We start from the raw sequence: 70,092 nt of genomic DNA, 5'->3' as shown, positions 1-70,092 counted from the left end.
GAATGACTCATTACCAACAAGGGTTGGGCCTTCTGCATTCCATTGCAGTGTGAGATTGCCAGATAAGTTCATCATTAGAAAGCTAGATTTAGATCCTAAGGATGCATAAGTTTAGAAAGAGTCCAAAGGATGGCTATAAAGATGATGAAGGGTACAGAGGGCAAGAAGGCAAAAGCCTAGCTTGAACTCAACTTGGCCATCGGGATAAAAGAGAACAAAGAACTTTTTTACAAATATATTAACAGTAAGAGAAGTGCTAAGGAGAATCTCCATCTTTTACTGGATACAGCGGGGGGAACATGACCACTGAGGATAAGGAATAGGCTGCGGGTCCTAGTGCCTTTTTTACTTCTGTCTTTAACAGTCAGATCAGTTATCCTCGGAGTACTGTCCTGGAAGTCTTGGATGGGGAGCAGAATAAACCTCCCATGATTCAGGTTAGAGCAGTTAGAAACCTACTACTCCATCTGAACTGTCAGAAGTCCATGGAACCGGATGGGAGTCACCAAAGAGTACTAAGGGAGCTGGTGGAGGTGGTAGCCAAGCCACTTTCCATCATCTATCAGTGACCTGGATGGAGGCACTGAATGCACCCTCAGTAAGTTTGCAGATGATATCAAGTCGGCAGGACGTGTCAATCTGACTGGGGGTAGGAAGGCCCTTCAGAGGGTTCTGGATAGGTTGGATATCTGCTCTCTTCTCCCATGTAACTAACGATAGACTAGAGAGAATGGCCTCAAGTTGTGCCAGGGGAGATACAGGTTGGGTGTTAGGAAGTATTTCTTCTCTGAGCGAATGGTCAGGCACTGCAACAGGCTGCCCAGGGATGTGGTGGAATCACCGTCCCTGGACCCATTTAGATGTTGTACTGAGGGACATGGTTTAAAGGGAAATGTTTGTGATCTCTGGATAGTTGGACTGGATGACCTTAGAGGTCTTTTCCAACCTTGGTGATTCTATGATTCCATGAATGAGGAATGGCTGAGGTCCATTGGTTTGTTGGGTCCAGAAAAGAGAAGGCTGAGGGGAGGCCTCATGGTAAACTACAGCTCCCTCGTGGCAGACTACAGCCAACTCACAAACTCTGCTCTCTGATGACGATGACAGGATGCCAGAGAATAGCATGGAGCTGTGTCGGGGAGGGTCAGGCTGGGTGTTATGAAAAGGTTCTTCACCAAAGAGTGGTGGGCTTCGAACAGCCTCCCCAGGGCAGTGGACACAGCCCCAAAGCACTGGAGCTCAAGGAGCATTTGAACAATGTTCTCAAACATAGGGTTTGGATTTTGAGTGGTCATGAGCAGAGCTGGGAGTAGGATTCATGATCCTTGCGCCTCTTTTCCAACTTGGGATATTCTATGATTATATGATTCATTTTACCCTTTTTTTGCCCCACCTCACCCTCCTGCTTCAAAGATTTTTGTTTTTCATCCGAAGACTGAAAAGGTGCCTCTAATGAGCCAGCTGGGCTCCATAAGCTCTTAAGCAGATCTAGAAAGGCCCACGTCAAAGAAAGCACCAGAGCAACAGAGGGAGGTGAGCAGAACAGATTTGCAGAGGAGCTCATCTTCCACCGAGATGCTACAAGGCTTGGGCAGACATTGGATTAGGTGTTTATTATCCTCTCCCAGTTATAGCAACACATAATCCGGAGATGATGCTTTTGACAGGTGGAGATGAGCATTTGGGCCGATCCCTCCTGTCACTAAGATGCTTCCAGCAACCCCATAGACAGCCAGGCTCTTCATAGAATCATAGAATTGCTCAGGTTGGAAAAGACCTTTGAGATCATTGAGTCCAACCACAACCTAACCGAACTACCCTAACTCTAACAACCTTCTGCTAAATCATGTCCTTGAGCACCACATCCAAATGGTTTTCAGACACATTCAGGGATGGTGACTCAACCATCTCCCTGGGGAGCCTATTCCAGTGCTTAACAACCCTTTCAGTAAAGAAATCATCGATCATCCATTGGTGATGCTATCCCAATTCTCCCTGGGTTAGCATCCTTCTGGTGAGATCCTTGGGGATCTGCACCTTTGCTGCTGCTGCTGGAGCCCCTCTGAGCCCACTGTCAGCTTGGTGAAAGGGTTTCCATCAGAGACAATCAGGAAGGGCTTCACCTGGGCACCATTATCTCCCTGTATGCCTCCATCCATGTGGACAATGGCTCTGGGACACAGCAGCTCCTCGGATTTTTCCTCTAGTGCAGCAACTGACTCGGCACTTTTTTGCATCTGTGTACTAACGAAGCAGTGATTAATTTCACTGGGCCACACTGGGATCTTATTAAAGAGAGAGCAAGCACATCCCGAACCTGTCCCCAGCTCCCCTACAGCCGGGCTGGGCTCTATCCTCTCCCCCTCCTTGCTTTTCCACTCTGCCTTCTCTCTCTTACTAAATTAATCTCCATTGCTCCAAAGGTCTCTCTAGCACACACCGCTGACCCAAGCTCAAATTGATTTTTTTACCTTACCCCTCACCCCCTGCTGTTTTCTGCCAGCAAAGCAGAGAGGGGATTTTTTTTTTCACTAGTATTATTTTTATTTTTTATTTCTGGAGGTAGTAAACTTTGACCTTCTGAGCTCTGGAAAAAAAAATATTAATTTAGAAGTGAAAACTAATTATTTCAATGCAGGAATGTGGGGAAAGAACCCGGAGGGTGGGGGCTCTCTGTAATGCCTGCTTTAAGGGTGAAGTTAGCAAGCTAACTGCTGGAGTTTCATTCTTTCCTTGCTGTTCACTGCCTACCTCAATTCAGCTGTGGACTGGGGTCATTTGTTTGTTGTTTTTGGATAGTTTGAGATAGAAGGACCCCGTCCTATGGCTGTTGTGATGTTGTGATCATTCTGGTAAGCTCTTCCAGTTCACTCTCTTCTGGGAAAAAGTGGCAATGAACATGGGGTTTTGAGCACAGGAGTTAGGCATGATGCTCTGTATTTTAGTGATGCTGATTGCAGCACCCTGGGAAAGAGGCTACTCTCCTCAACTCTCCATCCCTCATAAGCAAAAGGGGCACTTGCAGTGAGGTCATCAGACTGCGAAATAGGGCTCTGCTGTGCTCCAGATTTGGAGATACCTGGGAGAAGTTATAGAATTAGAGAATAATATAATTGTTTGAGTTAGAAGAGACCCTAAAAGGCCATCTAGTCTAACTCCCCTCCAGTAAACAGGGACACCTACAACTCGAATGGGTTGCTCAAAGCCTGGTTCAGCCTAACCTTGAATGTCTTGAAAGTCACTGCTGACTCTTGGCACAATTTGCTATCAGTTGGTCTCAGTGGAGCTCATCTCTTGCCATATCCATCCTTAGCATCCAGCTTCACCAAAGGCTTCTTGATGTAGCAACAAGAAAAAGAACTGCTGCAAAGCCCCCTTCAAGCAGAGCTGCTTGCAAATTGCTGTTCAACTCCCTTTGCTAACAAAAAGAACCTTACCCTGGCAAGAGCTTGCTTTTGCTGAAGATTTTCAGGTCTCTGAAGAAGCCTGCAAGAGAAAACCAGAAGCTTGCATGTCTTTTTTAGAAAGACATTTGAAGTTTTCTGTAAAAGAAGAAATCTTCACATTGATGTGCATTAGAATGGTGGGAACGTGTGATGGTCAATCTCTACATTCAGTGATTCATTTGCAGAGAGGAGAACTTACTGGCAAAGACAGCAAACACCTTTATGAAGGAGAAGGAAATATAATTAGTAGCACAGCCCAATTAGTCAGGCAGAATTAGGCAAATACAAGATTTGTGGTGTTTAAGAAAACCCACAGGACAGAGAGAAGAGTAATGAGGTATGGGATTTTTGTCTCCTGTGAAGCTGGAGAGGAACTAATGGAGCATCTCAGGTCACTTGGTCTTCCCAAAACAACTCTTGGTCTCTACCCAGGAGGCCAAGATGGGCCATGAAGTACATGACCTGTGCTCTCATGGGAAACCCTGATGGAGTACAGGGTCAATGCCAACCACTGCTGACCTGCATACAATATATTCTGGAGAATGTCACATGCAATGAGAGGGACTGTTGTCAGCCTTGGGCCTGATACTCATCTTGGGCCGTTGATGTGTGCCCATCTCTATTGGTCCTATGGGCCTTTAGTCATGCTCCAGTGCTTGGACAAAGAGATAGTCATGTTCTTAGACACTGTTAGCTAAAAATCATCAAGGCCCAAAAGGTTTTGCACAGAATTAGGATCATTCTGCTCTCGGCTGGTGCAAGCGGGTTTGAAAAAAGGGAAGACAAAAATCTATGTCCAGTCCAAAAACATGCCCAGATCTTACCGCAGTCAAGAGCTATGGGAACATCATCCCTGTTCTCTGCAGTAAAACTCCTGTCTGTCAGGGACAGGACAGTCAGCCTTCTTCCAAGGGTCAGCTCGGTGTTGGGTTTCAGCTCCAGGGCCCAGGTGAGGAAGCTGGCCCCAAAATGCCTCCCTGTGAGCCAATGCACTAAGTCAGCAGCTAGGGAACTGGCTCCTCAGCAGCTTCTGAGGACATCTCAAGGACAATCCTCCTGCAGAGGCCACATGGGGCTGTGATGCCTTTGACAGCGTGGAGTGGCTAGTGCATGGCAAGGGTGAAGAGAGAAGGAAGCAGGTAAGCAGGGATTGCAAGGATTTTGGGGTGGATTTATCCCTGACGCAAGCGTAGAAGCAGATCTGGGACTGGGGAGCACCTGGCTAGTGTCCCCTCTGCAATGTCTTGGGTCCATCAGATCATTTGTCTTCCCATTGAAGACCACCTTGGCTAGGGATTGAGATATTCAGGATATGCCTTGCCATGTCCTTAAGGGAAACTTCTGGGACCAGCCCTGCTTAAGGACAATCCCTGCTCCAGGTATTCCCAATGCTCTTGCAAAGGCAGAGATAGACAAGAGGGAGACCAAAAGCTCTGAGGCATCAAAAGACATCACACGTTGATCACCAGAGTCTTGGTTTGGTGAGTGAGCAGATGGAAAATGGCACTGGGATGTTCCCAGACATCACTGCTACCCTCAATAGGAAGATCTGCCCCTCTGCTGCTGAGCAGTAAAAATCTGGTTCCCTAATGCTGCTCCAGACATACAGTCAATCAAGTCTGAACTTTCTAAATATCTAAAGCTGCCTAAATACCTTCCTCTCTCCTAGACAGTCAAAAAAGAACTTTTAATATGCCCAGTGAAAAATCAAAATTGTGTTTCCTGATCTCCATGGACACCAGTGTTAACATTCACAATTTCACTGTCCTCACTCTTCTAAAGATATCCCATGTGGTTTAGAAGGGGTCTGATCCTTGCACCTCAGCAGGGTCACTTCCCATCTGCCTCTGCTTTGTTACATCTGCTGAGCAGCCTGTGAGTAAATAGGAAAGCCAAGGAGAAGTGAGAAAAGGAAAGATATGGGGAGCAGCATAGATGGGGTCAGACATTCCCTGAGCAGTGTAAGGATATTTGCTCAATGTTGGAAGAACCCAGCTCCCTCTCCCGCAGTCCTTTTCCATTGGCACATCACAGCCTGGAGGTCAGTGGTGTCAGAAAAGGGTTGAAGCATCCGGAAGGAAAATGCTTTGGGGGCTTATCTGCAGGGTGAAACAGATCCAAGTGGTTATGTTGTGTCCTCAGAGGCTGCTCAAGTTTCTTCTGCTTTGCTGTGCAAAACAGCCTGGTGTTGGATGGCACAGGGAGAGGCAGTGACTGGAGAGGATGCTTCCCAGCATTGCTGCTGGGGATATGTCCATCTTCTGAACAATACAGGGAAGCACATGTCCACGTACTGATGGATGACAAATGTGGGGGTCCAGCAGCCAGCAGGACAGTCTTCAGGACAGAGTGGGGCCACAGTGGTGATAGAAGAGTGGATTTTACAATTGGTGCATTAGGTCTCTTTGGATGTATTCACATCACAGTCACGTTTGCTGGTATAGACAATGTCCATCTACCTTGGACAGGTGCAAAAATAGATGCAAACCTGTGCCAGAGCTATTGGAGAGCTATGGGAGATGCTATGGTGGGAAGGCTCAGCCTGGGTCGATGGGATCCACTCAGATGCCCGCAGTGTATGCAGAAAAGAGAAATGAAAAAAAAAAAAAAGCAACAAACCTAAACCAAAAAAAAACACATTCGACAACACAGCGTTTACCCAGATGAAACATTTATATGCCCATTTGATCTTGGAAATGTAATTACTGCCGCTTGTCCATTGATCGCAGTGAGGTGTATTGACCAGCCCCGGAGCTTGTAGAGTCCTTGCCTGACTCTGCTAAGCAATGTATTGCTGAGGCCAAACTCAGAGCCAGCTATCTCCATGCCTCCTGCACCTTATGGTAACCTCACCTTGATATGCATCACCCTCAGGACAGCAAACTCCTTTTTGCTCTCAGAATGGGCTATTTTAAGTCCCAAGGACTCAGGCATTATCGTCCTTTCCAGACATAGGGTGCATTCTTTCCTATGGGTTTAGGATGGAAAGCTCCGAAACCCCCAAAGTAACCATCACTTCTGTACCAAATTCAGCAGCGAATATGGTAGTAAGTGCATGAAAATCTGTGATTCTACTGCAAGTGGCATTTTCTCTCATTTAGGGTTATTTCCATGGAAATTCTCCGCATTTTCAATGAGAAAACGAAAGTGCAAAATGTTCCACTTCCATATTTCTGATAAATGAAAGCACTTTTTGAAAAGCAACCAGAAGAAACCAGTTTGAGAGTTTTTAATAAACATACCTAGATGATACCTTGAAGGATTTGCAGTTTTAAAGTACACCATCCAAACACCACTAAAACAATCTTTTTTTTTTTTCTAGAAATTTTTCATAAGCAACAAATTCCTTTTTCCAAATCTTTCTTCTCCAGAGTTAGGCTTATGCAAGCTCTAGAGGGCTTTCATCTTCCGTCCCTTCTCTCTCTCTCTCTCTTCTTTGTTTTATAACAAAATAATAATCTTTTCATTTAATATATCTGAAGGAAAGCTACCCCATGCTGATACCATTAATCTGTCCAAATACTGCATGTAAGGGCTGCTCAGTGTTTGGTGGCAGCCGTCTTCTTTACAGCAATAACTTCACAAATGGGTCCCCAAGGGGAGTAGAAAATACTGATATACATCAGCCTCAAATCCCCTTCAGCAGAGATGTAACCACTTTACAACCACGTTGGATCAAGGAGAAAGATGGGGAGCAAATTGGGAAGTGATGAGCATTGGGATGAACATAAATATGGGTTTGGAAGGGTTTGGGCCATCACTATGGATGGGGTTGCAGGAATGTGATTTGTGTCATTTGCATGGTGACAGTGGAGGACAACGGGGAGCAATTCTGATAGTGCTACAAATATCTGCTCTGTTTTCCGCCAGTGAGCCCCAGAATAAGCAGGGATGGGCACAATGCTCAGATGGGATTTCCAACTAGGAAAGGGTTCATTTCCCAGCAGCTGTCCCGCAGTAGAGCATCCTTCTGCTCCTGGATGCAGTGGGAAATGGGGTTCATCTCTAAAGGACCCACAGAAGATGTGACATTATCTTCAACCTCTATTTAGACTGTAGGAAGGGGTTCACAACACTGGTGCTGTGCTGGATGTGCTATGCTGATGTCTGAAATACTGAATCCGTCCCCTTTGTGATGCTCTAAAAGCAAGGAATCCCAATGGGGATGGGTGGACATGGTGCATGGGTGTGCAAGGACCATTCTTGATCACCATCACACCGTCAAGCCACATCTCATTGGAGGGGAGGAAAATGACTCTTGTGGGGGCAATTTCTGCTCTCAGAATACAGAGGGATCGGGAAGGGATGTAAAAGAATGGAGGCTGCAGGGCTGACAGCCCCCAGCCACGGTCTCAGATGTTAAGGAGATTGGAAGCTGCCACGATCTTAGGGTAGACAGGATGGGCTGTGGGTTAAGAACACCCTGGGGAAGACTGCCTCGCTCACAGCCCATTTCTGCAGGCTTTTTCCAAGCCGTGCTTTATTTACCTGTTCAATATCAGAGAGCAATTCCCACTGCAGCCCTAACATTACACTCTACAAAGTGCTAACTCTGCGAAACACAGATACCACTTAGAGGAGGATGTGGCGTAACGCCCTGCACCCCACTGTGTGCCCTAAAAAACACCCAGTGAGGGGACCATAGGATGCATGGATTCATCTGAGCATGGGTATGCATCTTCCCACATGCACACAGAGACTGTGTGTGCATTTGCTCACTCAGAGATGGACAACATGCATGTTTGCAGGCAACATCCTGCTTGCAACGTGCTTGCAATTTGCTTAGATCATGCCTGGATGGTGAATCCTTTGTGCTGGCTCTGAATCTCTCCCTTGAAGGATATTCAGGGAAGCACCCACCTCAGCAATGGAAAGGACAGCATGTGACAGGGCAAATTGATGCATCCCAAAGCTATATGTGCTATTTATTTTTTTTTATAGTGAGGTCTGAGTGAGTTTCAGGGAGAAAAATGTCCAAGAAACCACTAACAGATGATACAGGATGGAAAGACCCATGCAGCTTCTTGCCACCAGAGATACACCTGTGACTTGAAAACCACTCAAAATCTCTCTTACCCTTGGATGCACCCTTAGGTGCAGCATCCCCAGAGCCCAGGTACAGCTCAGGAGCTCTCAAGTCCCTGGAAGGTCCTATCAGCACTGTGAAACTCCTGTCTCTCCCCATTTGCAGCTTATTTTTCTAAACATTTAGGGTGCTGGGGAGGAATCCTCCCTGCCCATCAGTGACAGATGTACTGATCTGTTAGTGGCTTTTGATGCTGGTGGCTCCTCTTCTCATGCCAAGGTGATAAATGGATCTACCTGGCGTGAAATTGCTGGCAGCAGCTCAGTCAATTCATCAGCTGCTCCTTGCTTACCACTATTTGGTTGTCCAGGTGAGCTTGGGAGCCACAGCCCTTCTCTGAGACTTGAAAAGCTTGGGGACAGGGACAGAAGGAGACAGGGTCCAGGGGAGCAGGGACATCCTGTCCTAAACTCCCTAGGCATGATTTCAGTGCATGCAAAGCATCTTCATATCCATGTTTTTCACTCCAATTTTTAATTTAATGAATATATATTTTGAAACTCTACCCAATACCTTCCCAGCTGTGTGATGGATCTTGTTCCCTGTTCCTTTGGGGAGCATGACCTGGGGAGATAAGGTCCTCTGTCTTTGGTGCTGATAGAGGAGTGGGAGATAGGCTATAGGGTGACAAAGAAAGGTGGCAGGGCTATGGGAAGATGATACAGAGGGGACCATGCGGGGAAACTGTTCACTACCTGGAGCCTTTGCTCATCCATGGCAAAGTCTGACTCTGCGGAGACTCAGGATTAATGCTTAACCTTGCATTTCCAATGGAAAACTGTTTGCTCCAGAGGAGTCAGCTTGCCTGGTGCCTCTCTTGTGGAAGCCTGGATGATGGGACAGGGAAATTCTTCCCTAGAAGGATGTTCAAGATGATGGGGCTCCAAATCAGCCTAGTCTTAAGTAGCCTTTTTGGCATGAGTCAGCAGCTATGGATGTTGGTGCAACGTTGGGCATGGATGGTGGTATCCATTGAAAAGGAATGGGCAAGGTGTACGGCAGCTTTGGCAGATGAAACCTGTGGATGGGGCCAGGAGAAAGGCAAAGTCAGGCAGATCCTGCTAAGTTGTGGATGCTCAAATACACAGGCATGGCTGGAAATATTACATATACATATACTGGACTGGATGACCTTTAGAGGTCCCTCCCAATCCAAATGATTTTATGATTCTATGGTTTTATAAATACCTTAACTAAGGGTGATTCACTTCCATTGTGAAACCTTTTCCTACCTCCTCTCACTCTCATGTGTGTTTATATGATTCCTTCATGTCTTGGGAGATGTTTCTTTCTCACCTGCTGCAGCAGCAGAGGGAAGAAGAGCATGGAGAAAGCAAGAGGAAGGATGCAACCCATAGATCAAGCACAAAATTACAGCTAATCCCTGTACAAAAATTCTCCTGTTCTCTATGGGTGAGGTTTAAGAGTTTTCTGGGGTTATATGGCATCTCAATGTAGATATCCTAAGCAAGGGTCCCCATGCAGGCACTGATTGTCATCACTTTATCATGGCACTGGGGCTCAGTCGATAGGTCTGGAAATAAAGAGCCATATAGCAGCAGCAGCAATGTGAGCTCAGGGAGGGGAATGGATGGGAAAAGAGATTCATCAAGAGGAAGGGAAAAAAAAAAGAAAGGCAAAAAAATCAATGGGCAGGATTGAGATGACATCATATCTCCATTATTATATCATCAGCCCCACACTGTTGATTTATCGCTTGGGTAATCACTCTCCTTCAGTGCCTTCTGGACACAGCTCAGCATCTCCTACCAGAGCTCTCCAAAGGCAGTTTTGGGGTTAAAAATCCAGGGAATGGAGAATATGGGCCTCGTGACACCACTCTGACCTCTTTGTCCTCTGTGTGTGTCTCCATAGGGATTTGGGAACAAGAACACTGTTTGTTCTGTGCTGTTTGCCTTTTTGCCAGGTGCATCATTTGTGGATGATCCTTTGCTCGAAGGCTTTCCTGAGCTTGTGCTAATCTCTTGGCTTTAATATATTTTTATTGTTTGTCTTTCTTGCTGTGGAGGAAAATGCAGAAAGGAGAGCCCAGTCCCTTTTATATGCTCAAGTGCTCAGTGGGGGTTCAAAACCCTGCTTAATTCCCCATCTGATACACTGTCTGCTGTATTTGTCCCAGGATCTGGATAGAAATTCCTTTTGCTGACTATCCCATCCCTTTTTGTTGAGTCTTGGTGCAGGTAATATCAGAACAACCCAATTCCTTTTGCTGTGGCTATGGAAGGAAAGACCTCCAGCTGCAGTTTTCCTTGAAATCACAACAATTATTATGTTGGCTACTCATTAAAATTAAAAAAAAAAAAATACAAAGGGAAAACAAACAACAAAAGAAGGTTAGGAGAAAGGAAACCCACCCTAAATCGATTAATTATGAAGTTCAGGTCTCTGTAGAAACATTAGATCAGTAGCACTACAAATGTATGGCAAATTTTAATGACTGCTCAAGCAATTTAATATGCACTTTAATATATCTGTGCTCTCCGATATACAGGGGCCTGGGTAAGGAGGCTGATTTCAGCTCAGCAAGGATTAAATAATTTGGTTGTCACATAAGCAGCTGAAGAAACGTCACCTTCCAGCCCTCAACCTGGTGGTTAGAGGAGACAACGGGCAGCAGCAGAGCCTGTGGACCTGTGTGCCTCAGTTTTCCCTCTCCATCAACGCTCTGAGGGAACAACAGATGGGATATGAAGGCACTATCTGAAGATCCACGCCAGTGAGATGGGGGAAAAGCCAAATTTTCATGCAAGGGCGCTTGCATCATTAAGCCTGGGCTCATTAGCCAAGTTCTGCAAAATCAGCACTCCAGGGCTGAAGCAGTGCTGAGGTCACACAATATCGTGACATGTGTCTTCCTCTCTCCTGATGTGCAGAGCTCAGCACCCAGAGTGGAGGAGTCAATATCCAGCTGTTTAAAGCTTGCAATTCTTCCAACAGGGCTCTGCATCAGCCTACGCACTGGGTTGTGCAGCATCCAGATGCGTAAAGCTCAGCATCCAGATGCTTCAGCCTCACATCCAGATGTGCATGCCCCCCTCATCCCTCTGCAGGGCTCTACACCAAGCCACGCAGTGCACAGCACCACGCCGTTCCACATCCAGATGTGCAGGGTTCTGCATCCAGATGTGCAAGGTTCTGGTGACCAAAGGTGGTTGATGCCTCTACTTTGCCCTACTGTATGGCTCCAGAGGTGATAATTTCCCCAGGGCCTGGCGGCACAAGGTTATGGACTCTGTGATTTTTAATTAATGAGATTGACTCAGTGCGTGTTGGGAAAGGGGAGGGACGGGGACGGGAAATTGTCCCTTTGAGGGACAAACCCTGACAACCTTGTCATCCCCAATTAGCGAGTAATTACCTCAATGACGTACATCTTTATTAATCCAATTAATACAGTGGGTGGCGTGACCTCGGCAGATCTGCTGACTCAGGGTGATGCTCGCCAGGAGGGGATGAGGAAAGGAGGTGGAGGAAGGAGTGAATTCCTCTGCTCCATTCTCTCTTCTTCATCACTAATTAGAGCCACCGTTTGCTGTGATGTGAGCAGACAGGGACATCTCCCAGCCTGTTTCCAATTCCTTCTTTTTTCTTCCTTTCCCTATCTATCATCTATTCATCTCCTGTCTGTTTGTCTCTTCATTCATCCATCTTCCAACAGCCACGGAGTGAAATAATCCTATTTCAGGACATCTAGCCTCAAATGTACATGGGGACTCCTCCCAGGTGACCTCTTTGCATGGTCACAAAGGTCTCAATGCACAAAGCTTTCCTGGATGTGGGGTTGGATTTGATGATCTCTGAAAGTCCCTTCCAACCCAAATGATTCTGTGAAAGCTGGGTAACTGGAGAAAGAGATGGATGGGCAGATGGATCAGCGACTGAGTAGTTAGATGGTTAAACACATGGATAGGCAGATAAATGGGTAGATAATTGGATAGATGAATAGATGGATGGATTGATAGGTGGGTAAAGAGGTGGATAGATGAATGGATGGATGGATGGATGGATGGATGGATGGATGGATGGATGGATGGATGGATGGATATTCAGGCAGATAGAGAGATAGATAGATAGAATGATAAAGATGGATAGCTAGTTGGCTATAGATGGAGCTGCGGCAATGATGATGTAAATATATATATATACACATATATTTGTATATAATAGAATCAGGGGAGGGCCACAAAAATGATCCAAGGGGTGGAACACCTCTCCTACAAGGACAGACTGAGAGAGCTGGGGCTCTTCAGCCTGGAGAAGAGAAGGCTGCGGGAAGACATGAGAGCAGCCTTTCAGTATCTAGTGGGGGGTCTATGAGAAAGAAGGGGACAGACTCTGGCAGGGTCTGCTGCTATAGGAATAGGGGAAATCATTTCAAAACTAGAAGAGGAGAGATTTAGATTGGATATAAGGAGAAAGTTTTTCACAATAACAATGGTGAGGCACTGAAACAGATTGTCCAGAGGGCTGGTAGATGATCCATCCTTGGAGACATTCAAGATTGTCCCACTGGTCAACACCTGGGGCTCTATGCAGTCTGATCTGGCTGCAGATGTCCCTTTTCCTTGCAGGGGAAATGGACAGCATGACCTTTAAGGGTTGCTTCCAACTCAAACAATTCTATGATTCTATGCATACATGTACATGGGTCCAGGTGAATAGAAGCTAGTGGAGACTGTTAGACAGACTGATGGATTACAGAAGGGCCACATAAGGATCACATGGATGGGAGGACAGACAGATCAGATACCCATTGATACCTATGGCCAGCCTGGGTGCAGGCAGATGCTGCTGCCTGGCATGGTTGGCTGAGCTGCCTGCATATGCTGATGGTCCCCATGGACAATTGCAAAGGGGACATCCAGAAGGCATGCATCACAAATCGGGGTGCCCCCTCCTTATGCTGCAGATGGTCCCAGTGGACTGGTGGTCTCCCCAAGGAGATCCCACGGATGTCCCATGTCCCCATGGCCATCAGTTGGGGTGAGATTTGCTGCCAGGCTCAAACCAGCGAGGATAGAAGCAGGGAGGGGAGGCGGAGGTGGAGGAGGAGAGAGCTCTTTTTTCATGGCTCTCTTGTGGAGCGACCTCTCCTCTGTCTTTCCCCACAGATGGAGCCTCAATTAAATTCGGAAATACATTTTTTAATAGGACTTTCACCTCAGCTCCCTCCCGGGCTATTAAAGCCATTATGGCAGAGTTAAGTAAAGAACTAGCGGCCAGGCAATAAGCTTGAGAGCCTCTGTTGCTGTCATCATATGTTTATGGCCCAAGCAATGTTTGCTTTATTAAAGATTCAGGAGCCATTTCCGAATGGCTCAGTTCTGTCCTTCCCATTAAAGATGGGGCCTTTTGTGAGTGCAGAGAAAAAGAGAAGGACTGCTCCTGAGATAGGAAAAAAATGGGATGAGTTCATTGGGAGCGTCTGGGGTTAAAGGCAAACAGTCAGAAAACAGACCAGTACCAGACTAATGAGCCTTCGACTCATTTTTCTGTTGGTAGAAAGCTGCGTTGGCATTGCTGCCCTGCATAAGTGCATAGGTCTGGATAGCTGTGGTCATATGCTCAAAAGGGGGCTCTTCATATGCTGTGGGGTATATTTACCCCCCTGTCCCCAGGAGCTGAGCAGGACCTATAGCTCTGGGATGGTCATGTTGGCTGCTGGCTCTGCTCAGTGCAAGTTTTGGGTTTACAGCCCTGCTGCACCAGCCATGTTGGGTGAGATCACATCATCTGGGCTTGTTCCATCACTTGAGAAACCCCACTGAGTTCCAGGACTCTGGAAATCTCTTTGCCCTGTAACATGAACTCTTTGATCCATTGCATTCCTCATCACCCCATAGCATGATCCTCTTGACTCCTAGCATGACACCATTTCTCTGCAGTGTGCCCCATTTGCTCCATAGCAGGTTCACTTTGCTCCATAGCACAAACTCCCTTGTCCATCATGACCCACTTGCCTCCTAACATGGCCATCTTAGAATCATAGAATCACTAAGGTTGGGAAAGACCTCTAAGATCACGTAATCTAACTGTAAAGACTATCTAAGATCATATAGTTCAACTCTTACTCTATAACAAGACCCCTTTGTGTTACAACATGATGCTCTTGCCCCTTAGTATGACCCTCTTCGTTCACAGCATGACCTGCTTTCATCACAACATGACCTCTTGCTCTATAGCATATCTACTTTGCTCCATGACATGACTCTGTTTCACCACTGCATGATCTCCTTGCCCCATAGCATGGCCCTCCTGACCTCACTACTTGAGTTAGCCCCAAGTTTGGTCACCCAGTGCATCCTGCAGCTGGCAAAAGCCCTGAAATCAGTTCTTCTATGGCAGTGGAGTTTGTGATACAGTAGAAATTTATTCATCTCTGGTCACTGCTATTTGCCAGTGACAACTGGAGGCAGCTCCTCATGTGTGGATGGTGATTCCAAAGTGAGTCAGCTTCACACTTTGCCTAGGGTAAAACTTTTGCAGATTGAAGTAAAGAAGGGTGGGCTTTGAAAGCTACTTGCTTATAAAAGATGACTCTTGATGCACCAGGATTTGTCTAGATTAATTTCACAAAGGACCAGCTTCCTCCCTCGTCCTCCTTTGGACTACTTGTTCCATAAGAATATAGGGCTTAGAACCACTTTTCATGCCACGCTTTGCACTCGTTTTAAAGCACCCCAGAGATACCTTCCATTCACCCTTGGGTGGCAGATGCTGCTACAGCAATGAGTGGAGCATGGACAGGGTGCTGCTGCCCTCCAGTGGGCTGAGGCTGAAAAGGGAGATGGTAGTAGACACCACCAGGCTGCACAGAGGGCGAGGGATGGTTGGTGAGACCACAACTGGAGTGTTAGGACCAGTGCTGGGCCCACGGTACACGAGAAATCGTGGGGGCAGGCTGGAGAGAATCCAGTGAAGGACCACCAAAAGGCATGGAGCAGCTCTGATAGGATGAGAAGCTGACAGAGCTGGGGATGCTCAGTCTGGGACAGGGGGAACTCAGGGGGATGACAGGAATGCCCATAAATCCCTACAAGGAGGTACAGGAGAACAGAGAAGGGTTTTTGCCAGCAGTACCCAGTGCCAGGCTGTGGGACCAACTAGAGGCCAGGATTTCCCCCATCACTTCTGGGCTGAAGGTAGCACGGGGACCATAAAGGGTCTGAGGGCTGCTCTTGGGATCTCCAGCCCCATCTGGGCAGAGGGGGCTGAACACAGCTTTAGGGGCTATGCTGGAGCAGAATGGCACCAGATGGTACCTGAGGTACCTCCAACCTCGACCACTCTGTGATGATGCCTTCTTCCACAGCCAGACAGGGGATGAAGTAGGAGTCCAAGGAGGGGTGGATTGGATTGTCTCTAAAGGCCCTTTCCAGTTCAAACAACTCTATGATTCAAGTAGGCACAGAATCACTCCCCTTCCCTTCTCCTCCTCCTACCAAGCCAGTTTCACTCATCTACCCTCACTCAGGCCATGTTGCAAATGGTGTTGGCCACTTCTCAAGGGCCTGATCCTGCTAAAAACAGCCTGTGGGTTGTAAATTCTGCATAGTGAGCAGGTAGGAAGAGCACCTTGTATGGGAGCAACACCCCAGCACCAAACCACATTGAAGCTGGTGGTCATTAATCCACTAGATGCTTTCTTTTATACCCCCAAGAGATGGACAGGAGCACCTATTATCCAAGGAATCATTACAGGTTATGGTATCAATAAGCCATGCAGCAAGGAGGTAAGCCCCAAGAGGGTGGTGCTTTCAAGAGAAGTGCACTCAGTGGAAGGGAAAATCGAAAGACCTTCCCTTCATGGCTGATATATAATAGATTTTTAGAAAAGGAAAAGTCAAACCCAAAGGGAGGAAACTTATCTGAAATGCCATGGGTTTGCTGGGCTCTACCTGAGCGGGTTTCCAAGACTGTAAACACCACTGTTTTTTCTGTCTCAAGAGTCTTAGAAATCAACAAAGGATTAAAACCTTCATTGAAACCTCCTTGCTGGCCATAAGTTGAGATGTGCTATCTGGTCCCAAATGATGATGTTCATCCCAAAGACAGCTGTGCATGGCCTCAGTTCCTAGACACACCTGGAGCTCCTCACTGCAGGGATGATGGCTGGAGAGACATCACATTTATAAATCTTTTTTGTTTGTTTGTTTTTTTGTTTTTGCAATGCCTCTTGTGTTTCCTGCTTATGCTTTCTCTGGTTCAGATGGAGAAGAGAAGCACGGCAGAATCCAGCTCTGCAGATGCTCAGTGGGGAGTTCTTGCTGATAGAGCACACATCTGAAAAGCTGTCATCAGAGGGGGAGGTGATCCTGCCTCCAGCATCACAAGTTTCCTATGTCAGTAGTAGGTGGAAAGAGGATCTACTGCAGCAGAACATTCGTAGGTGGCTTTAAAAACCTGATAGACCCTCCATGGTTAAAATCTGGCAGGGCTTCATGGTTGGTGCTGGGCAGAGAAACCTGATCAAAGGAAAAACAAGTCCTAAATGTCTATATTGCAAAATGAAGTCAAAAAGATGCAAAATGTTATTTTAAACCTGGCTTGGCAGATGAGAAGAGTAGCTGAGTCCAAACAGAGCAGAGCAACACCTACTACTTTGTGTTGAAAGCATTGACCTTGATCCATTCCTACCTGAAGGGGTTTGAACTCCTCACTGCCTCAGGAAAGGAGTTCTTATTCGGTCCTTTCACCTCCTCCAGGGAGCAGAGAGGTGTATGCTCCTCAAATGACTCAGCTCTGGGGTGGGATCATGGGTTCTGGAAGCCATCTCCCCTCCAGCCACAGATCTGGCCACTCTACAGTGATTTCCTCCTCCAGCTAGAAGTGATGCCTTCATCCACAATGAAGGCTCTTCCAGCAATAGGAACACAGATTTTGAAGCAAAGATGACTTGTTTGAATGGTTTCCTTTTTTATTCAGGAGCAAAGCCTCCGAGGGATTCAGTCTGAGCTCCATTCCCCACCTCTTGCTTTACTTCCATGAAATAACTTGTATGACAGAGCCACCAGTTCCCCCTGTAGCATGCTGGAGATGGCTCAGCATGGGCTGTTGGATTGATCTGGATGCTTAAGATTGCTTTGCCTTGGATCAAGTCACACTAGAGCCAAACCACCTCTCCCAGTTCCAGATATAGATAAAACTGACCCATTCCCCAAGCCAATCTGTCACAACTAGTGTACCCAAACCACTTATAACTGGCAAAAAAACACATCACAAAGTGTTTTCAAACCATTGCTTTTTAATCCATAAAAGGTGAGAGTCCATGTACAAATTAAAAAAAAACAACAACAACAAAAACAAAAACCCCACTGGCGTTAAGAAAAACATCCAACTTGCACAAAATGCAACCCCTTCCAGCAACGCCAACAGAAGGGTTGGGTGATGCGGGAGGAACCACGATGCCCACGCTTCTTTTAAATAAATACATCTCTAGCTCCAAGACATTTAAGTGTTCAGGATGCGTTAAGGGCAAGGCAGCCATTTCCTGTATATCTCACCACTCCCGCGCCGAGCAGCTGGCAAGATTATGCAGAAAATCTGACTGCAGCAGATGGCCTCGTGGTGGCAGCCAGACCCATAATCCTGTCTGACGAGGTCTAGGTTTCGCATCGCACAAAACGGAGAGGATTCTCAAGAAGGAAGGCAGAGCTGGAAGCGCTCCCTCCAGTTCTCCTTAAATAAAATTAGAGCTGAAAGCTTGGCACGTGGGCACGGGGCCACAGAGGGGAAATAGAGGTCAAATCCTGGGGGATGCTATTGCAGCAACGTGTCTCTGCCAACCCGCTCTTGGTTTCATGAATCTCCCACTACGAATTTATCACAACTTAAAAAGTACAAAAATACAATTGCATCTCTGAAGGGTATTTTATACCTACCAAGATCATCCAAGCACTCAGGACCAGACAGCTCTTTAGCTTTCAGAAAACTAATGCATGAGGCAGAAATGAGATTGAGAAAATTTTGCCAATATATCTATGCGTATTCCGAGTCTCCCTGCATTTCCAGTACAATTACCAAGATGCATGTATCCATCAGGCCAGCTCTGGTACGAATGCTGACAGCACAGTGTTAGGGTATTAGCAACGTGTGCAAGATCCAATACTAGCACAAATTTAGTAGTTTAATAATCTGGAGGAGCTATCTTCCTGGAATTTTAATCTCATACCAAGTAAGAAACAAGGCTCTTAGCTATTAATCTACTCACATATTTAGGGCAATCCACCTCTACTGATTAAAAAAACGAGACAACAAATGCACGTTAAGTCTTTCCCTTTTCTTCCCAAGAAGCAGGTTGTACAGCCAGGCTGTGTTTGCTGGGCAAGCCTGAGTTCCCATTAAAAAAAAAAAAAAAAAAAACCTGCACAAGTGCCCCAGTTCAGCACAGCACTAACTCATGCTCTTATTTCTATCTTAGCTGGCCTAGATGCGACCAACTCTATGCTATTTGCAAAACTCAAGGGAATGTGTAGCCCAAACTCTGCCCTTCTGCTGATAATCTGATGGAAGACCTGATACATTGCCAGCTGATGATAAAGACATGGTTAATGCCATCTTAGTTTGCTGGGACACCCCTAAGCTGTATCACAGCAGGGATAGAATCATGAAATTGTTTGAGTTGGAAGGGACTTTTAAAGGTCATCTAGTCCAGCTCCCCTGCAAAGAATAGGGATATCTACAGCTCAACCATGTTGCTCAGAGCCCTGTCCAGCCTGACCCATACATGCAGCTCAGTGCTGCCTAACAAGAGGCAGGTCTGAGCTGGACCCCAAAACATACACAGTGCACATCACTGGTGCCTGAGCAAAACCCTTTCCCAAAAATAGAGGAGTCAAACATCATCTCCACTTGCCCTGAAGGGTTCTGTTAACATGAAGCTTGCAAAACAAAACCCTTTCCATCTTCTGGATGCTTCTGAACAACTTGGCTCCACCAGTAGTAAGTGGTACGGCGGCAGTGCTGCCTTCTACCTTGCAGAGAAAGCCTGAGAAACGCTAGAAAAGGTTATAGCTTTTGCTTTAATGGCTGGGTGTGGTTTGGCTGCTCCTTGTGCTGAGCAGAAGACACAAACCAGTCTCTGCTTTATCCTGAAGCACAGTTTCCCCCGTCCCCTTAAGAGCAAAAAAAAACAATAAATCAGTGTTTCCCCATAGAGTTTAACACAGGAGAAGGAGGAGTCTGGCGATCAGCAGCAACAGTGGCTGTGCATTCCTCACCTCTTTGGAGAGGATTTGATCAGCAGTGCATCCCCAAGGAGGAGGGTCCCAGCATCCTCTGGACCAGGGATGCTCCAATGCGGCCACGACACCAGCACAGCCCATAGAGGCAATCAGAGCTCCTGAGGATTAATAGGCAACCAGCCCCAGAGCTCACAGGACACAACCTAGCCTCAGTACATGGCCTCGTTGTCTCCCACGGCAGTGAAGGGGATGCTGTAAGTGCTGTTCTTGCTCCGCTTGCTCTTCTTGTTCCAGACAAGCAGTGTGCTGGCGCTTTTGCTATTCATCAGGCTCTTCCGGCTGTTCTCCTTGTTGCTTTTCAGCAGACCACTGCTAGAGGACATTGCTGCTGCTTTCTTCTCCACCTATTTGGGGAGCAGAGATGAGTAAAGGCAAGGCAGCACTGAACTGGGGCTGTAAACACAATGCTTGGGTCTCAGCCCTGCCCCAGGGCACTGGGAAACCTCTGTGTGCTGCAGAGCAGCTTGCTTTTCTTGAGGTTAAGAGCAAAATGGAGATTTCCACCTTTGCAAGCTGCTACCTGCTTTGTATTTGCCAAGCTGGTTGCAAACTAACGTGCTGCACACTGGAGACAGAGCTAAGCCTTAAGCAGATAATAGCCCACCTCACCCCCCAAAACTTCAGCTTCCCATCTGAGGCTCAGAATGTGACTTACAGCTTTTGGCCCCTCTGAGCCCTGCAGGGTTATCACTCCAATCTCCACACCCTCCTCCCCAGTGCTCTTCAGCAGCTGGACCACTTCAGCATGCTTGGACCACCTGCAATCCTTGCCATTCACCAAGATGATGTAGTCACCCTCCTTCAATCCAGCTTCCTGCAGGGGAAAAAGAGGAGAATCACCCATTTTTGCTCAAAGATAATGCAGCATGAGGCCTGATTGCTTTCCTCCCCATCCAGCAGGTCACAATCTTGCAGAAATGCAGGGCGTGGGGAGGGCAGGGTATGGCCTGCAGCATGAAATACTCAAAGCCATCATACTAATGATTTTTACAGCTGTTTTGAGCTCACAAACGTGGTGGTGGCCACACTCAGTATCCAGCATGCAATGAACTCCCAAGCATATCCAGCTTCAACTTAGGTTAAATGTTATAGGTCTACAAAATAAAAAATTGGTGCCTGCAAGCTTTAACCCTTAGGAAAACAGAGCAAACTTAGCAAGGTCCTATGCACTCCTTCCATGTGTCAGGAATCAACAAAGCACTTGAAGTGCTTAAAGCAAAGCATGTGCCAGGCTGTAGCTGTGGGGACATTACAGTCAGGAGTAACCCAGAGTAAGGACATGCTTGCCTAGACACAATGGAGGTTTAGTAACTTATCCACATGGGAACACCCACATTTTGGTGTCTATCTGGAGTGAAATCCCACCCCAGATCAGTGCAACGAGTATTGGTAGTGCAGGGTACACACTGCAGTTTAGATCTGCTTTAAAAAGCTTTCCATCACTCTCAAAGGGATGCAATCCTGCTGCTAAGGAGCCTGTTATTAAGGAGATTCTAGGATCTGGGTGGCACAGAGGATGCAGCACAGTGATGAGGGATGGGGGGGGTCCACCCAAGCATCCCACCAGGATGCTTCAAGAAAGGTTCTGCCAGAAAACAGCCTGATCCACTGCAAAGCTCACACGGTGAGTCTGCACAGCACTCATTTGTGTTTAACATCATGTTCCATCCCATGTCACATCCCTCAGTGGGGGGATTTCCCCACCTCAAGCACCCCCCATGAGGATAGCAGAGCTTGGAGTACTCACAGCAGCACAACCTCCCGGGATGACACCAGCGATGAGGACAGGGGAATCTCCTCGCAGTGTGAACCCAAAGCCATTCTCTCCTCTCATCAGATGGACTCTCCGCATTGGGTACCACTTGTTTTTGGCCGAGAAAACTGAGAGGGGCCCCTTGGGTAAAGCAGAAACGACAAAAGCACCTTTCAGTGCAAGAGCAACTCAATGGGAACATACAACCTTTGATGGAAAAGAGGCAGAACAAGATAGCTGTCCTTTGCACTTCTTTGATAATGCAGTTATGAGCCTGCCCAGTGCTTTACCATGCCTGCATGTCCAAAAACCCAGGACATTTATAGCCAGTAAAGCTAGAGGAGCTAAAGGCACTTGTAAGATGGCTTTGTGAGCAGCAGTCCAGAATAGTGCATGTTGGAAAGGACCTCAGTCCTTCTTTCCTATTCTCTTAGAAGCAGCCTAGGTCACGGTTCTATGACATCGTCCCTGCAAGGCAGGAGAAAGTCTCATCAAGATCGGGGAGTTGGCATCATTTCAGACACTGAAATCCTTGAAGAAATGAAACAGAAAGCTTCGATGCAGAGCTGGCTCCTTAACTCCCTGCTTCTGGAACTAAAGGGAGGGATGAGACAGAAGATGTCTTCACCTCAGCATTGCTCTGGGAAACAGAGCCAGACTGGAGTGGTCAACAGCAGGGCACAAGGCATTGGGATGGGTCACACTTTCAGAGTCAGACCACTCCAAAAATCTTTCCTGTTCTCCCAGAAGCAGGATATACCTGCCTGCCTTCCACTCAGGTTGCCTGAAAGCAGAAGTGCTGGTTACATCCCAATCAACTCATCCTCTCCTCAAGGTGCTACATAGGCTTCAGATGCCTGGGGGATAGGAATAGTGCAGTCACTGCAGCCTCCAAGGCAGCCCCAAAGCTCAGCTCTTCTCCCCAGGACCCCATTAGCCCACGGATGGCAGAGAGAAAGGACCTGATGGGATCTTCCTACTGGTCCCTAGCTGGTCAACATCATGTATCTAAGATAGAGCAGCGTTACCCCTAGGGATAACACTACCCTCAACTTGCTCTGCTCCCCTAAATAGCCCAAAACCCACCCAAAACACCCATGCCTGCTTCCCCATGCATTGGAGGAGCTTCACAATAAAATTCAGGGTGGATTTTGGAATCTGGCTAAACCCATTTAGGTCTATGGGGATGGACCCATGCTCTACCATCCTTTCTCCTGCCCAGGTCCTTTCTACAAGGAATTGACTCGTCCTTCTCAGAGAGCAGCTGTGCCAGGAAGAAGGAAAGCAGGAAAACAGCATGCAGGGGAGCAGGTGACATCTGCTCCCATGGGGCCACCCCATCTCAGAGCTATACGTACCAGCCTGTGGAAGAGATCTGTCACCTTCACCTGAGAGAAGCTGGGTGATTTGATCTCCGGCTTCTGGTGCGTTTTGGCTAACGGAAGGGGGAGAAAAGCACATTCAGCAAGTCAGGAAGGAGCCAAAGTGGCAGCTGCCGCCTCTCCATCCTGCTCCCCACATAACAGAAGTGCAACCCATAAAAACCCACAGCACACTGAAAACCACTTACGGTGAATATCCGGGGCATCTCCAGTTTCAAAAAAATCCTCCTCGTGGTCAATTTCTGAGTATTTGCTCAGCGAGCGCTTGTGGGCAAAGGAGAGGACCTCCTGGAGGATGTCCATCTTCCGTAGGATCTTGCACAAGCCGTGGATCCTCATGGCTTCCTCGTGCTTCATGATGGCTTTCTTTAGGTGAGCTTTGCCTGCGGAAAGCGGAGAGATGGCAGCCCAAGAGCTCAGCACCGTTCCGAGCCCAGGCTCTGTCGCTCGCTCGGCTGCCCACGGATTAAAGCAGCCTCCGCGGCTGTGTCACCCGACGTGACTCAGGGACGGCCCCGTCACGTTTGCAGCCTGCCAACGGGCTTTAAATGGAGTAGGTCCCAGCCGTCAGCTCAAGCCCCCAATGGAGGGCTGGGAAGGGACCTTGAAGGGTGACCTACTTCACTCCTCCGAGTGAATCCGGAGATGGGCTGGCAGATGTTCCCAAAAAAATTACTGATGATGCTGCCGTCACCCGGAGAGGGAGGCTGGCACCACCGCCCCCAAAGTTCCTCCTATTGCTTAACCTAAATCTCTGCGTATTAACTTCTTTCCATTGCCTCGTGTCCCTAGTGGGTACAGAGGACAATTGAGCCCTGTCCTCCTGGTGACAGCACTTTAGCTTTGGGGAGATCTGCTGCAGATGCCTCTTTTCTAGGCTAAGCACAGCCTTCACCATGCCCTGACGATCCCTTTTGGTGCCCTTTCTCAATCTCCACTTTTCAATTGGCCGTGAAAGTATTTTCAACTTTGCGAGAACAAATTGTGAAGAGAGCAGCCAAAGAAATCCCAATAACCTGCAAATAAATGAATATCCTGTAAACAATCTCTTTGCAAGAGACTGCGACAACGGTACACATATCCAATGTAAGCTAAAGAAGACACAGAAATATATATAGAGAGAGGGATGTATCATAGATACATGTGCACCTGCAGCATTTCCACCTTTAGGACACACGGTGGCAACATAAGCCAGGGAGATGATGGAGCTCACTCTGAGAGAGAGGGACTACGTTTGCTCTGTGCAAGACATCAATCAAGGAAAGATTTTGAGGCTGGATGAAAAACAGAGGAATGGGCTCTCCAAAATAATCTTACTGAATGCATCAATCATATTCTATGCTAGCACCCACAACCAGCCTCACTCCTGGGCAAGAAAGTGCTACACTAAGTAGGTTTTAATGACTTGTCACTAACTCCTGCATTTACACTGATGAACAAATAGATAAGAGCATGGAAGATACAGGTCAGGAATGGAAGTTGTGCAAGCTTTTGGCTCCAGTTTATTGTAACTGGTGGAATAAGACACAATGTTCTAAGACCATGAGACAACAGAAGGAGAAAAAATATCACTCCAGGGAGATGGTTATAATGCTGCAAGTTTCTTCCCTTCCTACAGACCAAAATTAGAGCTGAAGTTGATGTCTGCACATGAATTTTTCACAAGCCAACAATGAATGGAGACTGCTTGGAAAAAGAAGACCAAAAGGCAGCTTGTGGAGGAGGCAAGCAGAAGATGACACCCCAGAAGCAGGGCACTGAGCTTGCTCTCACTCCTGCCTCTTTGCTAAAACATGACTTCAGCTGAATAAGCAACGCTGTGTCTCTTCCCTGAAGCTGAAAATTTGCGTGGGAGGAAGCTCTCCCAAGCCTTTTGATGCAGTAGCAAAAAAAAAAAAAAAAGAAGCCACCCCCAGCCTTCACTGCTTCTCCCTGTCAAGCTGCAAGCTTGAGCCAAGCTCCTTTGCAAAAGCACCAGATCCCCATGGATTTCTCTGAGCTGCATTGCGTGATGTTACCTGTCTCAAGCGCCTGGGGTTTTACTGTTAAACTTGGTGAAATGTGTCAATACAAGTACCATGAGTTGTCCTCAACATCTTAATAGGGAACACCGTAATGCTTCGCTGCCTTCCCAGGAAAGGTTCTTTTCAACAAAAGGTGTTTTTGCATAGAGAAAGTCCTGCAGAAGTTCATCACTAGAAGCTCAGGGGTGTTGATAGTAGACAACCTTTGAGGTCCCTTCCAACCCAAGCCATTTTATAATTCCATGAATACCATTCCCAAGAGGATTCAGGGTTTCACTCCCCAAACCTGGCTGTTTGCCCCTGTGGATGTGCTCACCCAGCTTCCTTCTCTCCTCAGGATCCTGCAGTAGAACACGAAGTGATGGTCCCTCGGGCATGGTGATGTGGAACTGGAGAAAAGCCTTCTCATGCTCTGGCAGCTCAGCATCAGATGCCGCTAACAGAAAAAAAACAGGGATGTAGAAAAAAGTCAGGACATTGTTCCAAGCACTGCAGCAGGCTTGATTTCTATACCATTATTCTCATCCAAAGCTGTTCCCTGTCTCCTTGGCTTATATAGCAATCTCCTCTCCTAGGCACAAGCAAGTAAGAGAGCCCGTGGTCTTGCTGGTCCAAACTGTAGGAGATGCCAAAGCCCTGTCAGCATCCCTGGCATTAGTACTGAGCATCTCCAGGGCTGGCCTGTCCTATTCCCATACCCACAGCAGCATAAGGAGCTTATTGCCAGCCATCTGGAGGAGCAAAGGATTCACTATTCTTGACCAGAGTTCATACTTGGAGATATAGAGAGTGGGAACATGAGATCTCTGCAGGGTGCTGGTGCAAAACAAACCCCCTGACTCAGGAATCTCCTGCAGATTTGTGCTCCCTCCACTGTCTCATGTTATTTGGACAGGCAAAGAGCTTCAGAAGAGTTTGCCCCATCCCTTGTAACCTCATGCAAACCTGGTTCCATCACATCCTTCTGCCATTTCTGTCCTCATCCCCATGGCATCCCACCCTCTTCCATCTCCACCCCAGCAGCTGTCCTTGCTCAATCCTGTTTCTGCACAAGCCCAGCAGCTCGGTGATATCAAGCCCTGCAATACTCCCAGCCTCACGGCAGTACTGTGAATGCTGCTTTTGGCCAAAAACATGAAATCTACTTTAGAAGAAGACCTTCAGGAGCCCTCCAGCTCTGTCCTTAGCACGTGGTGGCTCATCACCACAGGTTCCTGCATGCATCAGCTGCCCGCCTCCAAACCCTCAGCCTGACACAAAATCAATTGTATGGGACCATGGTGACAGCACAGATGGAGATTATAGGTCACATCCTGCTTCCACGTTCCAGCTGGTTCCCCATAGCCACGTCAGCTAGCTCTGGTACAGCCACACCGCACGCACACACTCAAGGCAGCCATCCATAAGGCTGGCAAGTAAATTCAAATAGCCCAGGGATTTCTTGGTTTGAGTTTATTGCTGGTTTTTTTTCATTAAGTCCTTTGCTGGTCCAACATATAGTTAAGTGGGTCTGAAGGCTGCTTGGGTGGGAACACGCACCCAGAACCAAGGGGGACAGCAGGTGACAACTGTATAGATCTTTTTTGGCTGGCCACCTTGGAAGGACTTTGCAAACACCATGCAAATCATGAACAGAAATATGTGGACATCTGCACTGTGTACAAATTAGTGAATCCATCAATGTGGTCAGCAGCTCAGAGCATCCCCCAAAAAATCTAGGCATGGGATCCTATGCAAGATTCCTTTCAATTCTTTCTCACAATGCCCCCCCAACAGCAGGCTGCTACACAGAATCAGAGAATTATTTAGGTTGGAAAAGACCTCTAAGATCATCAAGGCATGAAGACAGCACTCAGCTGGGCCGCAGCACTCACCTGGGCAGTCACAGAGAGCAATGGCAGCAAAGTAGTGGGACAAGGCTTTGAAATGCTCTGACTTGACATGGACCATGGTGGTCCATGAGAAGGGAACATAATCCTTCACATGAGCCTGGGTCATTGTCTGGTGCACCAGCAAGTAGACATCTTCCACCTGCGGGTGTCAATGCACAAATAGGTGATGTACAGGTTGGAATCTAACATGTTCATTGGGTGGGAGTGACAGCATGTTGTCATTCCTCTTAGGGACTCTGGGGATCTTTCTGGGGTGCTCTTACCCTGGCTGCCTCCTGAGCAAGCTGCAGCCACGTGAGGAAGTCCTTCTGAGCATGCAGCAAGGTCACCTTCTCAAAAACACACTCCTGGACTTGGGCGACCATCAGCCTCACCAGCATGTTGAGGGAAGCAGTGCTCATGTCCAGGCTGGGAGCATTGGAGAAGTTTTCCTTCAAGTAGTTAAAGGCACCTGTATAAGGAAGAAGATGCTGGGAGCTGCTAGGTTTACAGGTGAGGACAATTTGGAGCATGAAGGTTTTTCCAAGAAAGGTTGTGGAGTTTCCTGTTTGGAGATGCTCAAAAGCTACCTGGATATGGTCCTAGGCAATCTGCTCTAGGTGGTCTTGCTCAGCTTAGAGAGGTTGGACCAGATGGACCAAGAGGTTCCCTCCAACCTCAACCATTTTGGGATTTTGAGAGTGATACAGGAGAAGAGCAGCCACCAAGAACAGCCCAGGATGCTCACCCAGATGGGCTGTGCATTTCAAATATCTTACCATAACAGACAACGCTACTGCAGCAAATAAACTCTAGAGGTGCTACCTTGCTTCTTAACCCATTCTTGTCCCTGCAGCTTTTTTCTCACACCTTTGGATGACAGCAATCCCTTAGAGATTCCTCCAACTCTCTTTGCACAACTGAATTCCCCTCCTTCACATCATCCCTGCCATAAGAGATTATTAACCTTGCTCTGACCACCACCCAGAGGTGAGGAAGGAGACAGAGAAGGAAAACCCACATACCAGCTGCCTTCTGAAAGGCATCAATAGCCTGGTTGAGCCCTGGCAGGGAGGCACGGTCCTGCCGTGCCCCTATCTGGGTGTGCAAGGCTCCGATGTTGAAGAGGACACTGCCTTTCTCAAAGGCCAGTGCCCGCTGGTGGGATGGAACCCCAGTCAGTGAGTCGTACCTGGAAAAGGGAAGAGACAGAAGGGATGAGAATATCAAGGCCATCAACCATCGCTCCCACCTAATCACAGAATTTTGAGTTGGTAGGAACCTTTAAGGTTCAACTAGTCCAAGATGACCAAGAACGGATGTTCAGAACTTTCTGCATTTTGTACAGACTCTCTTCCCACCACCATGCACCCTCAGAGCCTCAATTTCCTCTATATCCTTCAATAGATCCATCAAAGGCAACATCCTCAAGCCAAAAGCATGAATGCAACCCAGCTCTTGACTCTGATGGAGCTCAGAGGAAAGATGAACCCCAAAGAAAACCCAGCACAGCAGAGGAAGCCCAGCCCTGCTTCCCCTCCCCACTCCCCATTAGTAATGATGCATGGATGGGAAAAGCTGCACCAACCAGTGGAAGAAGACACCCAGGCTTTTGCTGGGAGGGAAGAAACGGCTGTCGAGGAAGTAGAGTTGGTTATAATACTCCATGAGGAGCTCCAGTCCAGCCTCATTCCGGCTGGGGGTACGCATTGCCTGCAGGGATGGGAGAGAGGAAAGAGACATGTTGGGAGGAAGAGAGGAGAATGGGAGGGAAAGATGAGATTTACGGAGCTGCACATGCTGGTCAACCCTATGGACTGTAGCCCAGGTGGGAGAAATCCCATCCAAAAGGCTTTGTGGGCAGGATGGCAGGGGATGAGGGGAATGGCACGGAGCTGAGCTCCTCTGGACCTCCCTAACACATGCAGGCAAGGGGCAGGGTTGTATTAATGCTGAAAAAGAAGCTTTATTTCTGTGGCTTCTCTGTTTTTCAGAAGGTTGAAAGGAGGCAAACCCTCATGCAACTGATGGTTTGGCTGGGGAGACACTAAATTGGGGCACCCAGATCAGAGGCAGCAGCCTGGGAGCAAGGGATGAGCCAGGCATGCTGGTGGCAACACTCATCTAAACCAAGCTGGGATTTGACTTTTTTTTTTTTTTTTTAAAAAGAGAAACTCATGCAAAGTCTGATGGAAATAGTGCTAGGGAAGAAATAAGACTTTTCCCTCAAAACAGATAAATCCTTGGGCTTTTGACTCGAGACAGGGAGGAGTGCCAGAGCTCTCCTAGTTTCAGTCACGAGTCTTTTCCCAGCTTGTGGCTTTCCAGGGCACCACTCCCACAGCCCAAAGAACAGGATCAGGACCTTCATAAAGCCTGAGAAAGCCTTTTCTTTCCGCTCTTAAGATCAAAGCTTCATGGCAAGGCAAAACTGAGGTTACTTATGAGAGCTGCTTTGTAGGAGAGAATAAAGTTCACCTTCACCGGATTGCTCTACACTTCCTCTTCTCCAAGCACTACGCTGCGTGTTAGCTGGAGAGAGAGCAGTCATTTAGCCTTGCCAGGGGTGAACTATTCATAAAACAACAATAACGGATGGCATGGTATTTTTATTGCTGTTCATTCTAGGTTATCAGGTCATTAAAGGACTCCATTACGGAGACAGAAAACAATTACCAAAAGGTCTGTAATATTTTTGTAATTTCTGAACTGAAGCCAGGGATGCAGCACCCTGAGACACGAGGACAAGGGTGCAGTTTGCAGTGAGCACTGAGGTACCCAGAGCAAAATACAGCACCTCCAAAGGGTATTTCTTGACAAATCAAAGTAAGGCTTTGCATCTCAATGGACACCGACCTGCCTCAGCTCCATGAACTCCTTGATTTCTTTTTCAAACATGACACCCTCCTCTCCATAGTGCTCACTGATGAAATCCTGGATGGGGAAAGAAAACAAAAACCTGAATAAACATTAGAAATAAGTATTCAAGATTTAAAGGGTGTCTTGTCAGCTCCCCTTGCAAGAAAACTTACAGTATGGAAAGCAATCTCCCCACTCAGCTCTTCCTCTCCACTACAACAGAAAATACATTCCTTTCCCCATTGCTTCAGACCCCCATCTCCCTTTTCCCCCCCGTTTTCTCCACCTAAATATATTTGTTATAATTGTTCCAAAACTGAACTGATGTAGCATCTTCACCACAGCTCCCAATCATAAGCAAGTGAAGAAACATCCCTACAGTGCAAGTCTGCACTCCTCCATCCATCTTCATTTCATCTCAAGTACAAACTCACCTTTAGTGGCACCAGCAAATCCAGCTCCTTCGTCTCTTTCAGGCCCAAAGGAATCATGGGGACACTGATGGACTCACTGGAAGAAGACAACAAACTCTTTGATAGATGTTTTTTTGAAGAGTAAAACTAGAAGAGAACTCAATTTTGCCCAGCAGAGGGATGTGCTTTGCACTGAGATACGCACAGAAAACATGCTGATAACCTCAAATCTGCCATATTACTTAAATTTCTGCTTTTATCTCTGACAGATACAACAGCAACCACATCAGGCTGCAATGATGAAGCTGCTTTAATTAACAGCTCTTGAGAAATGGGAGTGATGTGTGCACAGGTCATGGATTCACTAGCTCCTACGTGCTAATCTGGGCTTTGTCGCTGATAAGGACTTGCTGATAAGGACCAGCTCAGGAGTGCAGCTCCACCTGATATTGAAATTTGCTGCCTCTATTAAAAGCAGTTGGCTATTAATAGCACTTATCGCACTGCCAGGTCAATACAGTAAAATGCTGAAGATTAGGATGACATTGGTAACACCCAGCTGGGAGTGGTTTGTTTTCCAACAGTAAAGCAGAGCATTTGCACAGAACTGAGGGAGGATCATCTTTTGTGGGATTTTATTGCTACTTTGATATTTTTTTTTGCAGCCAAGAAGTGATGGTCTCCAAAGGCCTTGAGCATGCATAAAATTACCATCTTCTTGCTCAGCAAAAACTTTCAAATTGGTCCCATCCTCTGCTTCCTGTACACAGACATCAGGTGAGAATCCTTGATGGGTTCCCAACTTGCACTGGGTTCCCCAAAATGCAAGAAGGGAGGCAGGTCAGGCAGGATCAGGCCCTTAACAGACCAGATTTGCACAACAGCCATGTCTCATTATCTTCAGAAACTGCACATTAGCAGAAACATGGATTAGCACATCACAGGCCAAGGAGGGTTAAACTGGGGAGCAGGGGTTGCGCCCACACTTTGGTCTATTCATACTGAATAAACAGCTTCAAGAGCTATAATTAGAGCAGAAAAGCCATTATTGCTCATTCTCTAACAAGATTTCTATTTGAATCCAATGCCCAGAGCAAACAAAGGGGCTGTTGTCTGGCTTGGGCAAGGTTTGGGGGTTGCTGCTGCTGTTGTTTCCTTTTTGAACCAAAACAAACAAACACTTGGGCAGAGCTCAGGGAGGATGCTTGCAATCCTGGGAGTCCAAACTGCAATTTTCCATCACTAGCCCACTGCTGGGGAAGAGAGAAAACATCCAGGGTCATGCAGGGATCAAAGGCCACAGGTAAGATCTCCTTAAGCCTCCTCTTCTCCCTGCAACCCTAATGCATCATTCACACATCCAGATTGTCCTTGCTCTGCATTTAGCAGAAGTGCAGCAAACAGGATGGAGTCAGTGATGCTGTCTGCAGCTCTTTCTGTTCCCAGAAGCAGAACAATCCTCCCAAAGGAGGACCAGACAATGAGAAAAGCACACGGATGTATGGACACCATCCAGCTGTTTTGAACAGGGGAGGAACATCCATAGCTTCACATTGCTGCAGCATCCTTGGCCTTTTCTGCTTTCATGATTTCTGCTTTCCTCACCTCCTTGAAATGGCTCCAATGAATCAAGCATGAGGTGACTGAGTGAGCATTTCAAAGCAACAGAAACTCTCAATTAGCAAAAGGTCTAACCTCAGAAAGAGGGGAAAAAACCTAATACCCTTGTTGGGAAAAGAAACCACCCCAAGATCAACTAGAACAAGAAACTGGGTACAGTTTTAACTACTTCTGTTAAATATCCCACTGGAAATCATCACGCTCTGGAAGGATGCTCAGGATGAGGAGACCAGGTAAAGGAAGATTGATGGTTGTTTCTGCTCTACTCGTCCTGCTTTGGGATATTAGAATCTAAAGGACACAACCACCCACACAGAAACGCCTCCTAAAGGATCTGCTAAGAAAGGTGTTGAAATTGGTCACCTTGCAGTCTTGTAGATGAAGCACAGATGGATGCTCTCTGCCTGAAAAACTCTTTCTGGCCAATCTGTCCCATGCCCCAATCTTCTATTCTCCAGTCATCACCCAAGCAAAACCCCCTACCTGTCATTCTGGTAGACATCCATGCAGCTGTTTAGCTCCTCCAGCTCCTCCTTCAGCAGCTGCAGGTTGGAGTTCACGTAACTCAGCTCCAATGCAACCGTCTCCTTGACCTTGTGGTTACTGGTGGCTCTGAAAAACAGCACTACACGGATCAAATCTCCCTGTAAAAGCCTGGCTGAGTCAAAGAACAGCAACTAAGTCACCACCTGGTGTGATACCATTACATCTTCCCTGCGACATACATCCATCCAAACCTTCCTGGCTAATTATTTCCATCCAATTCTTCATAAAGCAGAGAAAAATTTTAGTTCTTTGCATTTTGTTGGGGATGCCGACTCTGTTTCTCCCCCAGAGCAACCCATACGACTTGCACTCTCAAGCAGTATCCCTCATGAGCTCCATCCATGCTCCTACCTCCAGCACATCCTTGGATTTGGTTATAAGCACTCAGGTGTTTGCCCACCCCAAACAAAAGCCGTGCTTCATGCTTAGACCTCCACTTACAGCAGAAAAACTTCTTTGTGTGTGCAAATAACCATTCTGCAAGAGCCAGGTTTGCCATTAGCAGCACCCTCCCCACCCTTCCCCCTCATGCATGTCAAGAGATGTAAACACAGAGGATTGATTTCAGCTGCAGCAAGCTGCCTGCTCTCAGCAAAGCAAACTCCCAGGCTGATTATACCCTCCTTATCTGCTCCAAACTAAAGCAGGGAGAGATAACCCAGTGGCCAGACAAAGCCAATGGTGAGCAATTGTTGGCTGAAAGAGACTCTGGCTGCTCGCCCTAAATCACACCAAGCCCCACTGGGATGCAGTAAAAATGCCACGTGCATGAGCTCTGCTTGCACTTACCCCCAATTTTTGCAGAGCACATTGCTTTTGTTTATTATTGACATCATCCTTCAGGGCCCTTGCTCTGATTTAAGGAGCTATGCTGCTTTTCTTTCAAGACGATGGCTCCTTAGTCTCCTCCTCTGTACCTCCAGGACAGTTTTGTTTGCTACCAGGTTTAGAACAAACAGTTTTAACCCTGGGGCTCTCCATTTTGCACCCTACAAGTGCTTTTTGCAGCACAGCACCTCTCAGAGAGGTGATTTTGGGAGCAAACAGTTGTTTACCAGTAGCAGAAGGAGGAAATCTATGCTGATAAAGGCTTTGGTATTTTCAGGCTTACACATTGATCTCTAGAACAGCACACAAAGTGGAATGATCAGCTGTTTGCTTAGCTAACATTGAACAAAAATTTCCGAGTTATTTAAAGAAAAATAGGTTTATTGGCAACACCTTTATCTCCCCTGCATCCCAGTATTTGAACAAGGAAAGAGTTTTTACTGCTAATTTATTTATCCAGCAAAAAAAAAAAAAAAAGAAAAAAACACAAGAACCCCATAATGCTGAGCAAACACCACATGCATTTTTGCCAATGTGCCATTCATGGCAACTTCTCCAGGAAAGGGGACTGATATGCTGAACTGAACAGCTTAAAACTGCATTGAGATTTATGGTGCTCTTTTTTTTTTTTTCCAACTAAGAACAGAGAGGAACTGCAAACTTCACTCCAGGCTGAGCATAGCACTGTTTCTCTGTTTCTTCTTTGCATTTTGCATAGGTTTGTTAGGTCAGTCCAAGTTGAGTCTAAAGAGGTTGCTGCTCAAAACCTATTATGATCTTCCCCTCTCAGGCTTTAATGTAAGGCACAATCTTCATTTTCTCCCCCTCCATGTTTACAAACTCCGAAAGCCCCCTCCCACCTCCAAATCACGCATCAGCTGCAAACTAGATTGGAGGGAAAGTGGGAGGAAGGAAACATCACTGCTACCAAAGCACATCCAAACCGCTGATCCAGGCAAAAAAAAGGGCCCCAACAGTGCATTTTGCCTCTGCCCTGCAGGAAAACAATCCCTCCCTTCCCTGGACAAGTAATTAATATGGCTTTTGCATCATATTTTTGCTCACTCCCTGGTGAGGGAGGAGGCAGAACAGCTCTGATGCAGGCACTTCACACCAAAACCACAGCTGGGCACATTTTCTGCTGAGGCTGCGCAATTCCAGGGAATTTCTTTTTTTCTTAATAACAGAAGGTGAGGCACGTGGAGTGGCACATAGAGATGTCACAGACTTTTTTTAATTAGATCAGTTATGGTCTTTCAGGGCCTCATACCTCACTGTCCCCAGGATCCCATCTTTCAGGGGATCCCTGCTGTTCTCAGCCACCTGCCAAACTCCATTTCTTGCTGTGGTAGAACATTGATAGCTCCTTTCTTTCAGCTGCACATATCACTGACATCAAATCACCCCGCTCCAACAGGAAAAAAAATGTTTATTTTATTGGAAAGGGTGGGAGGAACAACACTAAGAATCACAAGATAACCATGAAAAAAGCAGTCTTCATAAAAGAAGACATCTTAACAAGCCTACACACCTGCTCAGATTTATTACAGGAACCTGATACATACACTAAAGCTATAAAGAAGGTCATCTACAGGTTAAGAAGACAGTAGATGTTTTATTTTTCTAAAAACATCACGCTATTGCATCATGACTTCATCACGACCCCTCTTCAGGAATGGCAATAATGTGCTGAACCAGGTGTGACCTGAATGCCATGCAGAGGCAGCAGTTTTTGCACCATCCCATAAAGGCATCCTCGCAGCAGGATGGAGAGCTGCTGGGCTGTGTCTGTATGCAAAGGAATGCTTTTCCAACAGATTTTCCTTGGGTGGAATTACTGGGACAGCTTTTTTTCTCCTCTTTTAAATAAAGCTGGATTTGACCCACTTACTGGGGGTATCATGCAAGATGTCTGCACTCAGAGCTCAATCCCAGTTCAACATTTGTTCCCATAATTGCATCCATTCCCAGCCTGCTTTCTAACAGGCTTGCAGGACATTAAAACAATCACTTTTCATTAACCCACATTGCATCAACATTGCACTGAACATGGGGCAGGCATTTCCAGGATGAGAGCTGCAAAGCTCAAGCAAGGTACAGCCATGGGAGCCCTAAGCAAGCATTACTAGGGCAAAAAGCAGCTGTTTAGTGACTGATATACACTTGCAGACAAGCTCATAGTGGTTTAAACGAAAAGCCTTGTGCAAGCAGGAGATGAAACTGCCTCTTAGGGGATGGGAAAAGGTTGAAAAACATGAAGAAAAAGCAGCTGATAATCCAAAACCATTCCTTTTCTGCAAGCAGCCTGCAGGTGCTTCCTGGACAGTTTTATACCCCCTTCTCTATATAATGAAATTTCATTTCCACCCCCCTGCCAAATCCCTGGACTAGATGGATGCTTCAGGGGCCAGGACTCACCTGAAAAGGTTTTCAGCCCCAGCACGCATCCTCATCTCCTTGTTGATCTGCTGGTTGATCCGTGCCCGCCGGTGCTGCAGCTTGCTGCGTTGGGTCTGGGCAAATGGATCACAGCCCTGCTGAGAGAAAGAGTGAGGATCTCACCATGGCATCGTGGCAGCTGGCTGCTCCATCCCCTGCTGCTCTCATGCATGGTCTTGCATCACCCCATTACTGCTACATACACAGAGACTTGCTCAGGGCTGATGCTCTCCAACAGCCATTATTAGAGGATAAAAATCACATCAGTGATGCCGGCGGCTGCAGGCTTGCAAAATATTTGCTTGATCTGCAGCAGGGAAAGTTCAGATTTGGTGCGTGCTGCTAAGCCTGGGAATGGACTAGCATTGCAGGAGACAGCAGAGCCACTTGAAAAATGTTATTAGCTAACACCTGTTGCGTACGTTAAATTTGTTTTCTAAGCTATTCAGAAAAGGCTTCTTAAGTACTGCAGTGAAGGGATACAGGAATTAAGCATCTCCTTACTAAGGACTTGCCATCTGGACACAATATAAGTGAAAAGAGCTGTCCTGGGGGGTGCAGACAAGCTCACATAGCATCACATCTGTTCCTGAGCTCAAGGGCTACATCTGTAAGTGCTACCATCTCCTGTTGACTACAGGGGATCAAGAGGAAGCAAGTCAAAAGTTCACGGGATGGAGATGCAAGTTGCACAAAGCAATAAATTCATTCCATCCCTGTCTCCTACATGAGCTTCTGCTCAGACTTCCTGCAGATGGGGAACACATTTAATTGCTGGCTTCAGGAAGCAGCAGATGGCAACATCCCTGCATCCCACAGGGACAGAGGTTACTACACGATGCTCCAGGCAGAAGGGAGGCCACAAAGAGCATCTCTGAATCCACAACCACAAAAGCTCTGTCCAAGCAGAGATGATTTTTGTTGTGCAAGAAAGATACCTGGGTAAATTTCTCTGGGAAATTTAAGAGGGGGGGATTTTGTCACTCAAGAGGGTCGACTGAGCTCCAACAGTGCCTGCTTTCACCCTACCCAAAACACTTTTTCTGATCATTTTTTCCCCTCTTGGTGGGCCTCCTCAGATCTCAGCCCATCCTTCAGGGTGGGCTGCAGCAGTCTTTAATCCAAAAAGCATGGACAGTGCTTGGTCACATCCCTAGGGACCCCTCTAGCTCCCAGTGTTACTATGGGAGGATGTCTTTCCAAGTTCTTTGTTCAAGTTATTTTTCTGGGGTGCCAAAAAAGGGAGGAAAAGAAAGGAAAAAGTGTCAAACCAGTTTTGAATCAGAAGTAGGGAATGAAAAAGCTTGTATTTTAATGGATTTCAGCTTTCTGGGAATTCATGTCTCCATATGTGACGTCCAATAACAAGTGCTCAGTATGAAAAAGTTCTGGGATTAACACTGACTTTTTCATTAAGTAATATGATTTCAGCTCCTAATTGGTACACGGGACACTGAAGAATCAGAGTCACTCCATCTGGACTCTAAGTCTGCAGGATTAGTGCTTTACAGTAATCCACAAATTCATTAAAATTATTAAAGGACCAAGCTGAAAGCACGGAGCTGTGATTATTCTGCAACGGCAATTATGTAGGATGTTAAGGAAAACACCCCCACAACAGCTGGGCAAATCCCAAGTCAAGACACTCAAGAACAAAGACACAAAAGGGTGCTCTGAAAATGCGACCTCTGGATTCACCACGGGCAAACCCAACCATCCTGCACGTATCATTGCTTCCTAGGAAGCAAAAATCCAGAAACTGGAGGAAGGAAAAAGATGAGGAATCTCTCACCCCCCCAAAAAAAGAAAAGAAAGGCCATAAAACCCCATTCAAAACATGAACAGATGCAGTAGCAGCTCCCCACACAAGCAGCATCCAGAAATGCTGTAGTTAACACACCGCTGTGACAAAGCAACAGAGCTAAGCATCCTCTTCCTGCACAAGAAGAGCATTGATCACCTTTTAGATGCTTCCACCTCCTGGAAAAGTTTGGTTAGTTTTTAAGACATTCTGGGGGAGAGAAGAACAAAGACTAGCTGGATGACATGAACAGGAAGCCAGAAAACTGCAGCTGAGAAAGGATGGAAGAGGTAACCAAGGCACAAAATTCAAGACATTACCACATCAAAGCTGATGAACGAGACCTTCTCCACGCATGCAAACACAGCAGAACTGATAATCATCCATCACCTTGGCTTTGCAGACAGGAACAGAGGAGGTATCTTTCAGGAACTCTTGCAAGCTCTGACAACACCCAAGATGTCTTGGCATTTGGATTTGCCTAGGCTTCACCCCCAAAAGAGACACTAAGCTATGCAGCTGCAAGGCTTTTTCTGCCTGAACACTGCATGTCTCCTCAATAGGATTTAGCAAGATAGTTATCAATTCCCATACAAGCTTCTACACCAACAGCAAAAACCTGCTGGGAAGTCAGATATTGGAGCATCTGATGCAACACAAAAGCCTAGTAAGGATGACAAAGCAGGATCTTGAGACTTCTTGCTTTTAGAGACTTGATGGGGTCTCCCCATGTCTTGTTTTCAGCCTCCAATGACTCTGCCATTGATCTTGATGAACTGTCACTAGCCAGCATGGACCAAAGTCATGGAAAGAGAAACTCAGGAGCAGAGCATGCCCATCCTCTGACAGCCTGCTTTCTAAGGAACCCAGTATTTTAGCCATGCTCTTCAGATTGCAACCAAGAGCTAAAAGCTACAGCACAGAGTTTGTAAAGTAAGCTGTGGTGGATTTTAAGCATGCCTTATGTAAGAGAGCACACAGAGAGAAACCCAAACCCCGCTGTTAGGTTATAAAAAGGGATTTTCCTCACTTAATTCTTCTTTGTACAAGCTCTTGAGATCAACCCTTTCAAGGTCAGAAGAAAGATGTGATATTTCAGTCTCTTGAGTGCACCCAAGGACATTGGTACAAGGGTACAGCTGGGTACCTAGGAAGTGGCCAGATTGAATAGGAGACTTCTCAGGTTTCCTTTGTGAAAGCAAGCATGTAGTTCTTCCAACAGAAGGCTCTGAACTGTGTAGTAGCCAGGAATGGAACACCTTATACGCCTACAGCATGCAGCACATGTCAGGAAAGCCATGAAAATAAATGAGGTGAGGGCCGTTAAATTACAAAGTTGTGTCCAGCTCTGAAGTTCATAGCATCTGACAAAGCAGGATTAGAGACAGCATTATTGTAGCAAGGTCATTTTATGCTCAAAAGACATCTGCCAAATAACATTACCTTCAAGCCTCAACATTCAAAGATGACAGACAGTGCTGAACATAAAGATGAGGCCAAGCCAAAAGACATCCCCCTGGAGGGACACTGAAGTTTGTGTCAACTCAAATCCTATCTTTGTGTTGATATAGACAGTGATATAACAGTGACTTCTCCCCATTTAAGAGCACCCATATGGAGTGTTAAGTAAGGCAATTACATGGTTAGGCTGCCTTGTCTAAGCAAGTCCTTAGGGAATGTTTGCTTAGAGATGATCATCAAGTGCATGTTGCTCTTTGTGTGTCCAATAAACACCAGGACATGAAGTCTGGATGGGTCCTGGATGACAAGGCACACCCAGGGTTTTATTTATGACCTGGGTGCAAAAACAAGGCCACTGCCTTCCAGCTTTCTTCCAGGCAATAATAACAGACAACACTAATCACTTGTGGAAAGAGGTGGAGACCAGGAAGTCCAAAGAACAAAGACACGTACAAAAGGACTAATTTCTGCTCTTCCATTTCTGCTAGAAGAATGGGAGCTTGGAAGTGACTGGTGGAAAGCAAAACTTAAGTACCTGAAGTCATCAAAGAACAGCATGACACCTGTCAGAAAGGAAAGCAATCCTGGGATGTGCTGGTACAGTTATAAGCAAGAAAAATGGAAATCTAGATCCAGGCATCTCTTTCAACTTGGAATATTGTATGACTGTATTCCTCTATGGTCCTGTGGAGCCAGGATTTGGACTCAATGATCCTTACTTGTGATAGTCTATGATTTTATGCTACTTGAGGGATTCTAGCATCTGCAGATCCTGTTGTTGAAGGAGAAGGTACATTCACATCTGAAGGGACTTCACAGTTCAGGAGTATGGTAACAAGTCAGGCATGAATCTATCAAAATGAGAAGTGAAAATGGAGTCTACAGCTGTAAGTTGAGTTATAGCCCCAAGAGGTATTGCAGCAACTGCTCCTGGTTACCTGGAGAGATTGGCTGGATTATGGGAGGTACTCCACAGCCCACAGAATAACAAAGAAAAGCTGAAAATGTTTAATTCATGCCTAAACCATAGACATTCATAGTATTGCAGTGGTGAATTGGTTGGTGCTGACCTGGGTTGTACACCCAGCAACCCAACCACACCTGCCCACAGAGGTTCAAGGAGAAAGTAGCAGGGGAACAAGGCATGAGCCAGTCCTTATCTAGCATTTGGGTATGTAAACATACAGAAACATCTGGTGCCAGGAGTACAATACATAGAGGGTGAGCTGCTGCCTTCAGAGAAGCCATAGACTCACTTTTTTTTTTTTTTTTTCATCCCCTCCAGTGGGGGAAGTCATTTGGTTTCAGGCAAATTGAATTATCTGCCCCCAGATTTGTAGCCCAAATCATGCATTGCACATGGGCTGGAGCACATTCCCACTGCCAGTGTTACACAACATCGAGTCTTTCAGTGGAGAGCAATGCAGTTGACAGGTATATAGCCCAGGACCTTGGATTAACAACAGGATTAGCCCCATCACAGCTTCCAGCTTTAAATTAATCCAGGAGATGCTGGATACCAGAATACACAAAGCATAGCCCAGTTGTATTTAACAGTTATTTATGATGTGCAGCTCACTATATTCCTGCTATTTCAGCTGCCTTCAGCATCTTCATTACCCCACATTGCTGTACATGTTCCTTACAGAACCTAACCTTTGTTTCCCAGGGAATACATAGCTTGCTTTATTTTAAGAGAGGACATTCCATGGTGATTTCAAGCCCCTGTAGTTCTGCTCCTTACACCAGAGCTCAAGGTTGGCTGCTCCAAGTATACATACAAAACATCAGAAGCTCAAACGGAGTCTGGTTCCATAACCCACCCTTATCTCATTGCCTTCTACCCAATCTGTTCCCATAAGAGCCAACCCAGGTGCTACTCCTACATGTATCAAAAACTGTAGAGTGTGAATAAACACATTTTTCAGGGTGAAAAGACAAGCAAGGATGTCAAATGAGACTGACACTTGATAGCCAAGAGAGGCACACTCCAGATAGCCTTCATGAGCAAGCTATCCTCTGGTCTAAAATGCAAGTTCTGTTGATGGGAGGAAGACTTATGGACAGTGCCAAAGCCATGCTGATGCTGGCCTCTGTTTATTGCTAATCCTAAAGGTCTCTGTCCTCCACAGCTCTCTGGCATTCCCAGGTATTGAGCTCCTACAGCACCCAACACCATCAAGCAAACCACTGACCTGCCCAGCACTGCAAGTTTGCAGTTTTCATGCAAAACAACATGCAAAAGAGCACTAAAGTACAAGGAAAACCCAACTACTTTCACCCAGGAAGTGCTCCCAGAAGTAATGCAAGCAGAGGTGGGTGACCCCACGCAAAGTTCATAGAGACCAAATAGTCTCCAAGTTCATAGAGACCAAAGACAACCCCAACCTTCTACACTACTACACTAGGCATGGATGCAGTCTCACCACACTCCAAATCTTCTCCAGCAATTCATGACCACCGACTCATAAATAAGATAGGTACTTCCTTCCATCCACTCTGTGATGTAATATTGTCTCCTAACAGTCACACACAAAGGATTGTCCCCAAAAGGGATTTTTTTTTTTTTTTTTTTTTACATGCTCAGGTGGTCCAGCAGCCACAAAGCTTGCCCTAGCAATAGGACAGGCTCTCCACACCTACTTCATTGCCAGAATAACTCGTGTAAAAGCCCTGCTATTTCAGTGCAGCCAGAGCTGTCACCCAGCATTATTATTCCCCACTGCAACCCATGAGTCGTAGATTAGGTCAGCACAGGATAAGTAGCCAAGTGACCCTGGTTTAGCCATGGGACAGGGGAAAACAAAACCCAGAGAGCTGTTCCAGGCGCTGAAGAAGGCTTTAAAAGTCTCCTTTTTAGAAAATCATCAATATTTTCTCAATTTCCCCATTTCAGATTGGAGCGTGAGCTGCTACAGCAAGGCAACAGGTCGGTCATGGTGAAAGCTACTGCTCTTTTCATGTCTATTTATATAGAAAAGTCCTTATCACAGAACTAATCTCACAGAGCACTCTGGCTGAAAGCTGTTTTTCCTGTGGGAGACATTACCAGCTAAAACCCTCTAAAACCTTTATTGAGAATATGGTTACATCACACAGCCCTTTAACAAATGGGCTGAGGATTAAGGTTTTAAACTTCCCAAAGGGGGGAAAAAAATAAATAAATAAAAGAAAGGCAAAGGGGAGGGAAATGGGGCATTGGGCTTTTTAATCTTAACTCAGAGCCTTGCATTTTTGGAAAGATGCAGTTGCTACAGTGCTGTGTGTCATGGGAGCCAAGGCATGGAGCCAGCAGGAAACAGATGCATCAAATCCATGGCCCCACAACACTAACCCAGGGAAAAAAAAAAAAAAGAAAAAAAAAGAAAAAAAAAAAGAGCAACACCATAGCATTTGTGATTCCCCTATGAGAGGATGAACACACGAGGCTACACCCACAGTCTGAGTGAAGAAAAAAAAAATGCTGGTTGTATTGAGAGTGCACTTCAAAATTGATAGTACTGATAGGAAATGCCATTAGATTGTTTCTTTGAAAGGGAAAATCACGTTAGGAGAGATGCTGCATATCCTCTGATAGGTTTTACCCCTTTAAAGCTTGGCAGTCTTTAGCTGCGTTATCCTCTCCCAACAGTTTAAAACAGAATAAACTGAAAGAAGGAAAACTCACAACAGGTAAATGTGAAAAAAAAGGGCCCAACTAATCTCCCTTTGCAAATTGGCACCTGCTATCAAGAAACAGCCCTGAGTGAACTCAGCCTGGTTTAAGGTTGCAGCCTTCAGAGCTGCAGTGGATTGAGTGATTCAGGGTCTCAGATTAATCCACAGATTGCAATTTCAATCCATACTCCTTTTTTTTTTCTTACTTATTTTTTGGCTAAAGGGCTGCAGAAAGGCAGCAACACCCTGCAAAAAAAAGAAAAAAAAGTTTTCTGGAAAACTATTTTTGCAAAAGGGATGGGATAAGAGTGAAGGTTTTTCTAGCTGCTGACAGAATAGGTGCATGAAAAATCCCATTAATACTCATACTGGGGTTGCTATTATGGCTGTTATGCTCTTTAAGGAGCAATGGCAGGAGGGTGCAAGCTTCCCTTGGCACTCAACGTCGGGTTGGTGGCACCCAAGGACAGAACTCATCCTACTGTTACTAATTAATCAAGCGGCACCAGCTGAGTAATTGCTGGAATAAGGGGACGGATCACACTGGGATAAAGGGGCAGGGCTGACAGCACCTCCAGAAGCAGAGTGGGCTTCTAGAGAATAGGGAAAAAAAGAGATGAAACAGGGAAGAACTGAGTTTAGGAGGAGCGTGGCAGGTATTCAGGTGATGATATTGGATTGAGGGTGACTCCATATCCCACCTCAGCCCTAAAGGACACCCAGAGACAGTAGGGGGGAACCCCATATTCCCCCTCCCCACCCTAAACACCACCTTAAGACAACACTGAAAGTTCAGACTGAGCCGCCGCCACCCCTCTCCCCTCCAAAACTTAACCCTACGTAACGCTATTATAAAAGGAGGATTAGGAAAGAGGTGTTAAACCCCATCCCACCCCACGTCTCACCTTTCGGGCACTGCTGCTTTTCAGGGCTCGCAAAAGGGCGAAGCCCCCAACCCCTTCTCCTCCTTCAACCGTGCTCTGCTCGTCCTCTGCAGGAGGCATCATTTCCGAGGGGGGGGAGGGGGGTGCAGCCACGAATCTCCCACTGGGAGCTTCCCCCCAGGGGCCCTTTTCCCGTTGTACCCCTCACCCCCCCCTCCCCTTTTCTCAGTACTGAGGGCAACGCCGGGCGGCGCGGAGCATAAGCAAGGCAGCGGGGCGGGGCGAACGGAGGAAATAGCCAATAGGAAAAGAGAACGGTGCGGATGGGCAGCGCCGCCGTCCAATGGACGGCGGAGAGGTGAACGGAGGGGAGGGGGGAAGGGGAGCCCGTCGCCCGTAGCAACGGTGGGAATTAGAACGCTGTGACGTCACGCGAAGGGGGCGGGGCCTCGCGGAGTGCTTCGCCCCGCCCCCCCCCCCGTGCGCATCTGGGAGCCCCTGGGCACATCTGGATGGGGGAACAGCTGCATCATCCAGGGCTTTGACATAGACAACCATTGAAATAGACAACAACAACTAAAATTGTTTTTTAAATGGCTAAAATCTATTATTTTTACAGCAAAAATTAAAAATGATTTTAAAAAGAAAGAAAATCAGTTTGTTTTTTTTTTAACGTTTTATGGCAAAAGAACTTAAAAATGAATTTATTTATTTATTTATTTTTAAAATAATTTTCACGAGCAAGTTCTGCCCTGCTTTCACTTCTGTGAGCCATGGGGTTAACAAACATCAGTGTTCTGCTTCTCATAGTATACGAGCTGGGTGAAAAGCAGCAAAATGTCATGGAAAATACCCAGAGGTTGGAAAATGATAATTCCCAGTTGCACCTGGGACCCTTAAATATGCAGCATCCATCGCAGTGGTGCGTGTGTCATCCCAAAAGGTCCCTTCTACTCCTGGTTTTGTTTCTATAATGAAGTTAATGAGAGTGCACTTGTGTACAATGAATCCTATGCACGTCAACTCCACTCAGCTGTTTAATGAAGGGAAATATTAGCCTAGTTTGTATTAGATCATTGCATAACAGCCAAAATAAACTAAACCCTATCCGCCTTTCCTTTATGATTTTCCCTTGTCGAGGCTTTGAGTGTTTCATGCTATCTTGAGGAGAGCAATGGGTTATTCTCATTTGGTTTCCCAATCCAAAAAGAGCTTCTGGAACAGAATGACAAAAACAGCATTTAATCCAGAATGGCTGCAATGCCTTTTCTGCTGAATATCACAGCAGAGTTGAATGCTTTAATCCTGATGCACAAGCCAAGGAACATATAGGAAAAGGAATTCCCTGCACTCATGCACTGTCTCCATTGGGATTTTCTCTTTCTGCTCCATGTTTTGCTCATGAGGAAGTTAGCTAGGATTGAAACTTCATGAGAACATTGCCACCAACAGGGTGACAGCACCGTGGCATCACCAAACCATGCGGAGATCCCACTGGAGAGCCCAACACGGTGCCATCCTGCTCCCATTTCAAAGAGCTTTAGCACCTGCAATGGGAAACCATACAATAATATGTAATATATATCCAGTTTTAACCCAGATTTTGTTTGGAGAGGAGAGAGATGCAAATTGGAGCACTTATGGCTTGGGATAGGTTTTTTTTTCCCAGCTCATCTACCCTCCAAACCCCATCCTTTCCCATCATGGACAACACAACCAGCAGTGAGATCTCAAGAGAAATTCTCATCGAGGTTAAATAAATCCATATAGGCACAAAAAAAAAAAAAAAAAAAAAAAAACCACCCAAAAACCTGAATATACACCAGTCCCCAGCTTATAGAAAGCTTCCAAGAGCAAACAAGCCATAGCATGCCATTGTCTCCTGCTCCCTGCCCTGGGGCAGGCTCCCACCCCTTGATGACTTTTACTCATCCAGCAAGAAAGGTGGCTTGGGTGCTTCTTCTCTATGTGGCGCAATGGGATCAAAGAGGATTCTCCTGGAGCCAGCCCTGCCTTGGGGTGTTTCCGCTTCAGCACCTTCCCAAGGGAACGCAGGGCCCCGCTATTTGCCCATATATGGGGTGATGCTGAAAAGTTTCCTTAAAAACCAAACTTTGTAGGCGATGCTCACGTATCTTGTTATGCAAAGTTTAATAACATAGATTGGAAAAAGGCACTTAAAAGAATTATGTCCAGCCATTGATCTACCACAACCGAGACCACCTTACACCACATCCCTTTTAACACCAGATCTATGGTAGGAGAGCTACTAACCCAAATCATAGAATATGGGACAGCGGGTAAAAATTTCCTTAAAAAACAAACTTTGGGGCAAAGGTCACGTTTTGTGCTATGCAAAGTGCCCATAGAATCATTCGGGTTGGAAAAGAATCAATATCATCAAGTCCAACCATCAACCTACAACTACAAAGAGCACCACAAGTGAGATGGAAGTGTTCTGAGTTACCTGTAGCCCCTTTCCACCAACCCCATGTGCTGCTGATGAGGAGATGCTTTGGCAAAAGAGGAGATCCTCAGCTGCAAAGAGGTAATGGATGGGAATGAGTGCAGGTGCAATCAATAGTTTCACCTGTTTGAATAGGGCTGAAGAGAGAGCAGCATGGGTGAATGCTTCAGAGTGAAAGTTATGGCCAGAAGTACCTATGAGACTTCAAGCTCTGCACCCAGTGCCTGGGTTTAAACACTCTGCATTCAAGCATGGGGCTCTGATGGGTAAGAAGCAGGTGAGAAAGACTGTGTTTAGATTTCTAATTATCTGATAGCAGGGGTGAAATCCTCTGGAAGAGAAAAGATAGCTTGTGGGTGCTTTTTTTCTGAAGCAATACAAAGCCCTTGTGTCCCCTTGCTAAAAGCATTCTGGCTAGGTTTCTCCTTAAACTCGTTTTGGGGGCTGAAAGCTTCATTTCCCCAGGTGCATTTTAGGCTGGGAGCCTCCAATCAGGACCAAGAGAGTCTTAAAATAAACTGACTTTATGGAGAGGGTGTTTTCTTTTGGGGAGTAGTTGGGTGAAGGTTGAGGCTTTCTCTAGCTCGAGTGGTTTTGAGCTATATTTCTTGCATTCTTTTAGGCCTTGAGTTTCAAGGGAAGACAGTAATTTTTAGGAAGATTTTGCCTGTTCCTGCAGTAGAAAGGAGGGGAGGTGGTATCCTAACTCTAAAATCAAATTCTAAAGTGTGCATTTGCATATTTGCTGTATTTTATTATATTTTGGCTCTGATCATTTTTTGGGGGGGGTATATTCAGTGCTGTGGGTAACTTGTGTTTCATCTTCTGGGTGCAAATCCAGCCCAGCACACAGTCCCTGTCTACTTTTATGAAGCTATTCATGTTACATGGGGATTTATTTGGGGACAGAGCATGGAAAATGAAGCTATCAACATTTTAGGTGCTAAGCTTAATGCTTTGCTGCTTGATGGTCCTTTTGGAAGTTGAGCTACAGAGTGAGCACTCAGTAGGGTTTTCCCTGAGAGCATTGCTGGGATGTTGTCACTCATCTCCATCTTGTTGCAGTGTACATCCTTGGGAATGCAGCCTTAATTCTGTGTCCTATCCTGAAGTAACAGCCATCAATGAAGCTATGGGGGTCTCAGAGACCAAGAAGATAAAGGACAGCAGCAGTCGGTGGGCAGCTTGGTGGGGTTTGGGGTTTTATTGCAACTAATAGTTGCAATAAATATAGTTTTGTTGCAACTAATTCTAGTGGGCAGCTCATTAATTGTCCTTTTGGGGAGTGCTTTTTTCTGGTAAGGTTATGCAGTGTAGCTGTATGCTATGGGTTATTGTCACCAAAGCATTCATAGAGAGGTTGGCCTCTATGGGATAAATTTGCTATCATCCTCAGAAAGCAAAAGAGCAAGTTGGAGAAGGGGCAGAGGATGCTGAAGGCAACTCAGGTGAAGGAGCAACCAGAAGAAATACCATGCATGGGGCAGGTACTTGACAGCCCTTTCTATACTTGGGCAGTGGAGATGATTCTTGTGTGTGCCTTGGTGTTTCACAGGCACTAAATCCATTGCATTAACTTCTCTCTTCCTTTCTCCTGGTATGTAGACTGCTGTGCTAAAAGGGAAGAAGAAAGTCAAGGAGAAGCCACTGCAGGAGAACACCATCAGTAGGTAACTCCTTAGCTGGATGGAAGGGTTGAAGGCATCTATGGGGTGGGGATGGGAGCTGTGGGGCTTTGCTTATTCCAGGTTGGAATCATTATTATTATTAAAATAGTTTTTTTATTAATTGAAAAAAAAAAAAAAAAAACAAACACCAACATGTCTTCTCTTTCCTTTCTGTCCAAGAAGCTCTCTAAGGCATGAGGTTGCAGAAGAGAAATACCTCAGCTCAAGCTGGCAGGATGGGATTCAAGTGAAGGAGGAGGCTGCATCCTTGTTGGTACGTGGTGGTCTCTGTGCTGAGGGATTCAGAAACACTCTTAGTTTACTTTCAAGGGAGCTGTGGGGATAGTGTCCTGTAGCTTGGTGTGAGCCCACAAAAAGGATCCTTTGAGAAACTACAATTAAATAAAAGAACTGAAGCTTTTGTACTCTACTAGTAGATGTGGGTGGCATTGAGGTTGCATCCAATGTATTCAGTGTTGGATCAAGAGTGTGAGCTTGCCCTAACGGGAAGCACCAACATTCCTTTTGCTAATAGCTTTCCCTATTCTATGGTTCTATGACTTGCTGTTGTTCTTGGGATAATGCTAGGAAGCATGTAGGCTATTCTTTGTGTATCTTGCATTACCCATGTTAATATGCCTCGCTTGGGTAGGTGGAGCCCCATCTCCATGTAGACCTCATGAGAAGTTGCAGTACTTTGTGTTGACATCTAGGACTGGTGATAAACCCATGGAGGTTTTTGCCATAGCAGAGCTCTTGGTGATTTTTTTTGTTTTGCTGCTTTAGGGATACTTGGCATATGCTTTTACCCTCTCATGATGAGTGTCCATCTTTCTTGCAAATGGTGTTTAAAATGTTGACCTTTCCCAATTGAAGCTGCGTTGCAGCCTTGAAACCTAAAAGCATCGTGGTTGATATCCTGTTATTGCCACCGTTCTCAATAGCATTTGCATGCAGGATTTCTGTGGAAAAGCCTGGCTCCTGAATTGACCACCTAATTTCTGATGGCGGCTGGATGATTGTGAATCTGAGAGCAGGCATATTCCCAGAGAACAGAAGTGCGTATTGCCATAACCAACCTATAATTAACTCAGCTTTCTTACCCCTTAATGAGTTAACCCAGCTGCTTCTCATGAGCAGCTTTCAAGAAAAATCCCTGTGTGGTTTTGGCTTCCCTTGAAAGCTTTTGGAAAGAGAAACTCAGGGAGTCAGAATTTCTTAACAAGATCCCCAGTGCTTGGCAAGCACTGGTTGAAGCTGGCATGGGTTTCAGGGCAGTGGACATAGCCTTGCATAGTAGTTGGCAGATTCTGGGGCTCTGAGTCCAACCTGAGTGCATTTGCTTCCAGATCCTGTCCTCTTTTTTTCCTGTGGTTTTGCTTTTTTCCTTCACTTCCTTCCCTGCTGTTCCCTCTTGTTGTATTTCCCACCTATGGCTTTGTCCCTTGCATCTCTTTTCTTTCTGCCATCTGCTACAATGGCCATTTAACCTTGTAAGGAATAAGCTGGCCTGAATGCACATAAGCAGTGGATTAGAAGCATCTTTTTTGGAGCACTCCCATCTTTCTGGCATCCTGGCCCAGTGTCTCCAGTAACAGCAGTACATCTAATAAGCATGTGGATAAGGCAGGTGATTTTTTTGTGGCTGTACTCTACAGAATACCTTTTTTTAGCAGTGAAGTTAAGATATTGTTTTCCAAACCTAATAAAACCTCAAAGGTGCCTCTGTGTTTGGAGAGATCAGGCTAATTTATGCCCATTGTTTTGGGCTCTGGGTTTCTAGAAGAGGTGGCTGAGGAAGGGGATGTTTGTAGGATGCAGGGACCACAGCCTGGGTGACTGCTGTCAAAGGAGCTGGGTAATTGCTTGGGGACAATGCTGCTGTTGGGATACCCATGCAAACTCTGCCTTTTTAATCCCTTGCTGCATCAGTGCTGTTAATCCCTTCCAGGAGGAAACTGATTCCATCCTCCACCAAGGGTCATCAGAGGGACTGAAGGATTCCTCCAGGTAAATCAGGATGTTTTCTTGATTTTTTTTTTTTTAATTTTTATTTTTTGTGCAGAGAAATGGGAACTTATCCTTTATCTTCTTTATCATTGAGACTACCTCACTCTTCATGCCTTTATGGGGCTTGGATGTGCATTGGTGCCTCTGATGGCCCCCGGAGATGGCCAGAAAACAATGCAAGTAGAATTTGAGTGTGTATCCTGGGCTTTGGGTGGATGTGGGAGGCTCCTGGCCTGATCTGACCTCTCAAAGCATAGAAGGATGCTCAAATCAGCAAGGCACAATTGCTTGGCTGCACATACCTACATAAATGTGGAGGTAGGCGGTGAGGAAACACTAGGGGGGACAAGCAGTCTCACAGTGCCTGGGAAAAGGGTGTTTCTATCCCTCTCCCTATGCTAGATCTGGGTAGAGATAAAAACCTGCATTCATAATGCTGGCCTTCAGCTGGCTGATCCTCTCCACTTTGCAGAGGCAGGGGCTTTCATGTCCAGTGAGAAGCCTCTAATAAGAGGCTTTTGGGGATGGACCTCCTCTGAAAAGGCTGCAGGACTTTGCCTTCTGAGTCACAAATCAACTGGCTCCTAATAATATTGAAGTGTGTTTTGCCTAGCTATTTGCACTAATGAGTTTAGTGAAAATTGTGCAATACTCCAAAAATGCATCCGGACTGGGCCATCTCCCTGGTGTTATTTTCCCGGAGCTGCTTTGGGGATTTGGCTGTGGGAAAACAAGTTCTTCTCCAGGGATTTGACTGCAAAGCCATTCTTTAACTTGGCTGTAGGCCATGCGTCCTCCATGGGGCAGCCTGGTGGGACATGGGAGAGCTATACAGGGTCTTGAGTTTGATATGTCAGGGAGCCATGAGGCACTGCTGGTGAAGAGTGGGAATGCTGACTCTTCACAGGCATCTGAAGACAGGGTGGGAAGATCCCATCCAATGGCTTGCTGTGATGAAGTGTTGATGGAAACAACTAGGGTTATTTCTCCCCGATGTAGAATAAGCTGTTGGTGCTGATCCTCAAGCTGTTGCCTTTCTGGGGTGTTTTCTCCTCTACCCTGAGCAACCCTGAAGGTTTTCTGGAAGCCTGGTTTGCTCTAGAGTCCTGCAGTCTAGTAACTTAGCACTGCACTCCTAGAAATTAGTGGAGCATCTCCCTTCCATTGTTGAAATTGACTTTGCTTGTTGGATGCTCTGGCCTTCTTTATATAGGAAAGTTGGTTCTTTATGGTATTAGCATATACCAATGAGCTTCCAAAAATTCACCTGATGTCTTTGTTGACTGATAAAATGTTGCTGCTTTCCCCACCCATGTTGCTGCCAGTGGAGATCACAGATCTGGATGCCCCTTGTCATCCTTCAGGCTATTTTGATGAAGGGGTTGTGTACTTCCTCATCATGCTGGCCCTCTGTTCCCCTTGTTAAGAGGGATGTGAGGGTGTCTGCAAATCCTCAGAGTCATGGAAGTCTGTCTTACCCAAAGGCTTCCACTTGCTCCAGTGTTTCCATGATGTTCAGATGCCACCTCCATGTGCTACTTTATTCACCAAACCCTGCAGAACTGTCCTGTTCACTAGGCAGGGGTGTTCTTGGAGATGTCCATGGGTGTGATGTGTCTACACTTGATCAGGAGATCTTGTGGTCCTGCTCATTTGAGTTTTGTCATAAAACTGTTTTGAATTGGAAGGGTCTCTTAAAGGACATCTAGTTCAACTCCCCCTACTGTGAACAGAGACATCTACAGTTCAGGCAGGTGCTCAGAGCCCTGCCCAGCCTGACCTTGAATGTCTCCAAGGATGAGACATCTACTACCTCACTGGGTAACCTGTTCCAGTGCTTCACTACCCTTATTGTAAAAGAAAAAACAAACAAAACCTCCTTCAGTCTAAACCTTATATTCAGTCTAAATGTCCCCTCTATTAGTTTGAAAACATTTCTTCTTGTTCTATCAAGGGAAATGTCATGCTGTAAGCTGCAAACAGGCCGTCCCATTCCTACAAAGGCTGCTCTCTGCTGCTTTGGGTTATCTTCATCTGCTGCAGCGTGGGGTATTGCTGTGCTGGAGGAGATGTGAGCATGTTCAGGAGCAATCCCTTATTTTTTCCCTCTGTAAGATCAGAGGCTGCATCTTGCTAAAATTCTGGGCTCCCCAGAGAGCTGAATATATTTGATAGGGTCTAATGAAGAGCCACAAAGATGCTTCTTGACCTGGAGCAGCTCTGCTGAGTGGAGAAGCTGAGAATCACAGAATGTTGCAAGTTGGAATGGACTCATAAAGATCATAGAGAGCAACTCCTGGCTCCATGCAGGACCACTCAAAATCCAAACCCTATGTTTGAGAGCATTGTCACAACACTCCTTGAACTGTGACAGTTTGGGGCTATGACTGCTGCCCTTGGGAGCCTGTTTCATGCCCACCACTCTGGTGAAGATCCTAACATCCACTTGACCCTCTCCATAGGGTCACAGCCATTCCCAGAGAGAAGAGCTCAGCATTGTCCCTCTGGGGAGTTGTAGGCTGCTATGAAGTCGCCTTCAGCCTCCTCTGCTCTGGGCTGAACAAACACAGTGATTTTGGCTGCTTTCCTTATCTATTGCCCTTCAGATCCTTCCCTAGCTTCATGGTCTTCCTTTGGATGCTTTTTAATAGTTTTATGTCCTTTCTATTGTGCCTAAAATTTTGTTTCTGGGCAACTTGCTCCTACTTGAGCAGATGGACAAAAAGGTCCATTCCAACCTCAGCCATTCTGCTATGAGAAGAGGCTGTGTGTTTGTTACAGGTCAAAGAGTAAATCCCAGAGAGAGGGACCTGCAGTGGGACAGCAGCTCTCAGAGACAGAGGACAAAGTTGGGGTAGGAAAGCTGTGGGATGACCGTGGTTCCCCAAACCCAATTTTGCATGGTATGCTCCTCCTCTGTGCATCTGTTTGCTTTGTCTCCTTTCCCAATGTCAACCTTTTTTTCCCCTGTTTTTTGCTTCCTGCAGCTCCTCGAGCCAAGTAGAAGTGATAATGGTGTGGCTGCACTCCTCTCTGGAGAACCTGGGGCATCAGGGTTGGCTGTGGAGGTCACTACTTTGAGGGAGAGTGTGGAGAAAGTACTAGACCCCCATGTCCCAGTGCAGAAAGGGGATGCCAGGGGCATGAAAAGAAAAAAAGAAACAGAGAAGAAGCAAGAGCCAAAGAAGCAGAAGGAGAATTTGTTGAGAAAAAGAGGGATCAAAAAGGATAAGTTAGAGGAAAGCCTTGGGAATGTGATGGAGGACATCGGGGAGGAAGATGGTGCTGATGGGGACAGGAATTGTGGAGTCAGACAGGGTAAAGCCAAGCAAAGGAGCAGCAGCACATGGAGAAGGGCTGATGAGAGGGAAAAGCAGAAGGGGAGAGGGGAGAAGCGCAAGAAGGTAAAAGTAGAGGAGGAGGAGAAGCAGGGGAGGAAGAAAATAAAGAAGGAGAAAAAGGTAGAAGAGAAGCAAGACCTGGGAAGGTTGGGTGAGGAATTAGGAGTGGGAGATGTAGGAAAGGAAAGTGAAGATGAGAAAGGACTAAAGGAGGAGGAGGTGGATGAACAGGGAGAAAAGGGATGGGGGCAGATTCAGAGCGTGGAGACTGAGGAAAAGGAGGTGGGGAATGGAGATGTGCTTGGGAAAAAGCAGAAAGCCAGGGAGAAAAAGCCAAAAGAGAAAAAGGAAGAGAAGGGGAAGAAAGATAAAGAGAAGAAGAGCAAAGAGGAAGAGACCCCAAAGAAAACCCAGAAAAGAAAATCTAAGAATGAAGGAGAGGAGAATAACAACAAAAAGGTTAAAAAGGGGGGGAAAGGAAAAGAAAAGAAAGAAGAAACAGAAAGCAAGTGGAAATGGTAAGCATCCTGCATGTGTTCAGCCTCTGAGCAGATTTAACTTGAATGTAATGAAGCTTTTAGCTTTATTTCTTAGGATAAAACTGAAACTTTTCTATTTTTTATTAATATTTTTATTAACTGCTTGGCTGTATCTTCTGAGGTCCTGAACTTGATGCTTTGGGCAAGAGGAATGGTGTGAGAGATAACAGGAGGTTGTGACAACATAATAGTATTCATGTGATATTTTTTTATGGTACATACTACTATAAGAATACATATTCTTCCTGAACTGGCTTTCCTGATGCCCAACCATGGCTGGTGAAGGGAGATGATCGACAAGCCCCCTTTCCAGCCTGTCACAAACCCTGAGCTGTATGGAGCTGCTGGGCATTATCCCAGTTATCCCAGACTGGGATGCTTGTGGGTATCACCCACATCATACAATGATAAAACGACTTTGGTTGGGAAGGAATGTCTTAAGATCATTTAGTTCCAACAACCCCAGACCTTAGGAAATGATTTTGTGGGGCACTGCGTGTTTTGAAAACAGATTTAGAAAACAAACAAACAAACAAAAAAAACTGTTTCATAAAAAGCAGTGCTGCTACATCGCTTAAGTCGTGTGTTAGGCTGAATTGCCTCAAAGCTCACACACAGAACTACATTTCCCACAAGGCTCCATTGCTCCAACACGTGGGGGAAGTGCCACAACCTCAATCAATAGCGGGTGTCTTCTTCTCATGGCAATGCTTTGGGCAATGCCAGCGTGCCCCAGTGGGTAACAGGGTGCTGGGACACGATGCTGGGGGGTGACCACCTCTGTGGGCTGTGGGTGGGATGTATCGGTGTTTGGCCACCTCGCTGCTTGGCCGAGGGGTCCCTCGCCCTCCATTCATCCCCACTGCCTTCCGTGCAGGATCAGGGGGCTGCAGCAGGTGAGTTGAGGGGTTTGCTTTGCTTGGCTGGAGGGTTGCATGGGTTTGGAGGGGGGGAGAGGTGGAGGTATTGCAGCGCTCTGCAAATCACTGCCGGCCTCTCAGAGGTGCTTTCAGCCACGTTTTCTGCAGCCTGTTGATTTAATATGTGTATATCTTTATATTTTCCTAAATATCTTTATATATATATATATATATATATATATTCCTATATATTTTTTGATGCAATCTGTCCAGCTTTTGATGCAATCTCCTCCTGTGGAACGCTCCTTCTCTGAAACACTTCCGGGGTACCGCCGAGCAACATGACTCCATTCTTAGTCTTTGTTTTCTGCTCTCTTTTTTCTTTTTTTTTTTTTTTTTTTTTTGCTTGCTTGCTTGCTTCCAGTGGTAAAACTTTGCTATTCTTTTTTCCTGCTGGTTCCATTTTCTCGGAGACGTCAGGGTGTTCTGTACGTACAGAGTCATGGGGTGCAGATCCCCTGCTCGTCTCCGTGCATTGCCTGCCTCTTCTTCCTCTTTACTCAAACCCCAGTTATCTTTTTAAATATTCTGTTTAAAATATTTATGAATGTTTTTTTGTTTTTTTTTCAGGGCGGGTCTTTTTAAATCTATCTAACTTTCATCCTTATTTTACAGCTGCAACTTGCAGTCACTTTAAAATCCTATTTGCCACGCAGGGGTGGGGGAGTGGTGTGTTAAGATCCTATTTGCATTAAGGTCACACCGTAGGCGGTATGGGATGGTGGGATGAACACAATCCCTTTTGTTTTTGTGCTTTTTAATGGACAGGACTGGGTGTCCTATCCGCTTTAACCCTTGCATCTTTGGTGCAAAATGAGAATCTTTTGTAGCTTGGGGTGGCATCTTGGTGGCTGTCCCCAGGGGTTTGGTTGATGGTTCTGTCCTTTTGCTCTCCCTCCTTCAGTTCTTTCACATCCCACTGAACATGTCTCATTGGGTCATTCTGCCTCCTCCAGAATGTTTTTCCCTTGGGTGGATCGTTATTTTCCATGTTTGGAAGAATGGGGAAACTGAGGCAGAGTCTGGAGTGATGGAATTTCACTTAAATGTTGTGGTACTGCTCAGGAGAAGATCCCAGGCACTGAGGTAGGGTTGATCTCATGGATCTATGTGCTTTTATCCCAGGTGGGAAGAGGAGAAGACAAATGATGGGGTGAAGTGGAAACAGCTAGAGCACAAAGGACCCTACTTTGTCCCTCTCTATGAGCCTCTGCCTGATGATGTGCAATTTTATTATGATGGTAGGTTCACCCTGGGAGTGGGCACGTGGTGTTGTCTTCTGCATGGCCAGGAAGCTGGTATTTCCTCTTACACAGGAGAGGCTGCAGAGCACTTATTAAAAGGGCCATAATACCCCCTTGGAGTAAACCTCACCTATTCTATGGCTGGGACTTGGTCCTCTGCTTACAGCTTTTTTTTTTGGCTGTGGGATGCTCAGGGCTGGCCCCTGTATCTCAAAGTGATGCAATGCATATCAATGCCATTATACCTTAAGATTCTGTCTAACTTTGCAAAGGTGGACCAGGAGGGGGTGGATGCAGGCTTCTGCTGTCCTCTTTTGGTTTATTCTGCATTTGCTGAACTCTTTCTCCCCATTCTCCATCCCTGAATCCTTCCTTCTGAATTGAAGGGTGGAAGCAAGAATCATGGAATCGTTAAGGCTGCAAAAGAAGCTTCTAAGAACATCAAGTCTGTCAACCTATAACTAATTTTCCCTACTAACCATGTCCCTCAGTGCCCTATCTCCATGTTTCTTGAACACCTCCAGAGACAGAGATTCTACCACCACCCTGAGCAGTCTGTTCCAATTAAGGGATAATTGAGTTGGGAGGAGATCAGTCCCATGGAGCCTTGGTCCTCAGCTTCTCACTGAGGCTTCCTTTTCCTTATAGCTCTTTGTAACAGGAGGGAATAAAAAGCCAATATGAGTAAATGTGATATGTGGCAATTCGGTCAGTAGAGGGCATGCTAGGACATTGATGGGATTGCCAGTGACTTTTTTTGCTATGTGAGGCAGCTATTTGTAGTTCTGCATAGGGTTTGGATCCCCTCTGTGCTCTTGCAGACCCATTTGTGTGGTGTCCATCAGGGCTGGTTCTTTAGTTTGGGATCTGGAAGGGTGCTGTCATTGTTGCTGCAGTTCAGGTGGGAGTCAACACCCCAAAATCAGCATCCAGTGCAGAATTGAACCATCCCTGGGTCTCTGAAAGGAGCTTTTTTCTGTGGCTTGTCTAGAAAAGCTATTTTTAAAGTGTTTGCTTTCTAGCAGGAGCGAAGATGTTTCCTGAGCTCATTGATCCAGAGAGGCTGGTGACTTTTACCACCTCCACAGAATGACTTGTGGAACTTCCACGTTGATTGTTTCATCCCATGTCTTGTGGGAAATGATTTGATGTGAAACTTCTGAGTGGTATCTTGGCTATTCAGCATGCACCTGGAACTGATCATGGTTGGGAAAACAAACCTTTCTATGTTGTCCTGCTAAGCCAAGAGTTTGGAACTGAGCAACATCGTTGAGGGATGCGATGTGGTCACGGTGTCGATGGATTTATAGTTGGACTTGATGATTTTAGAGGTCTTTTCTTTAACTGCAGTGATTCTATAATTCATTGCTCAGAGTCTGCTGTGGCTCAGTGAGCTTGGTGTAATTCAGGATCTCTACTCTCCTGGAAAAGAATATGTAGTGTGTGATTTCAAATTGGTTGTGGCAGCATCCTGCTGTGCTCAGTGTTGATCCACAGGCAAAGCTGTGTATGGGCTGCCAGCGTCCATTTTCTGCCTTTGTCCTTGCTCTGGGCACTGTGCTGAACATGAGGACCAACCAAGCAGCCTCCTAAGACTGCTGAATTGAGATGTCCCTATAACCAATGCTAATGCTCCTTTCCCTTTCTAGGTAAACCCCTGAAGCTGAGCCTGGCCACGGAGGAAATTGCCACTTTCTATGCAAAAATGCTTGATCATGAGTACACAACTAAAGAGATCTTCCAGAACAACTTTTTTAATGACTGGAGGAAGGTACTTTGTGTATTGTGGTTTCCTTGCTGTCAATCCTCTGCATTAAAACCCAGTGTTAAGACCTTAGACCGTCGTATGGGAAGGAGGGGATGCTTTTGGGGGATGTATCTTCTTATTTCCATATTTATTTAGGCATGGGTCATGGTTTGCTGTCTACAGCATCCCTGAGTTCCTCAAGTTAGGACTAGTTTTAGTGACGTTATCTCAAAATAGACCCTAGATTTTCGCTGGGGCATTCATCCTTCTCAAAGATTAACTGGTCCTGCAGTGCTATGGCAAATTCCTTATGCACAAATGAGACACTTCCTAGTGCATATCCCACCCTTCAGTGCAACTTCTGTAGACTGTGCCATCTGTGTGAGCTCTTAGAGCCCCTTCTTTCTGTAGCAGAGCTTTAAGTCTGCTCCATTCCATAGCTGGTTGTGTTTTGTTTCATTGTGGGTCCAGAGCAGCCTGGCCACTTGCTGGTACAGCTTTATCTCCCCTTGGGTGGATGTAGCTAAAATATCTGGGTTGGCTGCATCCCTCTGCCTTTTTTTTTTTTTTTATGAACTGGTGTGAGGATCTTTATTTTCTTTTCTCCAGAGGCGAAACACAGCCAAAAAGCAACTATAGAGTTGTTTTTGCCACCTAGATTAATTATTTTACGGCTGGAAAAGACCACTAAGATCATCTAGTTTAATTGCTGACTCATCACCACCATGCCCACTACACCATGTCCCTCTGTGCCATACTCAGCCCTCTTCATTTCTTCCACAGGAGATGACACCTCAGGAACAAGAGATAATCAAGCAGTTGGACAAGTGTGACTTCAGGGAGATTCATAAGTACTTTGTAGACAAAAATGAGGCACGGAAAGCACTCTCCAAAGAGGAGAAGCAGGTGAGAACTGTTTCCTATGATATCTAGAACTGACTGATATGCTTTGGGAGCAGCTTGGGGTGTTTCAGTTCTTTCTTGCCTCCCATCCTTGTGGGTTATGACCTGATCTGGGCCCTTTTTGGCATTTGGACTACATCCATCACATCCTTCTTCACTAAGTTTTTCTGCAATTAGTGCACATTTCCTGGCTTTGAAAGGTATCAGTCGTCCCCAGTCCATGGTTTGAGGTTCTGCTCTGTCCAGAAGATGGTGGACCTTTGTTTCATTAGCATTTCATGCTGGGACTGCTTTGCCATATGGGTTTGCAAGGTGCATGAGGATGATGTGTATGAAGAAAACTTGGACCTTTGATCGATTTTTCTCCAACCTTTTGAGCTCTTTTTACTGCCTTGTTTCCACTAGGGAAAAAACAGTGAGCAAGCAGAAGTCGTAGGGTTTCAGCTATGTCTTATGGGGTGGCATGGTGTTTGTTTCAGAAACTGAAGGAGGAGGCAGATAGGATCCAGGAAGAGTATGGATACTGCATCCTTGATGGGCACAGGGAGAAGATAGGCAACTTCAAAACCGAGCCTCCAGGGCTGTTCCGTGGACGTGGTGATCACCCCAAAATGGGTATGCTGAAGAAGAGGATTATGCCAGAAGATGTGATCATCAACTGTAGCAAGTGAGTTGCTGAGATAAGAGATGAACTCTTGGGGATGGGGTAAACAACACGTTTCCTCTAAGTGGGAAATGTGTTAGTTAGTTCTCCTGTTATCCCTTGCATCCAAAGGGTAAAGACTGATAGCGTTGTGGAGTAATTTTGAGCAGGCTGTTTTCTGTAAGCAATGATGCAATGCTGTGAAGGAATGATTGGGGTGCCAACCTGTTTCTTCTCCTTTGTGATCTCTCAAATCATAGAATCATGTTGAGAAAAAAAAAAAAACACCTCTAAGATCATCTGATATAACCAACGGTTGTATCCTCCTTCTATCCACAGGGACTCCAAGATCCCTGAGCCACCAGTGGGGCATAAATGGAAGGAAGTACGCTCTGACAACACAGTCACTTGGCTGGCCTCATGGACTGAAAATATCCAGAACTCCTTAAAGTACATCATGCTGAACCCCAGCTCCAAGCTGAAGGTCAGTGAGATGCTGCTCTTTGTGAGGAGCTCTATTGTCACTCCTCTCTTTCTGAGAAGAAAAGTTGTAGGGGAGAAGATCATAGAATGATGTTGCATGCCAACAAAAATGTACTTTTTGAGGAAAAAGACAGAAAACTAGATTAGTTGGGATACCCTTGGTTGTGGTTGGGGGAGAGGGAAAAAGGTGTTTTTGTTGAGCATTGAGTTTGTTTTTAGGGACAGATTGCTACTGGTAGAGCTGTCCTTGTGCCATGCTGCTCACGTGCATCCTGGTAAGGCTGCTGAGAGCTGGACTTGCACTGAGAAGATCCACAGGGAGCTAGAGTCCGTGGGGTTTGGTTCATTGTGCCAGCAAATGGAAGACAGGAGGAGGTGGGATGGCCATCTGTAGTACTGTGGGAGGGAGGGAAATGAACAGAGGAGAGAAAGGTGATTTAAAGCTATTTCCATTCTTCAAAGCAAGTAAGGAAAGTGCATGCAAGTGGGGCACAGCTGAGTACCTGCGTTGTGTGTCATTCCACACTAATGGTGTGTGAAAATCGGTGGCTATAGCTGTGCGGTGCTGTAACAGTTGACTCCTTGCTTGTCTTATGCTGGCCACAAGCTGGCAGAAGATCCATCCAGGCAATGAGCAGCTCAGATTTTGTGGAGATCCTGGGTCCAGCGCAGCCAGCAGAGGGCATCAAAACCCCAGTTGTTTCTGTTTCTTTTTTTTTTTTTCCTGCATTTCATGTATTATTTCCTAGAGAAAGCACTGGATTCTGAGTATTTAGACTGGTAGTTGTGTTCCCAGAACAGTCTAGCTGGAGGGGATGGAAGTAAGATGGGGTGCTGAGTGACAATGCATTGGCTTCTCTTTCCAGGGGGAAAAGGACTGGCAGAAGTTTGAAGTAGCCCGGAGGCTAAAGGATGTTGTCCACAAAATCCGTGCTCAGTACCAGGCTGACTGGAAGTCCAAGGAGATGAAGAAGCGACAAAGAGCAGTGGCCCTCTACTTCATTGATAAGGTACCCTTGCTTCTTTGCTACTTTTGAGGCTGGCATTAGCTTACCTGATCCACCTCTGACCATGACTGATGGACATTACTAGCTCCACGTTTTTCTTTTTCCTTGTCTACTTCACCTTTTCAAGAAGAATTCTGGTGGGCTGGAGCGGTTGATTTATGGCTTTGTGTGTCCTTTCAGCTGGCCCTGAGAGCTGGTAATGAGAAAGAAGAAGGGGAGACAGCAGACACAGTTGGCTGCTGTTCCCTACGTGTGGAGCACATCAAGCTGCACTCGAAGCTGGATGGGCAGGAGCATGTGGTGGAGTTTGACTTCCTTGGGAAAGACTCTATCCGCTATTACAACAAAGTGTCTGTGGAAAAGCCAGTAAGTGTGGCAGAGATGGACATCATGGCCAGTGTGGCAACGTGGCGCAAGTTTGACTGAGTGGCTTGGCTCATCTAATAGTCATCAGTCCCAAATCTGTATCTGAAAACTGTTTTGACCCCATTACTGACATTATGTGCAAGAGACAGAAGTCTTTTAAGCTTAATGATCCTATGATTCTATCTTAGATTGTCTAGTCGTGCTGTCCCCCTACCACTAATGTAAGGGTACAGTGCAGTAAGAACATGCGTGTTGACTCCTGGCCTTCAAAAAGGGGGGGGAACTTTGCATTAGGGCTTTCAAGGCCATTTCAGCCCATGATCTATGAGGGAAGTAACACTACCTGCTGAAGCATCCCCAGTTGAATACTGGGAATTAAGACTTACAAGCTGTCCCTGTTGTTTGTTAGTGTGCCCATGGGGTAGGTGATGCTGTTTGTGGGGGATGATGGAATGCTAGTGGTAGGGGTGATGGAGAAAACAGTTTGTGGCACTAATGTTGTCTTGAGGTCCCAATGGAAGTCCTTGAAATTCAGTGAGTGACTTGGTTTGATATTCTGCAAGTCCAAATCAGAGTGTTGCTGGCTGGGAAGGCTGATGGAGATGAGGGAATTGTCTGGGATCACTTTGCTCATTGTCCTTGACCAGGGCCATCCTTTATTCTCCTTCTAGGTGTTCAAGAACCTGCAGCTATTCATGAAGAACAAAGACCCGGGTGATGACCTCTTTGATAGGCTCTCTGTAAGTTTTTGCATCTCTACTTTTGAACCCCTTGTTGAACCCAAAATTTCAGCATCTCAATTATGATTCTATTTCTCTTCCCATTCTTTCCTCCACTGGTGATATCTCTAATTTCCCAAATACAGGCCTAGCTGTCTGCATGCATCCATAAGTAATGCATGTCCCTGCTTAAGGAAGTGGTTTTCTGCTCCTAACTGATCTGTCTGGGAGGAACTGCCCATCCACATACTGCCCAGGGCATTGTTGGAGGTGTCAAAACCTCACCTGTTTGGCACTTCCACACCTAACTGGGGCTCAGTGGAAATGTGAGAGCATGCTGGATGGATGTGCTGCAGCCTTTTCCCAAGCTATCCTCTTGGTAAAACCTCTTACCTCCTCTTCAGCGTGTGATATGGACTGCTTCCCCCCATGTTCCCCTTCTGCCCACATGCCTTACAAAGCCTGTAGCCCAACTTTATAGAGGTGAGAAATTGATCTTCTCTGCCTGGATCAACTTTATCCATGATAGGCCTTTCGTATCTTCTGGTCTGATTTTAGCCCCATGTGCTCTTTCAAACAAAGGTATTAAATGCAATTTATGTGAGAGATACTCAGTGTGAGATGTGGCTTCTTGGATATCTGTGGGCAGAAGCTATTGAATTTCAGAGGTTCTCCAAATTTTAGTGATGTTTCTCCTAGTTTTCATTAGGGTGTGAGCCAATAGGTAAATATGCAAGATATAGCTTATCTGTTTAATTGGTTTGTTTAAGCAGAAGATAATGGTCTGGAAAAAAAAAATATATATATATTGTTTTGACATCTGCTTGTTCTTTCTCCTTTTTTTTTCCTCTCTGTGTTGTCCTGCACTGGCCTTCCAGACAGTCATCTTGAACAAACACCTTCAGAAGCTGATGAATGGTTTGACTGCCAAAGTGTTCAGGACCTACAATGCTTCCATCACCTTGCAGGAGCAGCTCAAGGCCCTCACTAACCGTTAGTTCTTAATCATGTTTGTGGTGACTCCAGCTGTGTTGTAGGGGCAGAGGGCTCAGATATTCATCCATTGTCTTGGTGTCCCCATTGTCCACTCTTGACCAGCTTCTTGGCTGGTCATGCATAACGTTGTAGAGTGGTATGTAGTTTATGGGCATGTGCAGCAGGTTGGGTACCATACAAAGTGGCAAAATCAAATCACCTGCTCAATGGTAGTCTGACAGCCAAGATGAGAGTAGATTTTCCCCTTCTTGGCATCGTTGGTTGGTTGTGTTACTTCTGTCCTGCCTCAAGTGATGAGATGTGATCACTTGGTTGTAGAAATTGGTAAAGGACCACCATTATTGCTCTCCTATGGCAAAGGCCAACAACTTGATGTTCTGGTCTGTTCTTTGCCTTCCCCAATTCTCAGAAAGGAAACAAATAGTGATGCTGCACTTCATTTCCAGCTGAAGACAGTGTTGCTGGAAAGCTTCTCTCCTACAACCGAGCAAACCGAGCTGTGGCCATCCTGTGCAACCATCAGAGATCCACGCCCAAAACCTTTGAGAAGTCAATGCAAAATCTGCAAACCAAGGTGAGGCAGACCAAACTAAGAGTCCTCAGGTTTGCTCCCACCACATCTATATCTCTTGAATGGGGGAAAAAGAAGGGTGAAAAACATGATGCTTGAAGAGGCTGCATAGAGCAAGCATGGCAAGGAATTTGGTAGCATTGAGTGATGAAGTGGTTTAGTGGACATTGATGCTGATGGGTTGATAGTTGGACTGGGTAATCTTTTATAGTCTTAATGATTCTATTTAGGAATGAATCAGATATAGGAGGTTTCTTAATTAGTTTAGAGATACCAGCAATCTAGGGGGATAGGGATGGGATAATTACACATAGCATGAATGCTTGTTTTCTTTAATTATTTGTTGTCTTCAGACCAAACTGGGTGCATGGCTTAGGACCCTGGAAATAAGTTTTACAGTTTGGTGGCTTGCAGGAGAACCAGCTGAAATTTTAACGGGTCTGCTATAGAACTGCTACAAACTATATTTTTGTAGTTGTCCTCAGCTCTTTTGTTCAGTCTACGAGTGAGCCTGTGCCTTTGTGATTGTGGCTTAATGCTGTTATGAGCCAGACAGCTTTGGTCAGTTGCATAAGATGAATAAGTGGTGCAAGTGTTTCTGACATCAGTAATGTGAGCTCTCGCATGAGTCTCAGGGCTGTTTCTGGGGGCTGCAGTGGGGCTGATGAGAAATTGAGGAGCAATGTGGTGTGGTAAGGGTAGCTGAAATCTCTATTTTTCTATATTTTCATGTCTAGGGACATGAGCATGGACTCACTCTATTTATTTCAGATTGATGCCACGAAGGAAAAGCTGGAAAAAGCCCAACAAGAGCTGGAAGAAGCTGAAGATGAGTTAAAAGACAAAAAAGATGCTAAAGCAGAGGCGTGAGTGATTCTTTTCAATTCTTGTTAGCAGGGGGACCTGTGCCCAGATCTGTGGGTGGGAATGTTGTGGTCCAATACCCTATATGCAGCTAATTAGAACTGAAATAGTTTCTGAGCACCTCCTTTCCCATGGGAGCCTGGCAGATGGATGAAGATCTTTGTGGATGGTTCTCTGCAGCAGTAGGACTGCCAAATAATTCCTTGTAGAGATTCATTTCTTTTATAGTAGGGCACATTTCTATGAATATTTAGACTTAATGCAAACTGCTGGGTCATCCTACAAATGCTGTGGTGCATAGGATGCCTAACTTGGGGTTGAAGCTGAGTATGCATAGAGAGTGGTCGTGATATGTGTTTTCCTGTGGACCTGTGGCATATCAAATCTATGCAGCAGTCATAGCATGGGTCTTGTCTGAATTTACTCCTCCTGGAGCCCAAGTGTGGCTGTCTGAGATTGTATTTGCACATGGAGTCTGTCTGCTACCTGCCCGATCTTTGTACAGAAATATTTAAAAAAGAAATCAATCTTATTTCTCAAGTAATTATTCTATGAGTGGGCATGGTGGTGATGGTTGGACTTGATGATCTTGGAGGTCTTTTCCAATCTTAGTGATTCTGTTTTTCTCTGATAGGCTGGTACTAAATCTTTGCCATTCCATTCTAGAGCTATTTCTAGACTCAGTGGGTGAAGAGATCACTGAGACGAAGCTCGTTGGCTCTCTATCATTTTCCTAAAAAGCATAAAAACAGGAGAACTGCTCTGTATTTCACTTTTGCTGCTTTTCCCCTTTTAACCTGCTCTCTGTGTTGCTCTTGCTCTACCCTCAGCAATGTGCAAAAGAAAAAGAAGCTGTTGGAACGTCTGAAGGAGCAGCTGGCCAAGCTGAATGTCCAGGCCACAGACAAGGAGGAGAACAAACAGATAGCTCTGGGCACGTCCAAGCTGAATTACCTGGATCCCAGGATTAGCATAGCTTGGTAAGCTTTGAGCGTGCTCTGGGGAAGATGTTTCTCTAGAGATGTGCAGATTGCCTGCTTTTGGGGAATAAGCACATGTTTGAGCCTTTGGGGAAAATCTTGGTGTTTGGTCAGTGAAACCTGTCCAAGCTCTGGAGTTGCTCACAGAATCATTAAGGTTGGGGGAAAAACTTCCTAGGATCATCCAACCATCAACAAAGCCCAAAACTGCAACTTCCCTTGCTTGCAGATGATGACATTTGCCTTAAAACCAGAAGGGCCAATTTGCACGTTTGTCAACAGTGGCAAGGTACAAAAGTGATTTCCTGTGGGGGCTTAAGGAGATTGCACAAGTGAAAGTGGAAGACTATGGTGGGAGCCAATTGGGATGGGTAGTGCATCCTTTGGGATGTCTCCCCATTGTGTTGTGGTCTCCATATAGGTGTAAGAAGTTTGGTGTGCCCATTGAGAAGATCTTCAACAAGACACAGAGGGAGAAGTTTGCCTGGGCAATCGACATGACTGATGAGGACTTTGAGTTCTGAGGAAGCACCTTTCCTGTTAGCCTCATGCTCATCTGGTGCTGTTTAATAACTTTTTTATGTGCTGCTGCAGTTGTTATAGAGGTGGGATGGTTGTCTAACACAAGTCTGTAGGTGTTTCATGCTGGTTTCTGTATTTAAAAAAAAAAAAAATTAGAAACCAAGTGTTGAAAGCAAATACTACTGACTTGTGACACTCATTCGGAGTGCAACTTAAATGTGAACTTTTAATTCCTCTCTAGAGCTGCCAGGTACTTTGGATATCTTCTTCCTTCCTCCTCGTCCAGAATCTTGGAAGAAGATTGAGAGCCTTAACTGTGCCAATAAATAAGATTACACAGTTAATCCTATCTCCTTGTGGAGAAGTGCTGTGGTTCTTAGGTGCTCTGAATTATCCTGATGCGGAAACATGAGGCAGTGATGTGCTGAAACAGGCAGCTGCAGTGTAAGACCTGGGCTTAGGTCAGGGGATGCACTGGAATAAAGGGAAAAAAAAAAAATCTCAGGGTCTTTTGTGCTTTTTCATTCTTGGGATTTGACAAAACTGCAATTGCACAAATATAATCAAATTGGAAACACTTTAGGAGGGAGCCAATATCATTGAAGGAGCAGCTGCATCCTTGAGAAGGAGGGATGGGAAGATGCTGTGTCAGAAAGTGAGTTTAATGGTAGAATGCTGAAAATGAGTGAGATATACTCCACCTCTACATGATCAAGCCTTTGGTTTGTGAGAACAGATCTCATTTTGGTCCAGAAATAAGCTCTCCAGCTACTGACTTCACGCTGGGAAAGTGTAATGCTGGCTGTGAGACTATGGTGGGATGCAGATGTACTGGGAAGTGGTAGCAATCAGCAGCCTGCATTCTTCCAGTGGACGTGGAGAAGGCACAGACCAATTGCAGGTGCTTGCTCAGTTGGCTGCTTTTCAGAGAAAGGAAAAAAGTGATATTTGCATGTACAGTTAGCCTAGTTGTCAGTGAACCTCAAGTTGCATCAACAGCAAAACCTTATAACTCAGTGCTGACGTTGAAGCTGCTGTAGTTGGTGCATGTAATGGGTTTGTTTACAGCCACATGTTCTTGTGTTTAAATTGCTATTTCAGTTGGAAGCTATTACAACTGGAAGTGATTTTTCTGAATGCCTGATTGGAAGGCAGGGGCTTTTTTGCAGCTTGAACTGGATGTGGTTCTGCTGAGAGCTGATGCTCCAGCTTTGTGCTCAGGCTCTACAATGGGTGTGTATATGTGCTCAGTTGCCTGCAGAAATTGCTATGAAATCCTTTGCCTTCAAGTGAAGAACCTCCTGGCAGATCTCAAACCATTTGTGGTTGGTTCCTAAGGGCCTCTATGCCTCAGGCATGAGGAGAAATGCATGAGCAAACCCAATGCAGTTTTATCTTGCATCTGTACTGGTGTGGGATGATGTGTGTAATAGTGCTCCATGACTTAGCTGAGATGTAACAGTGCTGTCTCTCCAAGCTGTGGGAGCTTATATAGAGCTTAAGTGAGGCAACTGAATTCTCAAACAGGGATTTGAATGGTGGCAAAAGCGAGAGGGGCTTTATTTTCCTGGCAAAGCTAGACCAGCTATCAGTGAAGCTGCCAAGCATGCCTTGACCCCTATGTTGAATTTGTACCTGCAAGCACAAAAGACTCAGTTTGGCTCCAGTGCATTGAGTTATTTACCTACTAACAAATATTTCCTGGCTTTAAAAAGAGTGGTTTTTTTTTTCTTTAAAGATTTATTGGAAGTTTGTTCCACCCCAAATAAGGGGGGGGTAACTCCAGGGGAATCCCATTGGGGTGGGGAGGAATACTCTTTTTATTGCAGAATAAAGAAACAAGATGCAAACGGATAAGCACAGTGAATGTTTCTCACAAGGAACTGTTTTAATAAGAGCAGCTGCATGTGGGCTATATATAGTATTGAAGGGCTTCTTGGCCATGCTCAGATGCTCTGGAAATCAGGATTGTGAAGAGCTGCCAGTGTCAGAGAAACAGTTACTGGTTGTAATGTAGGAGCTTAAATAAAGCATCTACATCTTTTTTTTTCCCAGGAGGGTGTTAACCTGTGTTGCATTTACATGTAGGGCTTGTCAAGTTCTGTCCAAAAAAAAAAAAAAAAAAGATTCAATAGAGCAAAAGCAAGGTGGGGAAATCATGTGTTTGGCTAGGTATCAACTACTGGGTTGAGCAATGCAATACCTTGGAACTAGCTGAGCTTTAAGGAGAAAAGGTGTCAAGTCTGAGGAGCGTCCTTTTGGCCGGTGGCCATAATCAAGCAACCCAGAAATTGGGGAAGGTGGGTTTCATAGAATCATAGGATGGCTTGGGTTGGAAGGAATCTCAAAGACCAAGTTCCAGCCCCCTCCAGCTCTGGGCAGTGTTGCCATCCACTTGATTATATTGCTCATGGCTCCATTCAGTCTGGCCATGAATAACTCTAGGGTGTTTGCCAGCACCTCACCACCCTTTCAGTGAAAAATTTCCCTCTGGTGTGATTTCTCACCATTGACATCACAATGGCAAAGTATGGTGATTGGTGTATTTTCTAAGTTGCAAGGGATTTTCCACTGCTCCTGTAGAGCAGGAATGTGCCTCCATCACAGGCATCCATAAGAGCAGTCACCATTGGGTGACTCATGTTCAGCTGAACCTTACTTTCCTTGGCCCTTTCAGGGGTGCTTTCAATTCAGTTTTTCCAGTGAGGTGACTTTTCTGTAGGCACCTAAAAACCTGAAGCTGGTGACTAAGGTGCTTGGTAACTTCATTTTTCTTTGTGATCACAATTTTTTTCCCTCCCCTCTTTAAAAAAAAAAAAAAGTGGAGAGGAAGATCTGGTTTTCAGCAAAACCAGAAGTGATACTCTCCCGTGTAAATTTCTGGGTTGCTAATGTGCTTTTCACAGTTTTTACAGAAGCCTTGCTCTTGTTATTGGTTGGGAGGGAGACCTCAGGCCAGATTTACCAGGAACAATGCTGCCTGCTCATGCTGGTACAGGTACAGGCTCAAGACTGGTTTTGTTTCATAATGTAAAAGTCTTTGGTGGCTAGAGAGCCTCGTTGTCTGCAGACTTGGGATATCCCATATTGTGTGACGCTGAAGGACAGCACCAATGCTGTAGCTGCTCATTGAGGTTAAACCTATGGGAAGGAGGTAGCAAGAAGTTCCTCTTGCATTGGCATCTACCTCTTCTCAGAATTCTCAGAAATGCTGAGGATGGGAAGATCTGAGGGCTCTATTACCACCTCCTGCTCCAATGAGGACAAGCTTTCTTTGAGTTGCTCTGGCCCTTTTCCAGTTGAGATCTTTCAGAGATCTTTCTCTGTTATTTCCCTGAGTGCTTAAGTGTTGCTTTGCCAAAGGTCTTGGTTTGTTTTCCTTCTCAGGTCTGGTAGGAATTTCCCTTCTTGCATTTTATGACCCGATGCTTGGCCTTTCTCAGCATGCCTTTGACGAGCATTTTGCTCTGACTTTTTTTTTTTTATATCCACTCCATGTTAAATAGCTGAAGGCAGGACCTTGGTCCCCCTCTTAACCTGCTTCTTTCCAGCCTGCCCTGTTGCATGGGGTCATTCAAACCTAAGTTTGGGACTGCTGAACTTGATGAGCTTGAATAAGCTTGGTTGCCCAGAGAGGTGGTGGATGACCTGTCCATGGAGACATTCAAGGTCAGGCTGAATAAGGCTCTGGGCACCCTGATTGTTCTGTAGGTGTCCCTGTTCATTTGCTGGAGAGTTGGACTAGGTGACTTGAAAGGGTCCCTTCAAACTCAAATAATTCTGTGATTCTATAAGCTGTTCCTTCCACCATTCAGCAGTCTGGGATGAGGTGGGATGTTGTGGCTGAAGGTGGTAAGAAAATTCAACATATAGCTTTGAGTAGTAAGAGCAATGCTTCTCCTGCTACATAGGGGAAGTAATTTCATAGAATCACATAGTGTCCCACATTAGAAGGGGCCTACAAGGACTGTTGAATCCAACCCCTGGCTCCACAAAGGACCACACAAAACTCAAACCCCATGTCTGAGAGCACTGTCCACACAATCCCTGAACTTTGGCAGGTCTGGGGTCATGACCACTGTCATGGGGGCCTGTTCCATGCCCACCACCTTCTGGTGAATAGTCTTTTCCTAACATGCAGCCTGACCCTCCACTGATGCTGTTCCTCTATGCAGTTGGAGGCTCTAATGGACCTGATTTTTTTGGATAGTCCTATGTAGAGACAGGCACTGGACTTGATGATCCTTATAAGTCCCTTCCACCTTGGGCTATTCTTTGATTCTATTCTATGATTCTGCATCAACAGCCTGAAGAGACAGGAACAGAAAGTGTGTTGACACCCTTTGCAGCAACTGGTCCTGGTTGCTGCTTATCAGCAACCTTCCCATATAGTGCTTTCTCCTGGGCATGAGTCAAACTCTTGAGGCACAGCCAACAGATTATTGATGCTCATTGACAAAAAGCATGCATCAGCCTTTCATTCATTTCCTGGAGCTGCTGCTTGCTTTCTGTTGGGGCTGGCAGTAGGGTAGGTAGTGTTGGGGGGAGAAGGGACTTATTATGTGACTTGAGAAGGGTAGCCATGAAGTTGTTTGAGTTGGAAGGGACCTTTAAAAGCCATCTAGCCCAACTCCTCTGCGATGAATAGGGATGCACACACAATTAAATCAGGTTGCTCAGAGCCCTGTCCTGCCTGACCTTGAATGTCTTCAGTGACCAAGTCTCTAGCATAAGCTTCTCTTTCATCTGCTTAATGACATGGCCTTTGC

At 45.9% G+C, this 70,092-nt stretch overlaps 2 protein-coding genes across 9 annotated transcripts; one reads left to right on the top strand and one right to left on the bottom strand.

Moving 5' to 3' along the window:
* Positions 1-17,001: 17,001 nt before the first annotated feature.
* Positions 17,002-43,576, bottom strand: RHPN1 (rhophilin Rho GTPase binding protein 1). 4 transcript variants are annotated; one of them, XR_016465389.1, is made up of 16 exons: positions 43,356-43,576; positions 35,511-35,629; positions 32,202-32,330; positions 30,120-30,195; positions 29,683-29,760; positions 28,415-28,539; positions 27,852-28,018; positions 27,111-27,298; positions 26,830-26,986; positions 25,272-25,391; positions 23,120-23,314; positions 22,908-22,984; positions 21,544-21,690; positions 20,452-20,610; positions 19,773-20,140; positions 17,002-17,018 (listed from the first exon to the last, which is right to left on the bottom strand). XR_016465389.1 is itself a non-coding variant. In XM_031591296.2 (15 exons), exons 1-15 carry the CDS (start codon positions 43,455-43,457, stop codon positions 19,946-19,948), a joined length of 2,034 nt encoding a protein of 677 aa, XP_031447156.1. In that variant the 5' UTR covers positions 43,458-43,576; the 3' UTR covers positions 19,693-19,945. The 4 variants fall into 4 exon arrangements, 2 of the variants coding, with proteins under 2 accessions (XP_031447156.1, XP_031447157.1); XR_004166655.2 differs by lacking the exon at positions 17,002-17,018 and adding an exon at positions 17,799-19,667; XM_031591296.2 differs by lacking the exon at positions 17,002-17,018 and having other exon boundaries at positions 19,693-20,140.
* Positions 43,577-45,971: 2,395 nt separating this feature from the next.
* On the top strand, positions 45,972-67,349 carry TOP1MT (DNA topoisomerase I mitochondrial). Of its 5 annotated transcripts, none has more exons than XM_090138087.1 (21): positions 45,972-46,078; positions 46,867-46,977; positions 47,198-47,288; positions 47,407-47,471; positions 47,649-47,742; positions 49,420-49,478; positions 52,260-52,332; positions 52,466-53,337; positions 55,404-55,519; positions 57,172-57,293; positions 58,053-58,175; positions 58,652-58,839; positions 59,155-59,299; positions 60,165-60,308; positions 60,486-60,671; positions 61,343-61,411; positions 62,269-62,383; positions 62,833-62,960; positions 63,729-63,823; positions 64,652-64,801; positions 65,223-67,346. In XM_090138087.1, the coding sequence occupies exons 2-21, from the start codon at positions 46,934-46,936 to the stop codon at positions 65,323-65,325; spliced, it is 2,982 nt and encodes a 993-aa protein (XP_089994213.1). In that variant the 5' UTR covers positions 45,972-46,078; positions 46,867-46,933; the 3' UTR covers positions 65,326-67,346. The 5 variants fall into 5 exon arrangements, with proteins under 5 accessions (XP_089994213.1, XP_089994212.1, XP_031447154.2 ...); XM_090138086.1 differs by lacking the exon at positions 45,972-46,078 and adding an exon at positions 46,353-46,495; XM_031591294.2 differs by lacking the exon at positions 45,972-46,078 and having other exon boundaries at positions 47,652-47,742; positions 65,223-67,349.
* Positions 67,350-70,092: the final 2,743 nt, after the last annotated feature.

Source organism: Phasianus colchicus, chromosome 3 (assembly GCF_987193195.1).
Source record: "Phasianus colchicus chromosome 3, bPhaCol1.hap1.1, whole genome shotgun sequence".
Classification (NCBI taxonomy): domain Eukaryota; kingdom Metazoa; phylum Chordata; class Aves; order Galliformes; family Phasianidae; genus Phasianus; species Phasianus colchicus.
Note: the sequence above shows the minus strand (reverse complement) of the source record. Positions and strands in the feature narration are given on the sequence as shown.

What these genes read in the sequence shown, in the direction of transcription:
- TOP1MT (XM_090138087.1), top strand. Translation starts at nt 46,934, where the DNA reads ATGGGGGTCTCAGAGACCAAGAAGATAAAGGACAGCAGCAGTCG. An exon ending in AGGAGGCTGCATCCTTGTTG is followed by an intron (nt 47,743 to 49,419) that starts GTACGTGGTGGT and finishes AATCCCTTCCAG; the next exon opens with GAGGAAACTGATTCCATCCT. An exon ending in GCTCAAGGCCCTCACTAACC is followed by an intron (nt 62,384 to 62,832) that starts GTTAGTTCTTAA and finishes CTTCATTTCCAG; the next exon opens with CTGAAGACAGTGTTGCTGGA.
- RHPN1 (XM_031591296.2), bottom strand. Translation starts at nt 43,457, where the DNA reads ATGATGCCTCCTGCAGAGGACGAGCAGAGCACGGTTGAAGGAGGAGAA. An exon ending in TGCTCTCTGTGACTGCCCAG is followed by an intron (nt 25,392 to 26,829) that starts GTGAGTGCTGCG and finishes TTTTTCTGTTAG; the next exon opens with CGGCATCTGATGCTGAGCTG. An exon ending in GCTCAGAGGGGCCAAAAGCT is followed by an intron (nt 20,141 to 20,451) that starts GTAAGTCACATT and finishes CTCCCCAAATAG; the next exon opens with GTGGAGAAGAAAGCAGCAGC.